At 38.3% G+C, this 72,089-nt stretch overlaps 1 protein-coding gene across 4 annotated transcripts; it reads right to left on the bottom strand.

Moving 5' to 3' along the window:
• Positions 1–12,450: 12,450 nt before the first annotated feature.
• On the bottom strand, positions 12,451–62,904 carry IL6ST (interleukin 6 cytokine family signal transducer). Of its 4 annotated transcripts, XM_008691405.2 has the most exons (17): positions 62,678–62,904; positions 49,689–49,776; positions 44,454–44,533; positions 39,765–40,070; positions 38,775–38,895; positions 32,827–32,993; positions 32,128–32,282; positions 30,534–30,693; positions 28,598–28,680; positions 27,749–27,959; positions 27,054–27,236; positions 25,291–25,392; positions 24,963–25,109; positions 24,491–24,631; positions 21,007–21,103; positions 18,168–18,249; positions 12,451–17,469 (listed from the first exon to the last, which is right to left on the bottom strand). In XM_008691405.2, exons 3-17 carry the CDS (start codon positions 44,515–44,517, stop codon positions 16,732–16,734), a joined length of 2,757 nt encoding a protein of 918 aa, XP_008689627.1. In that variant the 5' UTR covers positions 44,518–44,533; positions 49,689–49,776; positions 62,678–62,904; the 3' UTR covers positions 12,451–16,731. The 4 variants fall into 4 exon arrangements, with proteins under 4 accessions (XP_008689627.1, XP_040478186.1, XP_008689628.1 ...); XM_040622252.1 differs by lacking the exons at positions 32,128–32,282; positions 32,827–32,993; positions 38,775–38,895; ... (2 more) ...; positions 49,689–49,776; positions 62,678–62,904 and adding exons at positions 29,590–29,598; positions 30,125–30,140 and having other exon boundaries at positions 28,598–28,698; positions 30,534–30,593; XM_008691406.2 differs by lacking the exons at positions 12,451–17,469; positions 18,168–18,249; positions 21,007–21,103; ... (1 more) ...; positions 24,963–25,109; positions 25,291–25,392 and adding an exon at positions 26,783–26,975 and having other exon boundaries at positions 62,678–62,898.
• Between the last annotated feature and the right edge of the window lie 9,185 nt (positions 62,905–72,089).

The raw sequence follows: 72,089 nt of genomic DNA, 5'->3' as shown, positions 1-72,089 counted from the left end.
CTGTGACAGTTCTGCTCCTGAGAGTACTGGCTGTATCAGGAAGAGGTCCTATGCTGTCTTGGGCCTGGTGCTTCAGGAGGTGTTTCAGAGTGTGCACTCTGCTGTTGTGTTTTGGCTGCTCCTTCCCTCAGGTCAGCCCTTTGCAGAGTTGCTCCTTGCCTGAGGGGGGGAGGGCTGTGTTTGGACCTTGACCACTGTGTGGCAGGTTTGAACTAGTGTGTTTTGGTCTGCTTATTACAAGAAGCTAGATCCAAAAAGAAAAAGGAAAAGAAAAAAAAAAAAAAAAAAAAAAAAAAAAAAAAAAGGCCGGGTCCTCCTCCTAGAGGTGAAGCTTTGCAGCACCAGTAAGTGATCAGTAAGTGGTGCAAGTGAGAGGTTCCTGCCCATCTTCTGGGGGAGGCGCCTGCTGTGCTGAGTCTCAGGCTGACTTGCCCTGGTAGAGATGCACCTGCAGGGCACAAGGTGGCAGGGATTAACGTAAGTGGCTGCAGCCCCCACTGGGTGGCACTTTGTGGTTCACTGAAGTTGGTCATTGCTGATGGGTGGGGGGGAAAATGGCCTTGCCCCACTCTCTCTTTCTTGGAGCAGGGAGTTCACACCTACCACTCTTCAGGAGGCCCTCACAGAAGGACAGTCACCCCTCTTGTGTTTCCAGCTTCATCAGATCCCTGCCTTCCCCCTGTTTGTGTCTGAGCTGTGTGCTCAGGAGGCCCTCACAGAAGGACAGCCACCCCTCTTGTGTCTCCAGCTTCATCAGATCCCTGCCTTCCCCCTGTTTGTGTCTGAGCTGTGTGCCTGGCCAGGCAGCACCGTTCTCCTGTGTTGAGTGAGGCTGATTTTCAGAACTCCAAATTTTGGGGATCAGTGTAGTGTGGACAAGAACTGATCCTTTGTGGGAGGGTCTTGCTATGCTGTGGCGGGTGCATCCCAGAAAATGGTTGCATGACCACACAGTGGTTCGTAGTTTATGGTAAAGCACAGCAAAAACCTGGCACCAAGGTGTCTTTATTCCTACGCTAAGGAACAGGGTGGCACCAACGCACCACCAGCTCTTTTGTCTCCAGAGAGGCCATTCCACCACTGCCAAATGCACTCCAGAAAGGGGAAATCTTTCTGCCTGTGTGATCCAGTGGATCCTCTAACCTGACTGCCCACTCGCAGTTCTCTACCCTCCTCCCGCGCTGGAACACCATGAAGCCCACCAGGCATGACTCTGGTGAGGGGTGGACTTCTAAAACTTTAGACTTTGCTCTCTGCTGCTTACAAAAACTTGTGGTAGTCAGCTCCTCTCCTTTTCCCAGACAGTAGCTTTGGGGAAGAGTTTCCCTAGTGCGATCTCCTGTGCACGCTTTCACACCCTCTCTCTCTCTCTCTCTGATCAAGCCTCCCTCCCCTCTGCAGCACCTGCGACTCTTTTCTCCCCCAAATCAACTCTCCACAGCTTCTACCTTCCATGATGTGGCCATTGTTTCTACCTCTAATTCTGCAGTTTGTTCTCTCCTCAGATCAATTTTTTGGGTGTTCAGAATGATTCAGTATTTATCTAGCTGTGCTCAAGGGCCAAGGCAAGCTTAGGGTCCACCTGATGCTCTGCCATCTTAACTCCTCTACAGTCTGTTTTAAAGTCAATTTTGGGGATACCTGGGTGGCTCAGTCGGTTAAACATCTGCCTTTGGCTTAGGTCATGATCCCATGGTCCTGGGATGAGTCCTGCATTGGGCTTCTTGCTCAGCGGGGAGCCTGCTTCTCCTGCCTGCTACTCCCCCTGCTTGGGTTTTCTCTTTCTCTCTCTCTAGAACAAATAAATAAATAAAATCTTAAAAAAAAAAAGTCTATTTTATCTGATAAAAGTCTTGGTACCCCAGCTTTTTTTTTTTTTTTCATTGCAATTTGAGTAAAATATCTTTTTCCTTTCCTTCCCTCTAGTCTGTATTTGTCTTTAGGTCTAAAGTGAGTTTCTTGTAAGCAGCATATAGCTGGGTCTTGTGTTTTTTTTTTTTTTTTTTTTTTTTTTTTTGATCCATTATATCAACCTGTGTCTTTTGACTGGAGTATTTACACCATTTACATTTAAAGTAATTATTAATTGTTATGCACTTAGTGCCATTTTCTTAATTGTTTTCAGGTTGTTTTTGTAGTTTTTCCCTCTTGCTCTCTTTCTTTGTGATTGATAACTTTCTGTAGTGTTATGCTTGGCTTTCTTTTTATTTTATGTATCTGTAATAGGTTTGTGGTGTGGTTACAATGTTCATGTCATGTCCTAAGTATATAGGTATCTATATTAAGTTGATAGTCACTTAAATTTGAACACATTATAAAAGCAATACATTTTTAATCCTTCCCCTCCACGTAATTCGCATAGTATATAAGGCTTGTTTAGTGGTGATGAACTCCTTTAGCTTTTGTTTGTCTGGGAAACTATCTCTCCTTCATTTTTGAATGACTGTTTTGTCAGTTAGGGTATTTTTGGTTGTTGGTTTTTCCTTTTCACATTTCAGTGTATCCTGCTATTCTCTTCTGGCCTGCAAAATTTCTGGTGAAAAAGCAGCTGATAGCCTTATGAGGTTTCCCTTGTACACAACCAGTTGCTTTTCTCTTGCTGATTTTAAGATTCTCTTTTTTAAAATTTGTGCCGTTTTAATTACTATGTGTCTTGGTGTGGCTCTCCTTGGGTTCATGTTTTTGGGGGCTCTCAGTGCTTCTTGGATCTGGATATCTGTTTGCTTCCCTAGGTTAGGGAAGTTTTCAGCTATTATTTCTCCAAATAAGTTTTTTGCCCCCTAGTTTTTCTCTTCTCCTTCTGGGACCCCTATAATGTGAAGGTTCACACGCTTGATATTGTCCCAGAGTTCCCTTACCTTATCATTTTTTAAAATTCTTTTTACCATTCAGCTTGGATGCTTTCTACTACTCCTTATTACATAGCTGATCAGTCCTGCATCCTCTAATCTGTTGATTCCCTTTGGTATATTTTTCATTTTAGTTATTGTGTTCCGTAACACTGACTGGTTGCTTTTTATATTTTCTGCTTCTTTTTGGAAGTTCTCACTGAGTTCATCTACTCCTCTCTCACGTCGAGTGAGCATCATTATGACCATACTTGGAACTCTATCAGGTAGATTATTTATCTCCATTTTGTTTAGCTCTTTTTCTAAAGTTTTGTGTTGTTCTTTTGTGACCTATTCCTCTGCCTTTTCATTTAATTTGACTTTTTTGTTCCTATGAAATAGATGAAACCCCTACCCCTCCTGTCTTGAAGGAGTGGGCTTGTGTTGGAATTCCCTTGTGTAGACTGCATGTGCCTGGCAGCTTTGGCTGATTGGTTGGATCTGGGCAGGGGTAGGCCAGGGTTCTGGGCCTTTCCATGCTGGGGCCATCCTGCTGGGATGACTATAGCTTCAGCAAGCATGGGCTGGGGCATTCCTCACAGGGGATGTCATGTTGGGATGGCTGCAGCTGAAGTGGGTGTAGCCTGGCAGATTCTAGGGTGCTCCGTGCCAGGACCACTCTGGCAAGATGGCTGAACCCAGGGAGGTCCCCCTTTTTTGCAGGGGACACCTGGCAGGATGGATGGAGTTGTATTGGGCATAGGCTGAAGATTTTCCAGTGTGTGCTGTACCACGGCAGCCTTGGTAGGATGGCTGTAGCTCAGGTGGCATGGGTGGGGCTGATGCTTTGGGGTGATGGCTGGGTCTGGTGTGGGCTATGTGACGGGCTCACTGAGGCAGCAAGCCAGCTAGAGTGCTTGGATCCTGCTTCCATGTGTTCTGTTAAGGTGGAGAGGGAACGCAAACAGTAGCGCTCACCAGCATCTCCACTCCAGCCTGAGTGGAAAGTTGCAGCAGCTCTCCCACCATTTAGGGCATTGTCTAGGGCTGGTAAACAGGTTTCCTTCACTTATAGTCTAGTTGTATTAAGCAGCTGGGTAGGGTGTTTTTGTTTTTGTTTTCCTGTTTTGCTTTTTGTTTTTTCTTTTTGCTGTGCCCCTGGTCAGATGAATCTGTATGCGGGCCCCTCAATGATATCCCTCCCTACTGAAATTTGTAGCACTGGGGCTGGGATTCCTGTCATTATCGTGCCTCCATGTCTCCTGCTGTTCTCTTTGTGGTCCCTCTATCCTTTCAGTCAGCCATGAGGGCCTCAGGAAGAGCTGCTCTACATGTAGGTAGATTTGGTGAGTCCATTGGAGGAGGTCAGGGTCTTGTTACATTGCCATCTTGGACCCCTCTTAGTATGGACTTGTAAGCAATATTCTTCCAATCCATCAGCATGGAATATCTTTCCATTTATTTATGTCTTCATTATCTTTCATCAGTGTCTTACAGTTTTCAGAACACAAGTCTTTCACCTCTTGGGTTAAATTTATTTATGGCACTTGTAAATGGGATTGTTTTCTTAATTTCTAGTTTGTTACTAGTATATAGGAATGCAAGAGATTTTTTATACTGATTTTTGTATCCTTCTGCTTTATTAAATTTGTTCGTTCTAACAGTTTTTTGATAGGCTTTCAGGTTTTCTATATATCTAGAACTCTGTCACCTGCAAACAGTGACTGTTCTTCTTCCTGTCTGACTTAGATGCCTACATTTATTTATTACTTTTTCTTGCCTAATCGCTCTGACTGGGACTGCCAATACTTTGTTGAATAAAAGTGGCAAGAGTAGACATCCTTGTCTTACTCCTGAAGAAAAAAAGAAGCTTTCAGATTTTCATTGTTGAGTATGATATTAGCTGGGGGCTTGTCATATATGGTCTTACTTATATCGAGTTATGTGTTCTCTGTTCCTCCTTGGTTGAGAGTTTCTTATCAGAAGTGGATGTTGACTTTAATCAAAATCCTTTCTGGCATTTCTGTAATAAAGCCCACTCAATCATGATGTATGATTTTTTAAATATATTATTGAATTCAATTTGGTAATAATTTATTGAGAATTTTTAAAAAGTTTTTATTTAAATTCCAGTTACTTAACCTACAGTGTAATGTTAGTTTCAGGTGCACAATATAGTGATTGAACACTTCTCAGATCCAAGTACCACCCAGGCGTGACCCTGCTTGGCTTCCAAGATCAGACAAGATTGGGCGTGTTCAGGGCAGTAGGACTGTAGACTTACTGAGGATTTTTGCATCTATGTTCATCAGGGATACTGACCTGTAATTTTCTTGTAGTGTCATCATCTGGTTTTGGTTTCAGGGTAATACTGGTGTAGTGAAATAAGTTTGGAAGTGCTCTTTCCTCTTCTTTTTTTTTTTTTTTTTTTTGTGGAAGAGTTTGAGAAGGATTGGTGTGATTTCTTCTTTGAATGACTGGTAGAACTAAGAAAGTCATTTGGTTCTGAACTGCTGTATTTAAGAAGTTTTGGATTACTGATTCAATCTTCTAGTAGTAATCAGTCTGTTAAGATTTTCTATGCATGATTCAGTCTTGGTAGTTGTGTGTTTCTAGGAATTAAACATGTCTTGGAGGTTGTCCAGTTGTCTGCTGTATGTTTCTTGTTTTGATTATAGATAAGGTAGATGAGGGTCAGAGAAGTGGTACCAGATTAGTGTGCCTCCAAAGTCCCATGCTGATCCTAATGGGTAATCTTGCACTGTTTGTTCATGTCTGTGTGGGTCTGTGTGTGTAATTGGAGACGGCTAAATTTGGATGGGGAGTGATCTGGCTGTCACTGAAAACCTGGGGAGCAGCTGGGGCAGGAGTCCCACAGTTCCCTATCACCCCCCCCCCCATCACTACCATCTTTCTTGATGCTTTCCACAAACAGAACCTCAGGTGAGGCCTGTCGTGTCAGGGCAGTGTTCTCAAAGGTTAGGCAGTTGATGCTGGAACATCGGAAGGATGGATAAAGACAGATATTGATTGGGCAGGAGTATTAACTACGATGGTGTTACAAAAGGAAATGAGCTTTTTCTCAGCTCTTTGCCATTCGTGGTTGCATGGAGACACCCTTGTGAGATTCCCTATCTAGTCACACCCAGGAAACCACTGCTTCCTGTTGGCTTCACCCTCCGCAACTAGTGGGCACAGCCAGAGATGTGGCATAGACATGACCCCCTGAAATCAATAAAATTGCTTCCCCAAGACAGAAACCTGCTAGTACTGAAGAGGGGAGATGGGGCCTGGTGTCGTAAGCCGGAGTCCTAGATCCTTAGGCTTCCCTCATCATCTGCAGGATGTCTCTCCTTGGACACACTAGCCACAGCATCAAAAAGTATGTAACCTGTCCCTCACCTCATTGGCTCATTTACCCAGATACACTTCCTTTACCTCTTTCCTGTTGGGCAGTGTGGCTTCTGGGATGTCTGGTGACTGTCTTAGCCTGCTTGTGTTCCTCCAGGACTAAGCCCGTGTCAGTCTTCATCAGCATCAATGAAACTTTTTGTAACAGTTTGTCATCCCCTCTGGTTTACCATCTCTTGTCCGTTCCTCAGTCAAGTGCTAGAATAATCTTCTCATGGTTACCCCACTTGCCCAGTTGGAGAACCTGGACTACTCCTTGTCTCATGTGATGACAGAAAGCACAGAGCTCCACCATCTCCAAGCAGGACAGGAACAAGAGAGGCACCTGCTTATCCCCAGTGCCACGCACCTGCACCGAGTGCCTCCCTTACTTACATAACCCGAGTGTCAGGATGGCCTCAGCCCCCTGCCTGTCACCAAGCTCCTTTCTGTCCTGCTTACTTTATTTCTGACTATCCCCTTTGTGCTATGGGAGGCCCTAGGGAGGCTGTCCAACATCCTCAAATCCTGACACTTGGATTATAATGGGATCAGGGGAGATTCTCACCTGCACAATTATTTGCACAGACCCTAGTTGATTGGAAATGGGATTGGTTTGCTTTCCATGATTCTTTAGGAGAAGAGAGAATCCTGTTCAAATGTTGACTCAAATTCAGTAAAAAGGTTGCAATTGGATATTTCTCTTAAGCCTTCCTCAACTGAGGTCAGAGATCTACGATTAGAAGGCCTTCCTATTTCAGTCCTGTGAGTAGATAAAGTGCAGGGTAATCTCCCCCTGGCACGACTGGATTGCAGATCAGACTGGCAGTGGCTGGCCTGAAAGGAATGGTGTTAGGACCTTGAGGGCCCTTGATTGCTTGAGAAAATCACACTTTGGGTTGTGGGCTGGAAGCAGGACAGGTAATATCTGGGTGTTTCTAGAAAGGTCAATAAAATTTCTTTGAAATTTTGATCTCATATTACGGTTTTGAAATTTAAATCTCATACTACAAAAAGAATTATAGTTAACCCAGTTTTAAAATTTAAATCTCGGGGCGCCTGGGTGGCACAGCGGTTAAGCGTCTGCCTTCGGCTCAGGGCGTGATCCTGGCGTTATGGGATCGAGCCCCACATCAGGCTCCTCCTCTATGAGCCTGCTTCTTCCTCTCCCACTCCCCCTGCTTGTGTTCCCTCTCTCGCTGGCTGTCTGTATCTCTGTCAAATAAATAAATAAAATCTTTAAAAAAAATTTAAATCTCATATTACAAAAAAAATTATAGTTGAATCTGACCCAGAGAAGTGAGGCAGCATTACCTTGAAAACTGTGTGCACATAGTGGTCTCTCTCCTCTGAACTGTCCATGTCCATCACTTCAAAGTTTTATAGAAAGTTTTTTTTTTTTTTTTCCAGGAAGGCATTCCTGATGAACAGCTTTTTGCCTGAATATCAAATCAGTATTTTCCCTAAAATCATTTCCCAGAAAAGGAGGAGTCCCTTAATAATAAATTCCTTGCAAAGTTTCTCTTACTACACGCTCTTTCTCAATTACTTTGAAAATGGGAGTGTTTGGGAAAGACCCATTCACGAAAATGACCTCAATTTAGGCTTAGTTTGGGAGTTTTAGTGGAGATCTCCAGAAGAATTACCATAAAAGGAGCCAAAGGCAAAACCCAAAGATTTAGTCATTACTCCCATGGTATGAGCTCACTATGAAATATATATGTTTTCATTTTAAACGAGTTTTTTAAAGACCCTTTTAAAAAGCAAAATGCGTAAGCAGTTACCTTATGGAGATGATACATAGGCCCTTCTGAGGTAGTTGGTGAAACTGTTAATATTACACAAGTGGGTACTCAGGACTTGGGACATTGTTTCCAGCGACAGCTTCCTCATGCTGTGTCTCCAGCAACTACATGGCAGTGACAGGGATGAGCTCTGGAAAACCGTGCTGATTCCAAAAGAGGAACTAGTGATGACAAGGAAAAACCCTGTTGTCCACGAGCACGCAGATTTGGATAGAGTTATTTCATGAGTGAAAAATCAATGTTTTATATTCGTGTATTGGATATTGTCTAATTTAAAATAGCAAGCCATAGGTAGACATGCAGCTGTTTAATCAACATTTATAAAATGTATCCATTCATGTTCAAAAATTTTCTTGAGATCTTCTCGCTGGAAAATTGGGAGCTGACTCTGTATTTGGGGCTGCCTTATATTCAAGCCCCGAGATAACTAGGAACCTGGTTTCCCTAGTCTGCCCTTCACGTGTCTTTTCTGATGTGCTCTTTTTTAAGGCTGAGGCTAATCGTGTTTACTTCATCTTCCTCTCCAGAATAACTTCTGAGGACAGGGCTGTTGTCTTTTCTGCTGTAACCCCTCCCAAATGGAGTTCTCCCCTCCTGTGGTGTGGGAATGTTTGCTGGTCTGTCTTCTCATGGTCCTTGTCTGGGATGAGGTGATGGAATAAGACGATCCTGGCTTTAATTTTTGTTTTAAGTTTTTGTTTTTTGACTTACCGAGGATCTATGTTGCTTAAAAAAAAAGTTTTTAAGCCATTGGTATGTAGGGCTGGGAATCAGGAGATGGTTTCATGTTGGAGGCGGAGAAGAGGCCGAATCCCTGACTGCCCATGGTACTGTGCACCCTTGGGTAAAATGAAACCTGAAACCAGTGCTAAAAAAAATTTCATTAACAAATTTGGAAACCTGTTCTGTCTACTCATGCTTTCATGTCTTCCTCTAAATAAGATCTACCAAGCACTTCTATCTACCTGGTGTCCTAGGTGCCAGGGACTCAGAGATGAAAAAAACTCGGGAACCTTCCTCCAGGGGGTGTGGCTCCCAGGTCAGAGGGAGTCAAACCCTGGCCGGCAGTGTTGTCTCCAGACACAGAAGACTGTTAAGTCTGGGGAGAAAGAGGAGAAGAATGAACGGTCTCACCCAGAGGATCTTTTGAGTTTCTCCTTCATTAATAAGAATTTTCTAGCTAAACATGGGATTAGGACTAGGAGAACATAGTAGAAGAACAAATCAGTGCATAGGCTGGGAGGTAAAACAGTATGTTCCAGCAACTAGAGAGAGTATCTCTGGAAAGAGAGGTGCAGTAGGACCAGGAAAGATGATGCAGCCGGAAACGCAAATGTTGGTTATAGGGTCAGAGCGGGGTTGGGGGGGCGTGGCGGGGAGACAACATGCGGGCCTTTCATGCTGCCAGTGCTGCCCCCTAGTGGATCGGCAGGAGATGGGCTGGAGCCAAGGGAAGCCACCCTAGAGGAGAGGCCCCAGAGGTGGACGAAGGGCGATGGATCTGGGCACCGGGCAGCAGACGTGGGCAGTCTGTGGCAGAACAGCCCGGGACAGGATGTGTGTGACCTGAGCACTCAGGAAAGGTGTCCTGCACCAGACCCTTTGGTCACGAGCTGCAGTGGGCCCGATTCCACCATTAGAGGATCTTTTCTTGGGCCAAATGGGACAGCAGGAGTTGTGTTAAAATGCATTCTGCTGAGGAAAGAGGGACACGTTTACCTCCCTTTCCTCCCTCCCTTCCTTCCTGTTTCCTTTTCTTTCTTTTCTTGTTTTTGTTTAAATTCCGGTACATTTACCTCTCTTTTGGGTGTTGCTATATGTGCTTAGAGCGAATGCCTGAGCTGAGGGGGAAGGCAGTCTTCTGAGATAACTCCGATGAGGGCCTAAGGGGATCCTGATGAGGAAGACTGCTCTGGGCTCAGTGCTGCCGACGGGAAGCTTGGGGAAAGTAGCTGGTGACGGGCGGCAGCGGTGAGGACGGGGAGACTCCGAAGAGTTAGCAGGCTCTAGGAAGCAGAAGCGAGTCACTGTGCGAGCCGGTGAGCAGCAAGGTGTTCCCTAAAAGCAGCTGGCGACAGACGGTGTGCACAGCAAAGGATACAGGCTTTGGGGTCAGGTTAGAGTTGGAACCCCATTGCGTTGTCTACCATATGGCCCCGAGCAAGTGGTTAAACCTGAGTCTGTCGGTATTCTGACGCTTACCTCGTAAGAGTTTTTAAGGATTTACTGACCCAAAATGAGTGTTTCGTAGGTGGTACATATTCGTTCACCTTTATGCACCCACACCGGCCTGTGGCCCCCGGAAGCTAATGAGAACTGGCTTGGGCGTGCAGCGAGCGTGCAGCCCAGCGACATCAACAGCCAACACTTCCAGTCGAAATTCTCAACGTGGAGCTTTTACTTTCTCAGGAGTCCTTAGCTGAGCTCTGATGGCAGCTGGGAGTGCAGGTGTTCGAAGTCTCGACTGAACAAGGTGCCGAAGCCACGCTGACTTTGAGCGTGAAGGTGGCTGCCTTTCCCTTCTTTGCGTGCTCATGCACAGTTAGGTTTTCTGTTGTCAGAATCCGAGTCCCTTTAAGTACCTTTTTACTTAAATATTCTTTTAGGCCATTCATTTAAAGGCACGATCCCCTTCTTGGAAGCTTATAGATCCAACTCCAGAGAAATTTATAGTAATTTATTTGAAAGCTGTCCCTAGACCACAGGCTTCTCACGGATGTAGCCAAAAGTGCATGGAAAAGTTTCCTCCAGGGATGGGACGGAGATGCGGACGTACTGGTTGTAGCATGGACCCGTTCATTAAGACGGTTTTATCAAAGCGGTCTGGACTGAGTCCAAAGGTGGCTCTCACTCAGTGTCTGAACGAGTGCTGTGGGGGATGAACTGGTGACTGCTGGGATACTCCGGATACTCTGTCTCTAAAGGATTGTACATAGCCCTGGATGAGGAGGCCCCTGGAACGAGATACACTTCATCTGAGGTGGGGTTGTTTTCACCCCACTCTTACACTTTTGTGTGTGAGGATTCCCCTAAATATCTCACCATGTTATCCTACTAAGATTGCAGTTTCATACAAATGGATAAAGGAATCAATAAATACCATTTAAGTGGGAGATAATTCTAAGAAAAGTTCCAGATCGACACAGGTCTAGTTACACTTTTCCGCTATGTTAAGGGACATAACCATAGTGACAAAGAATGAAAGTAAAAGACTGAGGTTTTGGATGACCAAAGATTTCTAAAACTAAGCTATGCTGTCCCATCTATTTTAAATCTGTAGCCATTGGGAGAAAATAACTACAAAAATAAACGAACTTTGCATTTAAAGGCAGATTTTCTCCCTCAGTGGGGATAGAACTATTTTAAGCTATTGAGAAACCAAGCATCAACAGGGCCATGAACTGTTGACCTGGATTTAGTGGCCCACACCTCCCTCTGCTTCCCTGCACTGTCCTCTTCTCTACCTCCGTTCTGCTTTCCTCCTCCTCTTCTGCTTGCTCGAGGGAACTTGCCGAAGCATAGGACTTAAATGCGTACGTAAATAAGCGAGCACAGATGCACACACAGACACACACGCACACAGCTGTACTGTTTGCATAATGAAACTGGAATGTTTTATATAACTTTAAAGAGAAAAAAGCTTAATGCGAAAGTTAAAATTGTTTCTCTGCCCCTGAGTTAGGGAAACAAAACTCTGTAATCTTTCTGGAAGCAGGCTGTATTGCTTAATATAAATTAGGATGACACAAGAGGTACCACAATGAAGTCTGGCTGAATCTGTTAGAGCCAAATGAAGGATTTTAAACAAAGGAACACTTAGCCCAAAGCCCGGAGATTATTTTTGTAACCTGTAGTACATACATGCAGGGATGAAGTTAACTTGGTTTATGGATTTGATTCACTGCATATTTTAGATAAAATAAAAATGTGAAGACATGAAAATCTAATAGTTCAGCATTTTCTTCCAAGTGGAATTGGTGACTTCGTTTCACAGACTACTAAGTAATCTTAGGGGAGCAGTGGGATGCTTTTTATCAGTTGGCTTCATGCCTCTGTTCGTAAGACTTGAGCATTGTGGCTACAGACCAGCCACTAGATGGCGCAGTACCTCTGTACTTGGCTGGTCTCTTGGCGCCTCAAAAGAAAAAAAAATCCACTGGGAGGTGGTGTGGTGCTGGGATTCCAGAACTCATCTTGTAAATTAATTTACCGGTTTTCCAGATTTACAATCTCTCAGTCCATTCTGTTATTAAGACCAAGATAATATATCGATTTTCTTCTAAAACCTATTCCGTTATGCTAAATGGACATTTTAAAAGCCACAGAACCCTCTAAAAGCATCTAGTAGTGACTCAACAGCCGTATGACAAATACTGTTACCTCAAACATTAAATGTAGTGACGTCACACTAGTGATCACACACGGAAAAAATTTAACCAAGAATTTATTTCTTAAATTTACTTGAAATATTAGAGCTGATACATAAGAACGTTTACAGTAACGTTTAGAGTTATGTTAACATAAGACCGATAGCTATGGTAACAATTAGCACATGCAGTTCACTACAGAGGTAAAAATACAATACTCTCTAGACAAGCCTTCTACATGAAGTAGACTAGGTGGGGGTAAATTAGCAAGTGAACTTCAAAGGATTGCACTTACAAGTAAAAGGTACATAGCGAGGATATAAAGAGGATACACGCCTAATGCTAATCACTGTATTGTAGTACTAGCGAATTGCACACTTGTTTAGAGTATACTCAATAAACATTAAGACTAAAGAGTTTTCAAATATCTGCCTTTAAAATATCCCTTTGACATCACATTTTGGTATTCATGTTACAGCATTTGAAAACATGTAGTTACCATTCAGACAAAGGTTGTCTTTAAGGGATAAAAGATCTAGACGAGCTATCTCCATTGGTTTTCAATGCATTTTCATCATAATCAATGGTAAAGCACTGGGTAATGAAGTTAAACTAATCCACTTGAAGGAGCTGCTGACTGCAAAAAGCTCTTAAAAATTAGGAAAAAACAGACAACAGTAGAGGTCACACCAAGTTGCCTGCCTTCTCTCTTTAATGCAATGTATACTAGAATAGCACGCTAATTAGTGCATACTAGTAGCACGTGACAAAGGTTAACTGAAAAGATAGTACATTTGGCTCTGGAAAGTTTGTTTTGACTTCTATCTGAATTCCGTTTTTAAGTATTCTGAAAAGGAACTGCGTCAAAAGACCATTTGAAAGAATTAGGCTGTAAGTTGCTAGTTTATACCATCTTTGAAATCCATAAGAATGACCAAATTTATTTTTATTTTTTAAAATTTATTTTTAGTAATATCTACACCCAATGTGGGGCTTGAGCCCATGACCCTGAGATCGAGAGTCGCATGCTCTTCCACCTGCGCCGGCCAGGCGCCCCGACAATGACCAATTTTACGTTAAATATAAACAGCTTGCCATTTGATGGCTTCATATTCTCAATATATAGAAAAGTGCAATGAATTTTTAAAAGCAATCTTACTTAGGCAATAGAACTGAACACGACCTGCAACAGAAAGCTATCCCAGTAACTTTTAACAATTAAAAAAAATTTATATAGCTTATTACACATTGACATCCATTTCAACAAAATAACAGAAGTATATGGTTTAAAAATTTCTTCTTAAAACCAGACATAGGACAAAGATGTAGAATATAACAGAACAGAGGAAGAGCTCTCCTCCTTGATTTATACTTGGTCAATGAACATGCTAGTTAACAAATTTCAGAGAATTATATATGATTATCTTCTACATTATTTGTCATGTTTTTAACCAGTTAACCCTGTGGACAGAAAAGACATTTTAAAAACTCATTTCTCTTATGAAACTATTTAAGATGTTCTAAAGGATGAGCTTTTATAAATAAATGTTTTACAAATACACTTCTTCATGAAACTTGAATTTCACAGTAGGCTAGGAAGATTAGTTAACTTCACGTGTAAGGATGAAATTAAATGAACAGCTAGGTAGAGATCTGATGTGAACGCAGAATGTGTGAATGGTTTTGCTTTTTCCCCTGCTTCTACTTACATGTTGGGTATGCTCCTGAGTGCTGACTGATCCGGGTTTAAAAAAAAATTTTTTTTTTTTTTTTTTTTTTTTAGATTTTAATGGGTTTTAAGTCTGGGAGTTTTCCCATAGTCGCTTGGTATCATGCCTTTGTAAGGGATGCGGGTAGGGTACCCGGCACACCAGTAACAAACTGCAACGGCAACACCTGTGGCACACATGCCTGCTTTTTACTCCTGTATGAGGCCCAGTGCATCAGAAGCAGTGCATTAGTTTTGTCCATAGAGAGGCTTTGCCAGCATTAAAGGAAATTTCTGGATACTCAAGATTTAGTGAGGACCACATCCACTAACTTATAGACTAATTTTCATATAAACCGGATTTGTTTCTCTGCCTACGTAAAATACAGCTTACATGCCTCAAAACAAATTATCTTAAAAACCTGAAGGAGAAAACCCCACAAATTATCCTACGACATGCCTTGGGAAAGTAATTTTGTACTTTAAGCAAGTTTCAAGAATGCTTTTTCTCTTGCTGGGCAAAGATGTGCATCACTTTTTAGTAATCCAATCTAAGGCTGTTTCCTGAGTGGATTATTGGTTCAGGACTAGCCGTTTAGTATGTCTCAAGTGCTCTTGCACCCGGCATGGGTGGGGGGCACTCAGGGCACCATGTTCTATACCTGTTTCAACAGATTTGCTTATACGGTGTTTTTTCTTCAATGACTTCATTCTCATTCCCTTAGATTATGAGTGTACATTTTATAACTGCCCCCTTGCCCTCAAGGACAAATTCACACTAGAATTCTTCCTACCACTGCTGTTTATCTTGAGGAAGGGTAGAGCTGACCATTTTTACAAATAACGTGACTACTTACTTGAAGGAAATGAAAAAGTAAACCGATAGAAATTTCTTGACAGATTCTTAGCAAGATAAATGTAATCCTACTTTGAATCAGGCTTAAGTGGCGGTGGTGCCTTTATCCTGTAGTGTGACTTTGGGGTCCCTCCCTCCCTATTTGGCTTCTCTGTGCCCAGTCTTCCTCATGTACTTCTCATCCTGTCATTCGCCAATCTCATGGTGCTTCTACCCTGCCTCTCAAAGACCGGGCGTGAGAGGGCTCTAAACGCAGTAGGCAAGAATACAAAGGGTAACGTCTAATGAACAGGTCTAACATGAACAATATTCTGAGAGAGTAAGGAGTAGAATTAGATTTCAACTGTCAATGGGTAGCAACTTTTCTTAGCCTTTTATTCTTGAATAACCTCTACAAAGTTTTTGAAATTGGCCTGGTTTTGGTGACTTAAATATGACAGAAAACCAAAACATACTTTCTGCAAATGTACCTTATAGCACTAGTCAATCACTAATGATTTATGAAAATTTATTCTGTCTTTAGCCCTGCCTCCTTGTCAGATGTGATGGACAGGGTATGACAAAAATGTGAAAGTGGGGTTAAGTGAACATTGGAGCCCTAGCTTGCTTCTCTCTGGGAAGAACAAAACTTGCAAGGAGAAGTTTAAAATCTCTCTAAATCACAATGTAGAACTAAGTCAGTCCCATCTGCCTCGGGACTGGCAGATATTAAAATAATATCCCTTCATTAGGTGCCTTTACAACAGGGGATGTGCTGTGACATTTACTAACATCGACACGTATGCTTCTGGATGGTGGTGTATTTTGCTAAGCAGTGCCCATGTCCTCTTAGTTTGCTTCAAACACTTACTAGCAATAAAAACCTTTGAATCTTGGCCTACTTAAAAATAAAAACAAAACATGTATCTTCACCTTAAAATGTGTTTTAATTTAACATTGTATAAAGTGCTTCATCAACCAAATTCTCTAGTATTTTAACAAAAAGGGTCAATAATGTTTATATAGAAAGATGTTAATAATTTAAGTCTTTATAAATGGCGAAGAATTTTTAAAATGGAATGAATGCCAAACTATGTTAACCTAGCTCTTAACTTCTTAACTGGGCACTCTGCTGAATTTGTGAATAACAAGAAAGCAAATTTTGAAAATCTTAGATTACTTATGATTCAAAAATTTTTTAATTTGCAAAATTCAGACTGGAATTGGCAGCATCATTACCAATGGAAGAGAATGTCTACTACTTCCTGTTGGCAATATTAAGCCCAGTATTTTTTTGGTTGGTTTTGGTCAGACAACAAAAACTGGGTTTATGTAATTAGGCCACCTGCAGCTCTCTCAACGCTGTCAGCTGAAGCAGAGCCTAGATCTCACTCGTCCAATTTTTTTATCTTAACTCTATCTCGGCCACTTTATTTGGTGACAGCAGTATAGCTGTACTAAGTATATCACTGCTTATTATTTAAATACCCTGTTTTCTAGCTACCAAAGTTAAGTTTTACTTTATAAATTTCAGACAAGCTTTCTGTTTTTCTTCAGTGCAAACATCCTGAAACAGCACAAAATCATTCAGCCATTCAGAGGATGAAGTCAGTTTATGTAGTGCTTCAAAGTAGAATCCCAGATACTCTGGAAGGGAAATAGCCCATGGGGGAGGACAGTTTCTTGTCCTGAAGGGCAAATGCTTATCTTCAGTGAGTGAAGATTATTTTTATCTGAAATAACAGATAAAATTAGCTTTAGTTTACAGGCGCTGCTGAAATCGTACAGGAACCAGTCTTCACTGAGGCATGTAGCCACCGCGTCGGACAGTCTGCGGGAGGTAACTCTTGGGCATTCCTTCATCAACTGCAGCCTCCATCCCCACTGTTTCAAGTCTCTCTACCTGTCCCTCAGTACGTGGGCCAAAAGCATCTGCTACAGAAATTTCCTGAAACATTTTCATTTGCCCGGATCCATAGGGCTGTGAGATACCTGAAATCTGCTGTTTGAGTCTCACAAACTCTTCTTCATTGACTGATGAAACTTGCTTTGACCTTTCAAAATGTGAACTATCTGGGCTGGTTTCACGCTGACTGCAGTTTTGTTTGAAATACTGTTGCCTGGGGAAATTGCCGACACTGCTCTCTGTGTTATCTAACAGCTGTAGATCTTCCGGCCGCTCCTCAGAATCTAACAAAGGCTGGGTGGACTCGGATCTTGAGAAGACTTGGACTGCCGGGACCTGGTGTCTGTAGCCACTGTGCACCACCGTGGAGTACTGGACGGCGCCCGAAGTGTTCTGTGCACACTCATTTTCATCGCTGCTCGAAATGCTGGGCCTGGAGGAGGACATGCAGGAAGACCCTCCAATACCACTGCTGTGTCCTTCAGTGCTAACCTTCTCCTTCTTGAACAGGTCCAGTGATTTCAGATCTTCTGGAAAAGGCTTTTTGTCATTTGCTGCTTCTATTTCCACAACACTTACATCAGTGAAATTGCCATCTGAATACATTTGATCTTTTGAATTAAAATTATGCTAAGAAAGAAAGAAAAAATGTATTACCTACAGCATTATGTTCATTCAGAAACTCTGAAACACAGATGGCAAATTCTAGTTAAAACCACAGAGAAATGCATGTCTGAAACTTCTCAGTAATTCCCAGGGTGCAGAGATAATCTGTATCACTAAGCCCTGTCAACTAGCTGAACTGCAGATATTGTGGAAATGGTTCTGAAAAGCATGAATCAGACTGTATTTTGCCAGAAGTCCAAATCAATACTGTCATTCAATTTTGATAAGCTACTGGTATATAAAGAGTATTTCATTACTAGACTATGGAGCCTAGGATTACCAGGATAGAAAAACTCAAGAAGGTAAGATTAAAATATGTCCTGTATTTTAACATAAAATCAAAGATTATTAGAGGGTAATATAAAGTTTAGTCATTTCACCTTTAAGGAGGTTCAAAGAATTTTGGTCTAGGTTTCTAGAAATCATTTCAACAGTATTAAACTGGTATACTGTTGAATTTTAATATCCTATATAAAATGCTTGCCTTACAACAGTTACCACAGAGCAGTATTTATGTGTACTGAATAGAATAAGGAATATCAGAATATGTTGTGATAATACTTTATTATCATTTACTTTTCAATTTGGGCTCATTTGGTTCAACTCTATAAATGTACCCTAACATGTCTGTGTATAAACAAGTAGGAAACACTGTATCTTACCCTAGGGGGTGTATGAGGTGACCACTGGGCAATAAGACTCTTTGAAGGATCTGGAACATTAGGCCAGATATGTTTTTTAATTCTGGAGAGGAAAGAAATATAATGTCTGTAAAACCACATGTAATAAACAACAAATAGTCCTTAATTCTAAACATGAGCTTAATCTAGTCATAATGAAAAGCTGTTTAAAAAATAAAATTCTGCAATAAAAACCAATTAAAAAGTTGAGCCAAGTCACTAAACCTTATAGTACACACTTCCCAACAAAAAAACAAAAATGTTCAATTTCCAACTAAAACTACATAATAAGTTCTCACATAGCTACCAGAAAAAACATGATAAATTTGATTTTTCACAAGAGTATTTACCTTAATATAGTTCCTAGCCCAAAGTCAGAGATCCCTAAGTGTGCATAGTATACAGGAAGTGAAGTGAGATATCTTGAGAATAAGTTCAAATAAAAATGAGTAATAAGATCCTGACAGACAGACTCTCCTGTGGAAACAACTATAAAATCTGGGTGTAATATAAAAAGCAATAAAGTTAACAACCTAAACAAAAAGAGCAACCAATGGATGAATTCCTCGAAATCGACTGAAAAGAAAATCTGTAAATTAACATTCTTCCCACAAGAAAATCTCAAATGGTAAATTCTAGCAAACACTTAAAGAGAAATAATATGAATCCTATGTAAACTCTCCCAGAAAACAGAGAAGGTAACGTGTCCCCGTTCATTTGATGAGGTAATCACTATTACCCTAATTTCAAAAGTAGTGAAGACACTACCAAAAAAAAAAAAAAAAAACAAAAAACAGTGCCACTCATGAAACAAACATAAATGCAAAAATAAACACACTGAATCCAGAAAAGTCTGAGAAATGCAAGGATGGTTTAATGTGTGAAAGAAAAACGATGAATAAAATTCACCATGTATGAAGGAAAGAGAAAAATTGTATGATCATCCACAGATGCCAAAAAAGCATTTGACAAAATTCAACACCCAGTCATGACTAAAACTCTCAGCAAAACAGAAATATATGAGAACTTCAACTTAAAACGAACATCACATGTAATGATAAAAGACTGAATGCTTTCTCCCTTAAAACTGGTGATAATGCAAAGTTTCACTTAAGCAGTGTAAGAAAAATAACTCATCCTTACTGGTGAGCAGCGAAAATGCTAAGAAATCCAAAAAGGTATTAGAGTAGATGAATCTATCCAGGTCTTAGTATACAAGGACAGTGTATTTTTTTAATAAAAAATTAATTGCATTTCTATTTCTAGCAATGAACAATTAGAAAAGAAAAATTTCTGAAAATGCCATTTACATTGTATAAAAAATATTTAGGAATAAATTTAACGTAAGATGTGTAAGGCCTATCCACTGGAAACAACACACTGCAAAAGGAAATTAAAACCTGTAAGAGATATTAACATATCCCTGAACTGAAAGACATGTAGCTTATGAAAATGTGAACTCATGTTTAGATTGCAATTTTTCCCTAAACTGACCTACAGATCCAATAAAATCTCAATCAACAATGTACCAGATTTTTTAAAAGGAAATTTCCTTTTCATATAAATATTAGTATCAGTTTATCAAAGATTCTAACCAAAATTTTGAAAAATAAGATATTAGAAGAATTCTAACTGCTCTCAAAACAGTAAAAATTAAGACAGTATGGTATTAGGATGAACAGACATATAGATCAATGGAACAGAATTCAGAGTCTGTAAATAAATCCAGACTTAATGGATAACTGATTTTGGCAAAGATATGGGGGAAAAGTATTTTCATTAAATAACGCTGAAACAACTAACTAGGTATCTATGGAAAAAAAAAAACCTTGACCCTAACCTCATACCATGCACAGAAATTCTGAATAGATCACAGACCTATGGCTACAATGATTAAAGTTCTAGAGGAAAACAAAGGAGAACATATTTGTGACACTGACAGGCAAACATTTCCTACATAAAACACAAGAATCACAAAAAAACTGAAAAAATGGACTTCATCAAAATTAAAAACTTTGTTTTTCTAAAGTTACAGTGAAGAAAATGAGAAGGCAAAGCCGCAAGACCAGACTTTCCAAAACACATTTGAGAATAATTTTGTAATCAGAATATATAAAGAAATCTTACAGTTCAATATTAAGGCAAACAACCCAATGTAAAAATGGGCAAAAGATTTCAGAAAATGTATCACAAAAGAATATATAGAAATGGCACATGAAAAGATCATTACTACTTACTAGGGAAATGGAAATAAAACTACAATGAAATAGCATTACACGCTGATAAGGAAGTGGCTAAAATTAAAAACTGTTGCTAATATGGAACTGGAAGGCTCACAGAGCTGGGGAGAATACAAGATGGTATAACCATTTTGAAAAAGTCGTCTGATGGTTTCTCATAAACTTAAATATGCATTTACTATCTGACCCAGCAATCCCACTACCAGGTATTTACACGAGATAAATGATAACATGCCCACGCAAAGATCTGTAGGTGAATGGTCACGGCCATATTATTCACAACAGCTCCAATTCAAAGAAACAACCTGAATTTCCCTAACAGATGTATGAACAAATTTTGATAAATCTATACTGTAGAATACTTTTCAATAAATAGGAGAAAAATAGGAGTATATGCACCAGTAAGTCTCAAAAACATGTGAAATGAAAGACCTAATATAAAAAGACTTACAAAATCCTAGGAAAGAAAAAACTACAGTCACAGAAAGCAAATCAGTAATTACTTGGGGCCAGAGGTTGAGGGAGAGAATAGGGCATAAATCCAGGGGAAAAACTGCAGAAATAAAAATAGGGGTACTTACAGGTCTCGCTTATTAAAGCAGAACAATACTCCCAAAAGGGTTGTCAATAGGAACGCTAAGCAAACAGGCACAACTATGGCTTCAATTTCTCCTTGAGCTAAAAACAGAAGAGGTAAAAAGGAAAATAATGGTCAATGCATATGTTGACACAAATAATAAAACTTCCCAGCCAGAGGATTGTTGAAAAGATGAAATACCATCCTGTTTTCATCACCTTTTCAAACTTAAAGGCTGTTTTCTCTCCCCTCCCTTTTCTTGGTAAATGATATCCTAGCCCTTTATACCTTACACAGTAACCTGGCCACAGGGTAAGCGTAAACTATATGTTGGTTAAGGGAATAAAATGACTAAGTTCATTTTATTGGACAGATAATCTACCCAGTAAGCTGGAGCTCCCAAACCCAACCATTTATTACATTTATCATCTACCCTCAGCAGAAGCCTAACAAAAGCTTATCTTTGGGATCTGTGAGTATTGGGGAGAAGTGGAAAAGTTGTAGAACAATCCTAATAATTGAACTACAAATGTGATCCTCTATAAGGATTTAAAAATAAAAGGTTCAGGAAAAATTTTTAGTAGCTATTTATTTTCAAGAAGATGGCGTCGGGGCACCTGGGTGGCTCAGTTGGTTAAGTGTTCAACTCTTGATTTTGGCTCAGGTCATGATCTCAGGGCGGTGGGATTGAGCCCTAAGTCAGGCTCTGCACTCAGCAAGGAGTCTGCTGGAGATTCCCTCTCCCTCTCTCTGCATCCCTCCCCCGAACCCCCGGTTGTGTGCTCTCTCAAATAAATCTTAAAAAAAAAAAAAAAAAAAAAAAAAGATGGCATATCTGATAAATGGCTAAGGATTTATAAGAATTTTTTTTTAAATCTTATTTAATTAGTTGAGAGAGAGAGAGGTGAGAGCATGAGCTGTGGGGAGAAGCAGAGGGAGAGAGAGAAACAGATTTCCCGCTGAGCAGGGAGCAGGCAGGGCTCGAACCCAGACCTGAGTGGAAGGCAGACACTTAACCGACTGAGCCAGGCAGTAGTAGGAATAGTATCACCTAAAAATCAGTTAAGCGTAAGATTTCTAAATAGCAGACGATCCCTAAGCAGCATTTAAAAGAGGGCTTACTTAATCAAATGAATCACTAATTGGATAGTTATTACTTTTTTTAAAAGATTTTATTTATTTATTTGACACAGAGACAGCCAGTGAGAGAGACAGCCAGTGAGAGACAGACAAGCAGGGGGAGAGGGAGAGGAAGAAGCAGGCTCCCAGCAGAGGAGCCTGATGTAGGGCTCGAGCCCAGAACGCCGGGATCACGCCCTGAGCCGAAGGCAGACGCTTAACGACTGAGCCACCCAGGTGCCCCTGGATAGTTATTTCTTAATGATTAACCTTATGGTTGTTTCTGCTTAACTCCTCCAGTCGCCTTCTAATTAGTCTTTTATGGGAAAACTTTACAAAAGTAGTAGTGCAATCATATACTATTCACTTAGACTGATCTCAGCACCACACATAGACCTTTGTAAGTAACTTTATTTTCTATGAAGCCTAACACAAATCAATAAGTCAGATCAGTGCTCAGAATAAACTGTACATTGGCAAATACTAACTCTTGTATGCTCAGGCTTCATGTATATATCAAATCAGATTCAGGCAGAACCTTTACTGCAGCTAAACTATGTTTTTATGTCTTGGGCCTTCACTCATTCTGTCCTAAGATGCCCTCTTCTTTCTCCTTATTCACATCCTAACCTTGACGCTTAAGTACTACCTCCTTTATAAAATCTTCTTTGAAGGTGAAACTCCCCCCTACTAATTATCTTTAAATTCCTACTCTATTTACTGCCTTCATGGCCCAAAGGCCTTTCCATTCAATTACTTTACTTATGCTGTCTTTCTTCAAATACACTGTAAGGTCCTTTGGGAGCAAGGCCCATGCTATATTAAGAAGCCACAATGGTTCGACAAAACAATACATTGATCAGTGAAAAAAGCAGATGATGAAGTAAATCCTAACAAGTATGCTCTAATTTTTGGGAAAAAATGTATGCATAGATAACATATTTGTATATCCTTCTAGTATTAAGAGATTATTCTAGATGAGGGATTAGGAGTGATTTTTCTTCTCTACAGAACGTTACTTTCGTAATCAGGATAATATTTTAAAAGGCTATTTTTTAAAGATCAATTTCAATTACTACTTGCTACATATTTGATTAACATGTCACCACAAATCTTATTCCAGAAACTATGCTCATTACTGGCTATCACAACAAAGCTCAGGATCTTTTTTTTTTTTATCTATTTTATGTAGTTATTCATTCGTTTTCCTCCATCATTGTGTTGGTACTTGGGATAATAAAATAAGGTAATTTCTATACTGCTTCAAAATGTAGTAGGAACAAGAAAGAATGCAGCAGCTTCAGTCTGTGTTAGGGAGGCTAAAGGAACAGCCAAAACTAGAGAAGGTGAGGAGCTAACGTAGGGCTACACATTCGGAAAAGACAGAGAAAGATGGAGAAAATCATGAGAAGCTTAGGGTCAAGGAAAGAGATTATCAAAGGGCATGCAACAGCAGTAAGTAGAAGGCATGATCAAGACGACTTTATACTTGGCTTATGTAAGCAAAAAAGGTAGGAAGAAATTACTACCTTATCTAAATTTCTGGTTTTGGCAAAGACTTGGACGGTTGTGTCAGGGAAAAGAGAAATGTATTTGGGAAGGAGAGAGAGGATGGCTGAAGTCATGGACAGGGAGTGTGAATAGGTAGATAATAAAAGAGGGCTGAGAATACAGTTCTGGAAAATACAAACCGTTCTTAAAAAGAAGAGTGAAAAGGAGGCCAAGAAGGAAGTACCAGAGAGGGAGAAGACGCAGGAGAGTGCTGTTACAAAAAGACGTTTAGAAGAACCAAGGGAAGAGGCAGTTTCAAGGATGGAGAAGCCAACAGAGTAAAATGCTGAGAAGTACAGAAAAAAGACTAAAAAGCATGCCTTGGTGATCATAACTAAGAGGACTTCCCTGAGTGACATCAGGGAGATTTCAGTGGAGTGGTCCAGGGCTGGAGGCCTGGTTTCAGCAACTCAAAGACTGAGCTGGAAGAATGGATATAGAGCCTGCAAGGATGGACTCATCTTTCCAGCAACCTGCCTATAAAAAGAAGGAATAAGAGAAGGAAGAAAGAGAGCATACTCGACTTTGCCAGTGAAAATATGAACCTATTTAGAAAGATACACAAATTCTTTTGGCATTTACAGAGTACAGATGAAATCAGTGAGAAGCAGTTAACGAAATAAGAGGTGAGTTCTGATAGTTTAAAGAAACCAAAATCGGATAAATACAAAAACTGTAATTTATGAAAAATTCATTTCTATGAATCCAAAGATGCATTTTCAACAAAACTTTAGCTTATTAACGAAGTCCATTTTTAGGCTAATTAAATTTTAGAATGAAAAAAAGAGAAGAAAAGAGCAAACATCATTATTTCTTACCAAACTTTGGTGTGGTGAAAGTGAATTCCGGGCCATCCTTTCCACCTTCGTCTGTGTATGCTGCCATTCGTACCATGTACAAAGTGTCACTGGTCAGAGAGGACAATGTATATTCTGTGTGCGAAGAATCCACATTCACGGCTAGAAGAAATCAGTAAGTGTGGTTTATTCAACTGCTCAATGTTCTGCTTGATTTGGCTTTTATTTGACATTGCAAAAGTATTAAAAAGGAAAAAAAATTATTTTTCAGAAAACAACTTTCATATCTCTGACTTAATATTCTTCTCCCATAAGCACAACACAGTAGTTCTTTAACAGGACCATGAAAGCAACCGTAAGGCATATTCTCAGGTGTCTCTTTCCTGATGATAATATACTCTACTTAAAGATGTGTAACTTAAGAAAGTGAGACTTAATATTTAAAAGCTTAAGAAAAAAACCAGTAATTCTTAATAACTGATAGTTTTATTACCGGTTTCATTTCCAATGATGGTTCTATAAAATATAGTATAATTTCGGATAAATCCATTCTGAACATCAACAGGAAGTTGGTCCCACTCTAAGACAGCTTCATTTTTCCCCACTTTTTTTGTCCGAACAGTAGGTCCTTTGGAAGGTGCTAGAAGAGAATAAAAGTATTTGATAACCGAAAATCATTACAATTCAGTATATTACTAGAATTTACCAAAATTTAATTATTATATTTGAATATTGTAAGACATACCACTATTTAAAAAAGATAAAATGTCTTTGTTAATAGAAAGCTCAACATATTTCAAAGAAAATGAGTTTGGACTTACGGGCTTGTTTAAGGTATGCTTTTATAGACTCCGGGCTTCCTGGTCCATCAGCATATATTGGAGTAACTGTTATCAAGTAACATTTGCTCTCTGCTAGGTTCCCTAAAGAAAGAATAGGAGAGTAAGCAATTTTCCCCCCAAAAGAGTCTAATTCCATTATTTATTTTTACATTATAATTTCATGGTTTTTGAACTTTTCTTTTAAAACTGCAGCTTTTAAAGTAGGCATTGCTCTTTGTGTACTGGATTCAAGCTTAATATAGTAAATCTATTTATGAAAGGGAAAAGCTTATTTTTTGCCAATATGGTGGAAATAAAAAATATATTGTCAGTATAAGTAATTATTATATTTATATCCAGGACTTATAAAACATTCATTTCAAATTATCCTTCGTCTTATAGTTTGACAGTGTTTGTACATCTTAACTAATTCTCAGAGAACTGCCTAAAGACCCACTGATAAGAGCTAGGGAAATGGCCGTGGTTTGTCAGGTAACTGGGAAAAAGAAGAATTAGCACTATTCCCCCAAAAAGTAACAAAACTTTTAAAATGAAGTTATCTTGAATACCTCATTTATAATCTCTTCAAATTAACAAAGTAATCTATTCCTTTAATACACAATAGTAAAATCTTTAAGTCTTTCTTTTTATATAGAATTTTATCTGTCCACATCAGAAAATAAGGTATCGTTATACTGAAGTTTATACATTCAGTAAGAACTTTTATTTCCTTAACTATTACTCATAAAGTTATATATGCTCCTTTGCTTTCTTAAACAGAGTAATTTTACTTTTTCTTGATGACTCAATATTATCAAGAAGATGAATTAAGTGTTATATTCCGCTGTAATACAATGATGTTATTAGAGCTATGAGCTACTGGGGCTCCCTGTGCAACATAAAGGTCTCTGGAGATTAGGCTATGCTTTCTTAAAAACATTTCTATTGTCCATTTACTACCAACGTGCGTCTTCTCTCTAGCTCCACCTTGCCTCTGATAAGGCTGATAAACTAAACAAACAAATTTATGAAAATTTTTTATTAGATAAGAGGTTAAGGAGGCCCAATTAGCTTATTTTGTAAATAAAACTCACAAACTTTACGGCACATATGTTCTTGTTTACAGCTTTTCTCTAATTCATCATATTATTCATAGCTGAATTCTAATGGTTATCCTTCTTTACTTAAAAAAAAAAAAACAAAACCCACATACAAGCTGGTGTTTTCTCTTTAAAGCCGTTTTATCACTTTAAAGCCACACAGTAAGCTGTACCTTAACACACAGGGTAATCCACCGTTCGGAACTCTACATCATTACTTTCTGTCCATTACAACTTCCAGTTAAAAGACGTAAGGAAATCGGAGTTCTAATTCTGCTTCCCCTATTCAACAGCTTTAAGAGTTTAACAAGTCATTCAGATGCTACAGGAAAATACTTTCTCATTGCAGGATGAGGGAGTTAAATGAGGCACAGAAAAAAAACGCAACTAATTACAAGCAGAGGTCATATTATCTTGTATTTCTCTTTACAGTTTTGAAGTGTTCGAAAAGATACCATTAACCCCACTTTGTCCATAAACAGACCCTGCACGGGTTAGATGTGACTTGGTGAGAGTCACACATCCGGCAAACTAGATGTAAGCAGTAACTGATAAACTGGAATTCTTTTCAGGAGACCACAACATCTGTAAAGCACAAGAAAATATGTAAAAGAAAAATCTGAAGAGTTAGACAAGACTTAAGTTTTTTCTAGCCAGGCGTACCTCTTAAATAGGTGCGGTGTACAGAGCCAGCTTCCTGCTGCCAGTCTGGGACACAGGGCGATTTATCTGATAACACACACCACTCAAGTACGTATCTGTTCACAGATTCATTTGGAGCAGTCCATTCTACCCAAAGCATATTATCTTTGGGAAATGCTTTAAGATCCGTTACAGGCCGAGTAGCTTTAACACAAAGTTTGAATACTGATATGACAAATGAACATTAAAAAATTCAAAATTTTCATATTTTACATTTCTATAACCATGTAACCTTGCTACCAGTTTTTGCAATATATTAATATGTATTTCCATGAATAAAGGCACTTTATTATAATTTACATATAGACAATTAATTTGGAAACTAGAATTCTTCCTTTCTCAAAATTCTTCAAATGTTTTCTATATGTAAATGGCATTTTTTTCTTCTTTGAAAGCAATGAACAATGTATTTAAGTCATATTCATATATGGTTCCCAGAGCCTTAAAAGAGTATTTTAAAAACCAGGTTAAGTAATCAGAAAAGGCTGAAATGAATTAAGTAGTTTACTTCAAAGTTTAAGTGAGCCACATAATACAGGAACAAATTATTTGGTTGTTGACTTAGAATAAAATTATGTACTATGCCTCAGAATACCTTCTACGTTAGGAACCACCTTTTCCCATCCGTAAGTCGACTCCATCTTACAGACACAAACCTTGAAAGTCATAAGCAGGGATAGTTAAAACAGCTGCATCTGACTTGCCAACGAGATTTCTTGCTGTGAGAGTTGCTATATAACGATCATTCGTGATGTTTACTGTCCATTTTGTGTCATTAACTGTGTAATTCTGTAAACGTGATTTCCATCTTGTAAGTGTCACTTCATAATCCAAAATTCTTCCATTGGCTTCAAAAGGAGGCAATGTCTATAATAAAATAATTTTTAAAAAGTTCATCAGTATTCTCCATGTTCACAAATTCTGTTATGTCAAACCTCTAAATGTTTAACTGAAAGGTACCGGCAACCTCATTTACAATTCACTACCATAAACAAAACTACTACATAGTAAATGAAGAGTAAACCCATGACTTTGACTAGGAGGGAAAGTAGCACCATTTCAGGAGCTTTTAGTCCTGTATCGTACCTGCACTGTGGCTGTCTGGCCCTTAATTATATTGTATGCCTGAGCATTTTTTTTTTTTTTAGTATGATATGCTTGGAGACTATGGAGTTGACAATAATTTTGTATTTCCTATTACTGGCATACATTTTGATTACTCAACACCTTTCATAATTATTTTCTTTGAGGCACTCAGGAAAGTTCAATGACAGACAAGATCCTTCTCATAGAACTTTTCATAGAATTGTGAAGTATTTATGAGATACAACCTACAGTTTATGACCCTTTTATGTAGTATATGCAAAGCTTTGTGTTTCTATTTATCAAATGTTTTCCTGATATTAAGATGAGTAAAAATTTAAGTTAAAAAACTACACTTATAATGCCATACAAAATTATGTAAATGATAAAAGAATATAAACATGCAATTTTTTTTTTTTTACCTTCCATATGAGTTGCACAGCTCTATAGCCATGAGTATGGGATGGCTCTATCTTATACCAGAAACTTGGTGCCTTGGATGGTCCTAGAGAAATGACATAAACTCTTTAAAAGTTTTTAACAATAAAATATAATCCTGAATTATTCTCTTACTTTCTTCTTAATATTCCTGCCCTTCAGTCACTGTTTAAACTATCATTTTCCCCACCCTAGCATGCTATGCCTGGGTCTTCCTTTAGTCAGGATGATAGATAGCTTGATAATTTAGATTATATTGGAATACTTTTCTAATCTTTAAATTGTAAAGCTACAAACATATCCTAAGGTATAACAAAAGATGGATCACCATTTCTTACTGCTAAAAATCACACTGAAAAATTGTATTTAAGTATATACTTAAAATTCCTAAAGGTATATATATAAGAATACAAAACAAAAGAAATGGAGTAAATGCGGGCTAAGTTTATTACCTTATGTTAGGATGACTGTTAGTAGGATATAATAAAAATGAATTCACAGTGTTGTCTTGATCACCAACAATGTGAAAAATGAAAATCCACTTTACAAAATCCGGTATCAAATGGTAATAATTCCTATAGAATCAACTGGTTTTTCAAAAATTTTTAAGTGCAATTTTAAGGTATGGTTCACCAGAATAAAGGATGATTATAAAGAGGTAATTATGGAGGACAAAACAGAGAAAAGAGGCAAGGCTGAGAACACGGCTGCCGGTCCAGGGGGTTCAAAAAGATGCTCGTACACGAGTATACAAAACAAAGACCAAGAAACTATAATGAAAATGTTACAGGCCAGAAAGACGTCCTAACATAAAAAGAACCAGGAGGAATCATTCACCAAGTTGAAGAAATGCTTAATATAACGATTCGTAATTTTCCAGGTATCTCTTTGACAAAGGTTATGTACCACCTCCCCAGAAAATGCACACAGGCACTAACCATCGTATTTTGCCCACACTTTACAGTAGTTCAGGAACCACCCTCCCCTTGTTTCCCCTCTACAACTGACCCCCCAGCTTTCAAGGCCCCAAGGATCCCAGTTTAATAATTCCTGGCCAAGACAAAGAAATCCAGTTGAGGACCCCCCCCCAGCTAGCGATAGAGAACTGCTTTCTTTCATGTCATTTATGAGAATAAGAGAAAATTCTTAGTGGAGAAAGGTAGTTTACTTTTCTGCCTTTGATACTCTCACTTCACTATCTCAACGTCTAGTGCAGCTGGAAGTGAAGGGGCAGACGTGGTACGGGAAGTTTTAAAGCCAGAGTTGTTGCCATTGATACCTGAAGGCTAAAGTATGAAAGAAAACTGTTCAAAAGAAAAATCTGTATGCCACAGGACTATTTCTTGACTGCTACAAAAGAAATTACTGATGTTAACTGCTTAGGGTAGGGAATCTTACCTCGCACCTTAAATACCCTTTTATGACTTTTAGATTCTGTGCTATATGCCCTTTATGACCGTGGGAGAATAAAAGGAAAATGAAAACAAACCAAAACTCCAGGATTCTTTAACAGGGGTTTATTAAGTGCTGGTAGAAACAAATAATAGTACAAACATATTTCTGACAGTGAGGGGGACTATGGTATATTTTGTTAGTATGATTTTAATGAGCTAGGATATGATTCTCTATTTAGAATAGAATGAACCACTGCCCTTTAATAAAATGTTCTGGACTTAACTGTTAGGTCACTGGTTTTCTCATGGTCATTCCATGATAATTGTCTTTATTAGGAAATCAATTTATACTATCAATAATGCACATTTTATCCTGATGTCCTTAAAGAGAATAAAAGTGTAAAATACAAGTTTGAATAAGATGGTCACAGAATAAGAAGCAATGAGGTCTATGTTATTAAAACCAAACACAACTCATAGCCATAATTCCAAAACCTCTACTTCCTCTTATATCTTAATTACTCACTATCTTCATATGTGATACCGCTTGCTTCTTCACTCCAGTCACTCCAGAATCCTTTACCATCTTCCTTCATACAACGAATCCTAAACACATATTCTGTAAAAGGTTTAAGGTCCTGGACAGTGAATGAAGATCGGGTGGATGCTGTATCTTCAGGAGGAATCTGAAATCAAAGCACATAAACCAATAAAAAAACCCAGTGGTATTTATTGTAACTGTCCTAAATTCCCTAAGATTTTAGATACCGATTTAATGAAACAAGACTACATCTATTAACTTCACTAACTTAGACTGCTTTTTGATTTGCATTTCTCTCTCTCCAGAGCTTGAGTTAAATCAAAAAGCAGTCAAGCCAGTGAAGTTAATAGATTTGGGAAGTATGGAAACATCTATTATTAATCTTTTTTTTTTTTCCCCTTGGGCCTATAACACTTAGTGTCTCAACAGGAAAAAGATGGTATACTTCAGTTAGAATTTAATTCAACAAGGCTTTATAAAAGGAAATATGGGAAAGTGTAGGGAAACCTTAGATAGTCATCATTACTCCAGGGCTTATAGCTGTTATTACCTTTAGGCCAAAAGGGATGAGAAGAGGTACCAGAAACTGGGAGAAGAGGGTCAGATAGGGTTAACTTGGGCTGAGAGACATGGGCATGTCCACCGGAAGAAGGAGAGAAAATGAATTAAGATTCTATGATATCAAAAAATATTTTGAAGTTCAGATATGTATCCCTCCCTGCACAACATGAAGCATTAATCCATTTTCATTTGTTGTTTTTTCTAATTTTATTTTGAGCAGCGGTTCAGGTAAGTGGAATGGAGAGCAGAGGTATTAAGATCATGGGCTCAAACCCCTTATGAGCCCATTATTGCAACATGAGAAAGCAAAAGCATAGTGTTAGTGACAAATGAAGGTATAAAACAGAACATTATGGGGAGCGCAAAGCTATGGTGATTGTTTTTTTAAAAGTTCCAAGTACTTCTTTTGGTGACAGCATCATCTTTGGGTACACTGTTCTGCTCCTTTTCAGTCTTGTAAGTTCCCCAACAACTCCTTCCTCTGCTAAGTCGTCGACATGCTTTCTAAAAAGGGCTAGATAGTAAGTATTTTAGGCTGCGGGCCAGATGGTGTCTGTTCCAACTACTCAACTTGTCCACTGCAGCACAAAATAGCCAAAGACAATATTTTAAAAAAAAACAAGTGTGGCTGTGTTCCAATAAAACTTTATTTATAAAGACAGATGGCGGGCTAAAATTGGCCTGCAGATTTAGTTTACCAATGTCTGCTCTACCTCAGCCAAATAATCTCTTCATATACTCCCCCACTTAATTTGCTTATTTTTTTGTGTTCCTTTCACCTCCCATCAAAAATACTATTCCTTATCGCTTGGTATCACTTCCATACTTCACTTAAAAGCTACTGTACTCAGCAAAACTGTATTTTCTACCTTAATGTCTTCCTGTGTGCCCTTGCATGAAATATAGATTAAGAAGAGGTGTCAAGCAAAATATTTCATATAACCACAACCTAGGACATTGAGACTTTTCGGTTAGAGGGCTGCAAGACTATTTGCTTAAACAGTAACTTGCAATTTACCTGGTTCCAAATTGAGGCATCTCTGGTCCTATATTGAATGTTATATTTCAGTCTTATAAAACCCTGAATACTTGAGTTGATCCACGTCAATTTTAAGATACTGGACAGTTCCTCTGAGTTGCTTACAGATAAATTATGTGGCGGATTGGGCTTCACTGAAGAATAAAATAAATCCAAATGTTTATCATGGTTTATTTTTACAACTTCTTATACAAACTCAAACATACTACTAGCATTTTATTTCACAATATTTATTTATTCTTACCAAATGAACTAATTTTTTTTTAAGAACAATGAGATGTCATACTATTATAATGAAGAGAAAAGATTTCTAAAGAAATTTTAGTTTTGTCAAGTTTTTATATGCTTATCTTTTTAGGTTCAGTTATCAAAAGACAAACATTTACGGTATATATAAAGAAAAAGACAATAAAAACCAAACACGTATACTATAATTGCTATGTTGTAAAATGTTTGATAATTGCATAAATACTAGCAGACAACATTCAAAGTGAAAACCACTGTAGTATAGTTCGATTATTAAGATTTTTCCAGATTATTTTTAATGTTGATAAAATTATCAAGCTTGTAAAAATCACTAAAATAATAAGTGCTTGTTTCTATATTAATTAAAATCTAAAAACTTAATAAGCCACTGTATATATCCTAATAAATTCTCAAATTCAAGTTTATAACTACCTTTATCTACAGGATCAAAATTTATATGATCTGATGTAACCTTCCCAAGGGCGTTCTCTGCTTCTACCCAGACTTCAATGTTGACAAAATACACAGGAGAATAATCAACAGTGCATGAGGTGGGGGTGTCACGTTTTGTTTTACAATCAGCAAACTTCTCTGTTGCCCTAAATACGAAAATGGAAGAATCGGTCATTAAAAACAGATTTTAAAAAATTAAGACTGAAAAAGGTTACTTGATGAGACCCAGATTGTTACAGCTTAAAATAAAACTTCTTAAAACCTATCATGCTTTCCTTTAAAACTGAGTTTGATCTGTAACTTAAAACCTATTATTTTCAAATTTTTACCCCAAGAACATTACATTTAGAATACTATGCTCTAACCCCAATGACACTTCTCTAAAAATCATCTATTTCCTGTGATTTCTTTCCATTCCTGAAACAGAATCCTTACCGTACCTGCAATGTCCTCCTTTAAGCACAATATGATTTTTCTAAGCACAATATGCTAGGAGGTAATAGGAGGACAGGGTTAAGAGTATCTGTCAACCCCAGGCAAACACTTTGATTTCTATCACCAAAAAAGTTTCAAGTGATAAGACTATTTACTCGCTTATATTTAAATTATGTGTCAATTAAAAAGACACACACACACAAGAAAACTGAACTATTATGATGTATACCTGAAACAAACAGGATATTGTATATCACATCATATCTCAATTAAAAAATTCCTAAAAATCAAAAGCAAAATGAAACATATGAACTCTTGTATTGAGCCGGTGCTGTAACACATAGAAAACTATTTTACATGTCTTTATTTTTAAGATTTTATTCATTTACTTGAGAGAGAGAGAGAGAGAGAGCGAGCAGAATCACGGGAGCGGGAGAAGGAGAGGTGGGCTCCTTGCTAAGCAGGAAGCCCGATTCAGAGCTCAATTCGGAGCTCGATCCCAGGACCCCAGGATCATGACCTGAGCTGAAGCCAGACACTTACCTGACTGAGCCACCCAGCTGCCCCTTCAAGTAGCTTTAAAACAGTAATTTAACTATATCTTTAGTGGAAGAAAAACAATCTTAAAATTCTTTTTCGTATTTGTATTGTTGGTGCTGATACTGGCACTGCTATTCTGCAGCTGTTGTGTTTACTATGAGATAAAGCAAATGAATTATTACATTGGTGCTGTTGGAGAAGAAGGTTTTCAGCAAAGAAAGATGAAGATGTTAGATGGATGAAATTAATTAAGAACAGGTGGTCCAGATTTTAAACTGGGAATATCATTATTAGTGCATGATGTCTTTTACCTTAAAACCTTTCCTAGCTGTTTCTGCTGTAAAAAGCCTAGAAACAACCCAGTGGCAGTAAGCTGCCCTAGCACCCAGACTGTAGTCTCTGAACAGTATTTCCTACTAAATGGAACCATGGCTACTTGGGAAATGGTTGAATCTAGGTGGGGCAGGACATATATATACTAAGATGAATCTGGAAAACCGTGTCATAGCAGAAAGGAAGGAAGCTGTCAGAGCTGTTAAAGACTAATGAATGAAGTTAGAAAGGGAAAACATTAATACCATTTTGCTTCTCTATAATGAACTGTACCTCAGGGTAACCAACAGCTGATGAAAGAAAGTGTTAAGTGTTATCAGGTTTTTAAAAAAAGACAGAATACCACTATTTTATACCTCGTGTACAAATAATGATCACTGACGGCTCAAACCTTTAAATGAAAAACTAATGGGAAGCAACAAGGTTAAATCCCCAAAACATTCTGCTGAGTCATAGCCTGTCACAGAAGAGTACATACTGTCTGATTACATTTACATAACATTCAGAACAAGCAAAAATCTATAGTGAAGAAAATCATTTCAGTAGTTGTCTTGTGGGGTGAGACAGGGTGGTGGATAGGACTGACTGGGAAGGAGCAGAAGTGAACTTTCTGGGGGTATGAGTAATGTTTTAGATCTTGAAGGGTCTGAGTTACCTAACTGTACTAGTCAAAAGTCACTGAATGATACACTTCAGGTATCTAAGTATATTTAAACATGAACCTAAATTTTACCAAAAACCAAAAATGTACATGTAAATCTCTAATTACATCTCACTAATAATGTAAACACTGAAGTGTCTGAAGGTGAGTCACTTTGAGATACACTAAAAAAAGATGTGACAGGCGGAGAGAAGGGTGCGTAACATGTATGTGATAAAGCGAACGCAGTCGAATGCGAACTGTAGGATTCAGGTGACGGGCCTGTATAAGCATTCATCGCAAAGCTCTTCCAGCTTTTATCTGATAAAAACTGCTGTTAAGAACTGTGTAAGATCAGTTTGTACTAGTGTATGCAGAGTGTGTCAGTCATGTCAAAGCCAAGTCCAATAAACAAAACCTGTCTTTGCCAAAAAAGAAAAAAAAAGGAAATTTTATAACAAATGAATCAAGCTGACAGCACCTGAAACCACCTCTCAATCTTAGTATCAGAAAAACAAAAGCTCTCAACCAAAAGAGCTAACGAATGAATTCAGTAAAGTTGCACAATACAAAACTAAAATACAAAAATTAGTGCTTCTATACACTTACAATGATTTTCTGAAAAAGAAATAAATCTGTCCCATTTACAACAGCATCAAAAACAATAAAATAGGAATAAATTTAACTAAGGGGGTAAAAGATCTCTACTCTGAAAACTACAAGATGTTGATGAAAGAAATCAAAGACAAAATAAATGGAAAGGTACCCTGTGCTCATAAATTCAAAGAATTAATGTTGTTAAAATGTTAATTACCACCAAAAGCCATCTATAGATTCAATGCAATCCTTATGAAGATTCCAATGGAAATTTTTTATAAAAGTAGAGAAAAACACTCCTAAAATTTATGCAGAAATGCAGAGGACTGAACAGTCAAAAAAAATCCAGAGGAAAAAAGAATAAAGCTGGGAACATCACACTTCCTATTTTCATGCTATACTATAAAGTTTAAGTCATCAAACCAGTATGGCACTAGCATAAAAACAAACAGACCAGTGGAACAGAACTGAAAGCCTGGAAATAAACCCAAGCACAATTCAACTAATTATGCCAATTAATATTTGACAAGGGAGCCAGGGAAATTCCTGATGGAATAGTGCTGGAATAACTGGATATTCACCTATAAAAGAATGAAATTATCCTCTATCTTATACCATTCACAAAAATGAACTCAAAATAGATTAAAGACTTTCAAACCATGAAACTCCTAGAAGAAAATACAGGAATAAAAGCTCTGTGACATGGGTCATAATACTGATTTTTTTTGGATGTGACACTCAAAGTACAAGCAAAACTAAAAAAGAGACAAGTAGAACTACATGAAACTAAAAATGAGGGACGCCCGGGTGGCTCAGTCAGTTAAGCATCTGCCTTCGGCTCAAGTCATGATCCCAGAGTCCTGGGATCGAGCCCCATGTTGGGCTCCATGCTTGGTGGGGAGCCTGCTTCTCCCTTTCCCTTTGCTACTCCCCCTGCTTGTGCTCTCTTGGTCTGTCAAATAAATTAAAAAATTTAAAATAAAAAAAAAAAATCTGTAGAGACACCATTAATTAAGTGAAAAGACAACCTATAGAATAGGAAAAAATGTATGGAAGCCATAGATCTGATAATGGGTTAATATTCATAATATATAAAAAAAACTCCTACAACTCAACAGCAAAAAAACAAATAACCCAAATAAAAAATTGGCAGAAGACCTGAACAGACATTTCTCCAAAGAAGATACACGAAAGGGCAACACAGGAACATGGAAAGACACTCAGCATCACCTGTCATGGGAAGAATGTTAATTAAAACCATAATGAAATATCACCTCATGCCATAATCAAAAAGGTAACAAATGTTGGTCTGCATGTGGAGAAAAGGGAACCCTTGTGCACTGTTGGTGAAACTGTGAAGTGCTACAGCCACTATGAAAAAGATGTAAGATCCTAAAAAAAATTAAAAATAAAACTACCATATGATCCAGGAATTCCACTTCTGGGAATACATCCAAATGAATCAAAAACACTATCTCAGAAAGGTATCTGCGCCCTCTTGTTCACAGCAGCATTATTTACAACAGCCAAGACATGGAAACACCCTAAGTGTCCCTCAGTGCATGAACGGATAAAGAAGCTGTGGTATGTACATGCAATGGACTATTATTCAGCCATAAAAAATGTGGAAATCCTACATTTGCAACAGCAGATACACACCTTGAAGGCATTATACTAAGTGAAATAAGAGAGAAGGACAAATACTTATGACTTCATTTATCTGTGGAATCTAAAAGTCACAAACAAAAAGACCAAACTCACAAAATAAAAAAGATCAGACTTATGGTTATCAGAGGTAGATGGTGGGGAAAGGGCAGACTGGAAGGTGGTGGTCAAAAGGTACAAACTTCTAGGGGGCGCCTGGGTAGCGCAGTCGTTAAAGCGTCTGCCTTCGGCTCAGGGCGTGATCCTGGCGTACCGGGATCGAGTCCCACATCAGGCTCCTCTGCTATGAGCCTGCTTCTTCCTCTCCCACTCCCCCTGCTTGTGTTCCCTCTCTCGCTGGCTGTCTCTCTCTGTCAAATAAATAAATAAAAAATCTTTAAAAAAAAAAAAAAAAAAAAAAGGTACAAACTTCTAGTTATAGGATACTAGGTACTAGGGATGTAATGTACAACATGACTATAGCTAACACTACTATATGATACATAGGAAAGATGTGAAGAGAGTAAATACTATGAATTATCACAAGGAGAAAATTTTTTTCCTTTTTTTTGTTGTATCTATACAAAAAGATGGATGTTAGATAAACCTATTGTGGGAATCATTTCACAATTTAGGTAAATCAAACCACTATGCTGTATGACTTATACAGTAATGTATATCAATGATTTCACAATAAAACTGGAAAAGATAAAAATGACTGACAGAAATAGTAGACAAATTTCTAATTGCTTATGACTCCACTTTAAGATAAAATATGGTGTGCATCTAAAAAAAAAAAAAGAAGAAAAAGGGGAAAGAAAGAATCAAACACTATGTGTGGTTCCTGATTGGAAGTATATACCACCCCTACGACTTACTTAAAAAAAACAAAACAAAACAAAAAAAACAAACCCAAATCTGATCAAGTATCTAGATCTAACAGCAATTTCTAGGAAAAAAAAAAAAAAAGGACAGAGGAATATGTTAAACAATGTTTAACTGTTACTTTAACAACTGAATTGCAAAGGAAAAGAAGAGAAAACCAGGTGGAATCTATGATTTAAAAAAAAAATCAATTTGCAATGCATGGAGATTATTCAGATGGTGATTTGAGGACTCGTAAAAATATATACAAATATTCATGGCACAGCATAGGGAACACAGTCAATAATATTTTAATAGTGTTATATGATGACAGATAGAAGCTATGCCTGTGGTGAGCACTGCCTGAGCTATAAAGAAGTTGAACCACTATACTCTATGGCTGAAACGAACACTGTGTGTCAACTGTACTCAAATAAAAAAATTTGAAAATATGTGTATACATATATTCATGAAACACCTGAGGAAACATGAACACTAACTGAAAATGGGACATCTATAAAAGGTTCTTCAACTGTATTTCAGTATAATAATGGTATGTAGTTATGTGTCTTAAAAAAGTACCCCTATCTTTTAGAAACATGAACTAAAATATTTATGGATGAGATGATATGACGTCTGAGATTTTCTTTAAGATAATTTGGGGTGGGGTATATAGAAGACTGGTCATGAGCTGGATGATGAACACATGGGAATTTACTCTGCTATTCTTTCCACTTTTATATATTCCAGATGCTCTAAAAGATAAGCTGAAACAAAAATTTGCACTTAATATTTCCACTTGAAGAAACAGAAACTCCAGCACAAACGACTAAATTAGTAAGTTCAACATACAAAAAACTTAAAAACAACTTACCATTCAGATTTTAAAGTGAAGTTTGTTTCCAGGTATGTTTCCCTTCCAGGATCCCACTGACACATCATTTTCTTTCCTTCATTCACAATGCAACTCAAATTTTTAGGTTTTTCTGGAGGCACTAAAAGGGAAAAATGAGCAATTTTCAAAAAGCTTTATATCCACAAATAACATGCAATTTATATACCACCCAAGACATTTGCAACCTAAACTGATGGAAAAAAACAAACATGAGCAAAATGTATGGACATACTGAAAGACTAGTGACTACAAAGTTAATCTTTTTTATTTAAACTCATACTTCAACTAATATACATTTGCTATAATTGTCACTAACTAGCATGTTTCAAATTTATTTTCTAAAGAAAATCAACGTTCATTTATAACTGGATAAGAATATTAACTGATTTCTCCACGAAGTATATTTTAAAAACTATTACTGCATGTTAGTAAGAGGCAATTACATGGAAACAAATGACTCACTTATATTTCTCTTACTATTGCTTTCTGCAACTCTGCTGGAGGAAAAGCAAATACCAAAGTTATGGTTTTGGGGATCCATACATTTGACAATCCACTCTTGGATCACACTAAGTTTATTTACTCTGACACAGAAGGACTCTCTCCAGTACTAATTCACCTTCTTCAGACAGTTGCTTTCTATGCGCATCTTCTCGGCAACTAAAGGATACTGAAGTTACTAGGGATACACTCACAAATTTCAGTTCAACACTGCTTTTTTACGGGTCTCATGTAAAAACATTTTTCTAGAACACAGAGATACCTGACTTTCAGGAAAGATCTAAATCTTATGTTACCCTTCAAGCTTTTTGTAAGGAGTTCCACTTCAAACTTATTTTTAAAACTTGTATTTTAAAAAGTCAATGAGCGAACAAATAACTGCATTTCGTAAAGACCAACAGACATTACAAATGTAATTCAGCAGTCATAACAAAGTTTGAAATAAGACAAAAACAATATAAAACTTACAGCCTGAAATTATTCTGATTCCATAAACATTCTGATCAATCTGTCCAAATGTACGAATGTTGCAAGTGAGCTGAGTATTTAGTAAAGATGTATCTGTAAACGTGACACTAGATGCCGTTCTGTTTATGATGGTATATTGCTCTTTCGGAACAGTAAGATGGTTTGTTTTCCAGAAAATGTAACTAGCATTTACATGAAAATAATCCATACATTTTTCTTTTAGCACACAAACTGCAGTGAAATTAGAGCCAAGCTGCACAACCGGAGATTCAGGTTTGATAAAACCACATGGATCTAGAAGTTCACCTGAAAAGGAACAAGAGAAAATACAAAAATGGACTGAATTATTCTGGTATAAAATGGTTATTTCATATCAAGGCAGTCCCTCAATCTTCACTAAAATATCTCTTAAAGACAGGGAAAAAAGAATTACACAATGAAAAACTAATATGGCCAGAATTCAGTGCCTCAATTTGTAAAGAAATATACAAATTATAAGGCTAATAAAAAAACAAACAAACCTATGTAAGCTTCGGCCCTTTTTATAACATTCTAATTTGGCTTTAGGAAACACAGACTGACTGCAGCATGATTCACACTTACTCCACCACCAGTCCTGTTCCCCGATTCAGACCCAGGGTCTAAATTAAACCCTCCAGCAAACAAGCAGTGGTAGGCTCCGTTCCTCTCCAGTCCTGAATGGTGTTGGGGGTGTGGGTGAGGCCACAGAAAACAGTATACATTGCTCACTTATCAAAATTCAGCAACAAGGAAATAGCAAGGGTGCAACAAAAAAATATAAAGAATAGAACAAGATGCCAAATATATTAGTTTTAACAGTAAATGTATGGGATAAAATCCTATGTTAAAAACAAAAAATCAGCCTGTATAAAAGGTAACTATGTACCACAACTATATGGTTTAACTATCACTTAACTCCATGCTGATGACAACAAATCCCTATGTCCAGCTCTAACTTCCTACTGTTTTCAATAACTTGCGAGACAGCCATCTGAGATACTTCCGAAGTACTTTAAGATGAACACATCTAAAGGGCACCTGGGTGACCCAACTGGTTGAGCGACCAACTCTTAGTTTTGGCTTAGGTCGTCATGTAGGATTGAGCCCCACGTCAGGCTCTGTGCTCAGTGGGGAGTCTGCTTGAGATTCTCTCCCTCTGCCCTTCCCCACACTCAACCGCTCTCTCAAATAAATCTTTAAAGAAAAAAGATGAACACATCTAGAACTATACATCACAGTCCCTTTCAAACTTACTCGTATTTCTCCACCTCTGCTAACAGCACTATTTACATCCAGTCGTCTAGTCTTGTAGTCACCTTCAACACCTCTTCCAACTTCACAATACTGCACTGAGTCTTGTTGGTTCTATATTCTTAGTATGTCTATCAAACTCTTTCTCACCAGCCCTTTTTGCCTGCTGAAGCTCAGGCCACTATACCGCTGTCTGACCTCCTTCCAGTTTATCCTACATGCTGCTATCAGAAGTTACTGTTCAAAATGATCATGCCATTTCTGTATTTTAAATTATTTAATGGCTGCCTACACCATCAAGATAAAATCCTAACTACTTGGCTTGATTCTAGCCTCATTGCCCAGAAACGTAAGGCAACTTTCCCTAGTGAAACCTTTTGCCAGTGGGTTCTTGGGTGGTAACCCATCCTGAGGTTCAATTTTTTCACTTGGAAAATGAAGTTAATAAAAGTTTTTTTTTTTTTAAGATTTTATTTATCTGACAGAGAGAAAGTAACAAGCAGGGGGAATGGCAGGCAGAGGGAGCAGCAGACTCCCCACTGAGCAAGGAGCCTGATGTGGGAGTCAATCCCAGGACCCTGAGATCATGACCTGAGCTGAAGGCAGACACTTAGGCGACTGAGCCACCCAGGCGCCCATAATAAAAGCTATCTTGAAGAGTTTCTGAGATTAAAAATTACTTATGTAAAGCACCTATTACAATGCCTGGTATTCAACAGTCCACCAATAATAAATGGTAGCCTATCATAATTATTATTACTCTCCAAAGACAATCAAGTCACAATGATAGGGTCTGGAAGATTCAAAGTCAGCAGAAGAATTAGAACAGTTTTTTGCAGTCGAAACTATACTCCCAAATGGAATCCTGGAACCTCTCATAATAAAAATCATCCTATGCCAAATGAATCCCATTTTTATAGGGCTACCGGGCTATTTGAGATTAACTGTAGAAAGAGAGCATTTTAATTTTAAAAAGGCATTTGATAAACTTAGTTGTGATCATGTGGACGAGGTGAAAAACTGTGGATTAGGTAACAGCTGAACATTACAAAACTGCTGGTATCTGGCTGTTCTTGATCTACAAAAACAGAAATTTCATAGGTTCAAAAAAGATTCTTAATTGGATTGATTACTCATATATAAATAATAGTACAAAAAACTTGAGAGACAGGTCTTAAGTAGAGTATGCTGAAATACCTGCTTCCAGTCCTTGCGGCAGACTGTATTTTCCAAACCTGGTCATACCTATGTATCTCACATGCTTTTCTTACAATGTGACTGGTATTCCTTCCACAAAGAAAGGGGGCCAGTATTCCCCTCCTGCCCTCAGATCTGTGTGGGTGCTTCTATCTGCCCCAGCCAATGGACTGTGCTATGGGACTAGCTAGATCATTAAAAGAACACAACTTTTGACTAGCATTCTTTTTCTCTTGGGACATTTGTCCTTGGAACCCAGTCACATGTTGCAGGGAAGCCAAGGCCACATGGGGAGACCACATGTGGTGTTCTGGCCAAGAATCCTAGCAAAGCCCTCAGCCTACAGCTAACATCAACACCAGACATATAAATGAATATGCCTTCACATGATTCTAGTCCCCAATCTGTGAATATTCCAGGTGATCCCCCCAGACATCACAGTGCGAAGATGAAATTGTCCAGCTGTGCCCAACTTCATTCCTGACATACACAAACCGAGAGAAATAATAATTACTGTCACTTTAAGCCATGAGGTTTTAGAGTCATTTGTGAGGCAGGAATAACGTACTTCTGTTATTTTGAACATTTTTTTTCAATAATTTGGAGGAAAACAGAGACATACACACACATCAAATTAGCAAAGGACAAGACTACGAAGGATTGCCAACACTTTGCATGTTAGTATTAGAATTAAAATTATTTTAGAAGATTAGACCAAAAGGCCAAAACTAATATAATGAAATCTGCTAGAGAGGAAAGAAAGTATCTTTTATTCAGGCTGAGATTAAATAAATACAGGGTAAGGGAAAAATGGCTTAAAAGTAATTCCTGTGAAAACCTAAGAATTTTCACTGATCAGTAGCTTAACATGAAACTATGGCCTATCTTAGCTGGCAAAAAACTATGCTGACTGAATAAGAATGATGTTCAGATCAAAGTAAATAATAAAATCACTATACTCAGACCATGTCCAGTTCTGGTACATTTATTTTTTTTCTTTAAGTGCATTTTTATTAAAACCTCAATAATAATTATACACTTACTATCCTTTTTATAATGTTTACTATGAGCCAGGCACTGTCTAGATGCTTTGTGTACAGTAACTCATTTAATCCTCACAATACCCCTAGGAGTCAGGACCATTATCATCTCCATCTTCTACATCAGAGAACTGACACAGATCAAGTGACTAGCCTATGTTCTACAGCTGATAAGTGTGAGAGGTGTGACGGTCTAGTATTTCAAGCGTGCAACCAAGAGAAGAATCAGGAGGGTAATCAGCATGTATAGAAGCCAAGTCCTGTAAAGAATAATTAGGACAACTGGGTAAATTTAGTTTGGGCAAGAGAGGCCTTAGAGACACATGAAAGCAGTCCTTCAATATTTTTCAAGAGGTCAACAGTGGGAAGAGAAAATGGGACTACTCCAGAACTAGTGATAATAGGAAAAAGTTACAAGAAAGAAAATTTGGGCTCAAGAATAAGGAAAGATTTTCTAAATAACGATTTTTCAAAATAAGTTTTATGTCACTTGAAGTGTTAAAAGAAGTTGCATTCCTAGATTTAGAAAGGGGTTGGTTTACAGCAGTGCTTCTCAAACTCTCTGTGGTGAAAAGATCAGTTTGGTTTTTTATCCCCATCATCCACAGACTTACACTTTTGCTCTCTACCATGTTTGATGAGCTAAGTCCAGTGATCACATGCTTGGATGTCATGGCTATGTCAAACTGTTAAGAGTTTCTAAACATTTACTCTTAATTTCTGTACTTATTTCACTGTGAACTAGTAACAAGCAGTTCTCAGACAGGCATGAGGCTGTGGACCAGTCTGAGCAGTACTGCTCCAGACCTCTTTATTCTGATATCATGATCACACACTGTTCTGTTGACATCTTTGGCCATTAAAAAGTGAAGTGCTAAAAGTTAACAGATTTTTCTCCTATGTATTAAAAAAACGCCCCAAAACCCAACAACATATTTTCCCCCTCCCACCTTAAAGTTACTGTTAGTATACCCAAACAGCATTTAGGATCACTGGGTGACTGTTTCAACTCTAATTTTTAGGAGTATTTTTACATTTCAAAATCATTTTTAGGCTAGGACAGCATTATTCTCTCAATAATGATACTAGAAAGAATAAAAACATTAATATAATTACATAATTATGAAGCATTAAGTTTAATAATTATACAAAAAGATATAGGGTATTTCATGAACCTTACCTACAGATTCAGTGGTGAAGAAAATAAACAATGCGTGCACTATCCAAGTTTGCAATGCCAACATCTTGCATTAGAGATTTCTGTAAAAGACACATATAGTATGATTTTCATTATTTTTTCTCTTATCACACATAGTAAGGAAAGATACAATTCCTAAAGCTCTTGTTTCCACTGGATAGCTGTCTTCTAAAATGTGGTAAAATTTTTGTAAGAATGCAGAAAACAAATTTAAGTCCTCAGAATATTTTTCTTTATTCCCACTGGGTTATGGCTACATAAAATAGTGATGGAACACAACTTATACTTTAAGGTTAATTAAAAGAGCAATCCTGTTTCTTTATTATGTGAAGACTTACACTCTTAGTAAATACTGGAGACAGTACTTCAGAGAGACAAATATCTGCATGGCAAAACCCACCAAAAGCAACCTCAAAAGATATTTGCAAAAATGGGGGAAAAAAGTTTATAATTCATACTATGAACAAAAATATCTCCCACTATATGAAGAATGCCTAGAAAGCACTAAAAAATTCGAACACTTAGCAGAAAAACCAGCAAGGTGAGCTGAACAGGCAGTTTATAGAAAATACAAATTATTTAAAACCTATGAAATGATACTTTTTCAATCCCACGCATAATGAGAGATGCAAATTAAAACTACCCCAGAAAGGAATGCAAGATGATACAGACACTTTGGAAAACAATTTGGCAGTTCTTTACCATGTTAAATGTACATAATAATAATCTGTATTTCCACTCCTAAGAATGTATCCAAGAGAACTAAAAATACATGTCCACATGAAGACTTATACTCAAATGTTCATAGCAGCCTTATTTGTAACAGTCGCAAACTAAAAACAATACAAATGTCTATCAACTGGAGGATGGATAAACAAATACCCAAAAATGGTATATCCATACAATAGAATCCCATTCAGCAATGAAAGGGAATGAATTAGTGATACATACAATAGCATGAATCTCAAAAGCACTAACCTGAATAAAGGAAGCCACACATAACAGGCTATGTACTGTTGAATTCCATTTACAGGGTATTTGACAAATGGCACAACCAGGGTGACAAGAAAGCGGATAACGGGGTGGCTGGGGCTGAAGTAGAGAAGGGGAATAAATGTAAAGAGGCACAAAATAACTTTCTGGGGTGAGAGGAATGTTCTAAGACCTGACTGGGGTAGTGATAAAGCTCTATATATTTGTCAAAATTCACTGAATTGTGTCAAGAATTGTGAAAGCACTGGTATTTTACCCTACTTGTAAGCTAACAAGTTAGCCTGCTAGCGCCACAGACACTGGCAGAAGACATGAGACTCCTGTGTCAGAGACAAAGGACCTTATTACTCATACCAGGAGCAGCATTTTCAGAGTATCAGCATTTTCTTAAGTCAGCTGCCTGCTCCCCAATTCTGACAGAGCACTGTGAAGAGGGACTGGTAACACCTGTACACACAGTGGGTCATGTTACAGGAGAGGAAGACTGAGCTTAGGAAACCCCGATCTTTTAAAATGGCAGTAAGCATGCCTGCCTTTTACTTTGGAAAGAGACATTATCTCTATTTTCCAAGGCTGTAAACAAACCTTCACGAGACCTATGAGGAATTGTTTCCTAACAAACTGTACACTAAAAATTGATGAATTTTATTCTTTACAAATTAGACCAATTAAAAACAAACCAATAATATCTATCGAGACAAGGTATATAGTCAAAAGAAATGAGTGCTTCACTCCTCTAAAAGACACGTACAAGAATGTTCATACAAGTTTTACTTAAGTACTGAAAAGTAGAAGCAACCAAAAACACAAACACGGTAGAACAGAAAAATTCAAGTAACTCAATCACAGCAATGAAAAAATTATAGGTACTCACAACAACATGACTGAATTTCCTATATAACAGAGAAGAAATGAGACACAAAAAAAGTATACACGATTCCCTTTATATGAAGTCCAAAACCAGGCAAACGTAATCTGTGGCGATAGAGAATTGTGGTTATCTTTTTGGGGGGTGGGGTGGGGTGGGGAAGAGGGCAGAAGGGAGCATTCTGGGATGCGGGACATGTTCTATACTTTGAACTAGATGGTGATTAAAAATTTACTGAGCTATAATCTTGTTATCTGTGGACTTTATTGTATGTAAGTTGTACTTAGTAAAAACAGTAAACAAAACAAAAATGACCGCAGTATCATTTCCAGTTTTGGCAAAAGTATAAAAAATAAAAAATTATCAACACAGTATTTTGAGACTATGACATAAAGGCATTCTCATACACTGCACTTAAAGAGTGTAAACCAGCATAACCTTCCCAACAAACTATGGCAATTTAAAACTGAATTTTACTGTTTGTAAATTAGAGCTCAATTATAAAGAACTACCCAGACAAGGTTTATGCCCAGTTTTGCATTACTGATCAAAATTAAAATATATATACATTTGAATCTAATGATTCTACTTCTAGTATTTTATCCTACAGATACGAGCAAAACAACACACATAGAAGGTATTCACTACAGCACTGTTTTTAGTAATGAAAGGTTGATGCACAAATAGGGGGACTAGTTAAATCACAGTACATCCAAATACAGCACACATGGAGCTAAAGAAAAAGAGGCAGCTCTAGATCTCTACCTAGAGTTGTGTAATGGTATCTAAAATAAGTAAAATACATTATTAAATACAATACTGTTAAAGTAGAGAACAGTGTATTGATTATTTGTGGGGAGAAGCCAAAAAAAGGTAAAACATACACGCATTTCCTTATATATGCATAAAATACTTCTAGAAGGATAAAAATTCAAAGATTGGCTGCCACGGGATGGGATACCAGGGCAGGAAGGAGACGCTGTACCATATACTCTTTGCATCTTTCCAATGTTGTACCATGTGACTTCAGTACTTAGCCAAAAACTGAATTTAAATTAAAAAATACTTGATGCGTAAACTCTCTCTTCCAAATAAAGCTATGAACTCTTGATAAGGCTTCACACTGAATACAGTATTCTTTTATTAAATATCAATACTAACTTGACTTTATGTACTCCCTAACCATGTACGGTCACTCTGTGATTTGCTCATGAACTATTTAGACCGTTACAGGGTAAAGGATAAAACAATGAAGCTGCAGGAACCATTTTCCTCCACCTGTTTTATTTCTTACTTCCTAACTTTATATAGTCCCATATTAGAAAAATCCACATCATTCAACTGTTCATCAAAACAAAATGAAGAAAATATCTGAGCACGTTGGGAGAGCAGTATGTGGTCATGCCACCCTGCCCACCCCCACCAAGTACCTTGTTCACACTGTGAAGAGGATTCTCTATAGTTCCTGGAAGCTGGCAACCTTTCTACTGATGCACTATATTCTTATAACAAAACTCTGACACAAGAGGTCCCATAAAAGTATTTATAGTTACCACAAAGCAATCAGATTTATCTAGGCAGGGCCATGAGACACAGTATGTAAAAGGAAAACAGGCATAGGTAGGTTTCACATTTTAATAGTTACGTTTCCTGGGACACCTAGGTGGCTCCATCAGTTAAACGTCTGCCTTCAGCTCAGGTCATGATCCCAGGGTCCTGGGAGTGAGCCCTAGTCAGTCTCCCTGCTCAGCGGGGAATCTACTTCTCCCTCTTCCCCTGTCCCCCGCCCCCTGCTCTTGTGCGGGCTCACAGGCTCTGCCTCTCAAATAAAAAAAATCTTAAAAAAAAAAAAAAGTAATGTTTCCTAATTTTTGAAGGATTGTCATTGAGATGTGATGAAGAAACATCTATTAAGGAACTTAATTTCATAGTCCCAACCTAAGAGATGGAAACACAGTAGCACTATCAAAAATATTAAATACAGTTTCGTCAACTTCATTTTGGGGCTTATCTTGTTTTAAAATGGACAGAATTGACAGTACACTGCATACTATTCCTCTCCTTTCATTTTGTTAACAGTACCTACTGAATTTAAAATTCTATTATTAGCATTATCCTCCCGCGTCTCTGGCAGAATTTTCCATGCATATATTATAATCACATATTGCATACAATGATTTTCCTTGGAATCTGCATCGTATCTTGGAAGATTCTATGAAACCAAAACATAACTACTAAGCACAGATACAGGGAAGATCTATTCCAAGCACTGAGTGGTTCTTCTAGAGTGGCAATTCCTCAACTATGGTGGTTCAACATGGTAATGTGCAGAAAGGTGCTATAAGATCCATCACAACTAATTCACTATTATTGTCTATTATTGTTAAAGTAATAAAGTTTACAAATGATTTTAAAAAATTAGAACAAATCAAGATAATCCCTATAGTTGATCATTCCTACTCATTTTCATTCCCATGGATTTTCTTAAGTGGGAGAAAATGCACTGGAGTTATAACTGATAAATATTTAATAATTTTGCCCTTTACAAATTCTTTTTGTTACTTATGGATTGTGATTTTTGAGTCTCTTTTTCTTTTTACTTTGATGCAAGGACAAAATGAGAAAGCATGAATAATACATTTAGATACAGATTTCATGGGAGGAAGAATATATATTCAATATAAACTTAGTATAGTAACATTCCTCCTCTAATTGTAGAATAGTAGATGAACTACGATTGCCAAGAAGAAGGCGAAGTAATGTTTGTTGAATAAATAAGCCAGGCAGGGATCAGGATGAGGAAAACTTCAATATGGTATCATGTATACGCATTACAGTGTTACTCTGAATAAATCTGCAAAGAGTCAGTCATACCTACATTATATTAACTAATTATCTTAAAGATTATCCAACTCTGCTCTATTCCATTATTACTAATTATTAATTCACAGTAACACTTGTATACTATATTACATTACACAAGTGCTTTTATGTAAATTACTTCACCTGATTCTCTTAATATCCTAGAAAAGGAGGTTGGTAGGGCAAGAATCATTATTTTATTTTATTATTTTAAGAGTTTATATTTTTAGGACAGCTTTAGGCTTAAAACAAAACAGAGTAAGGTACAGAGAATTCCCACACCCCCTCTGCCCCCACACATGCACAGCCTCTCCTATTATCAGTCTCACTCACCAGAATGGTACATTTTACCGAGGATGAACCTACACTGACACACTTTAACCCCCCTAAGTCTGCAGTTTACCTTAGGGTCCACTCATGGTGTCGTAGATCCAATGGGTTTCAAATTACTAGAACTTCACAAAAGGAAAATCCTGACAGGTTAAGTTACTTACCCAAATCACAAAATTAGGAAGTGCAGAAACAGGGCCTTGAAACTTAAGTCTTCTGTCTCCAAAGTCATGCTCTTTTCATTCGGTCTCACTAGAAAGAGAAGACAGCCTTGTTCAGAAAGCTGGCTTTGATAATATTTATTATATGCATTCTTCTTAAATCCTTGCCTGCGATAAGCCTTCCTAAAAGTATCCCATTTTAGATGCCTTCTGACCTTCAGCATAAAATAATTTCATAAAGACTTGTATAACAATATTTAAACATCCCACAGTTGTTTTGAATAACACTTGGAAACATTATCAGCCCCTCCATGCCTACTCCAAACTTCCCTATGTTCATGTAATGTCACAGAAACATGAAAGGGACATTTTGTTAAATTTGACAAAAGCAGTTAAAGTAAATCTTTAAGAGAATCAATCATACCTTTTACCTTTCACTAGCAGTTAAGGCTACCGACTCTTCAACTGCCATACTATTTTATGCACACAGACAAAAATTCAGTTTAAATTTCAGTACTAGGTTAAATTTTAGTGTAAGTAATGGTGGTTCCTCTTTGAAATGTGAACGATAACTTCAAACTTAGGCAAGGAGTTGAATCCTCCATTACTGTTTCATACATATTAAGCCTTTGATATAATTTAATAATGTGTAAGAAATTAATTACAACTGATACATAAAAATGCAAAGGAAATAATTATCTTTAAATTTTCAAATGAACAGAAGTTGAAAATACATCATGTAGGAGTTCCCTATAATCCCACCAAAGTAACTAATGTGAACAATTTGCTGGATATTTCTGCAAAATTTTCTATATTACAACATTATATTGTATAAATATATACTTTCTTATTTTACAAAAACGGGATCACAAACATGTGCCATAACTTGTTTCCACTTACTACATTCGGACATCTAAGTCAGTCCATAAAGATTAATTCCTTACAGCATTTGCTCAAATTCACCTTCTCACACAGGTCTTCTCTGACCACCCAGTATTGTTTATCCCCCTTTCCTCTTTTTTATCAATGGCACTTAACACTTTCTAAAATGACTTTGTAAACATTTCTTGTAAAGGGCCAGATAATAAATATTTTAGGTTTTGTGGCTACTAAGGTATCTGTTGCAACTAGCTGACTTTGTTATAGACAGTATGTAAACAAATGGACAGGGCTGAATTCTAATAAAACTATTTAGAACAGGATGCATGCTAGATTTAGTCTGTAGACCACAGTTTGCCAACCTCTGTTTGAAACAGTTTACTTATTTTATTGGCTGTTATGGGTTGAATTGTGTTTTCCTACCGAAAGATATGTTGATGTATTAACCCCCAGTATCTCATAATGTGACCCTGTTTGAACATAGGGCTGTGGCTGATGTAATTAGTTAAGATGTCATAAAGGAGTAGGGTGGGCCCTTAATAAAATATGAATGGTTGTTGTTAGGAAACAGAAACACACAGGCACAATACCATGTGACAACAAAGGCAGGCACTGGAGTGATGTAGCTGTAAGCTAAAAAATGCCAAGGACTAACTAAGGGCTACCACCAGGAGCTATGAAAAGCCAAGGAACCATTTTATCCAGAGCTTCAGCAGGACTTCTGGCCTCCACAACCTTAAGAGAATAGACCCTGTTATTTTAAGTTACCCAGTTTGTGGCACTTTGTTACAGGAGCCCTGGAAAACTAATACATTGTGCACCTAAAATAGAATGTTAGCAAATCAGGCAAGGAATTTTGTCTGCTTTGCTCCCTCCTGTATTCCTAGCATCAAGAATCACACCCAGTATAGTAAGCACTTCAAGTATCTTTGCTGGATAGATAAACTGACTTTCTTGCTGTAAGCAGGTACATAATATTATTAGTGGAATAAATATACTGTAATATAACTAGTCCCAAGTCTTTGCATGGACATAAACTTTTGCTTCTCTTGGGAAAATACCTAGCAGACTAGCTAGGTTGTATCTATGGTAGGTATATATTTATATTCTTCTTTGGTGATGTGTCTGTTCAAATATTTTGCTCATTTTTAAATTGGGTGTGGTGTTTTCTCATTATTATGTTTAGAAAGTTTTAAAAAATAGAATTCTAGATACAAGGTCTTTATTAGAAAATCCTTTCCAACTATTTTCTCCCAATCTGTGGCTTATCTTCCCATTCTTTCACTGTGTTTTTTAAAGAGCAGAAATTTCCATTTTAACTGAGTCCAATTTATTAACTAGTACTTTTGGTACTGTATCTAAGAAATCCTTGCCTAACACAAAGTCTCAAAGGTCTTCTATGTTTTCTAGCTAAAAGTTTTATAGTTTTAGGTTTTATACTTAGGTCTATAAACTATTTTGAGATAATTTTTATATATGGTGTAAAGTAGGTATTCAAGTTCATTTTGTTACATATGGATAGCCAATTGTTTCTGAACTATTTGTAGAAAACTATCCTTTCTCAAGTGAATTGCCTTTACACTTTCATCAAAAATCAGTTGTCCATATATGTGTGGGTCTATTTACATCTCTTTATTCCGCGGTTGGGCAAACTTTTTATGTAAAGGCCCAGAGAATAAATGTTTTAGGCTTTGTAGACCATGTCTCTATTGGAACTACACCATCTGCTGTTGTAGCAAAAACGCAGCCATAGATAATACATAAACAAATGGGTGTGGCTGTGTTCTAACAATACTTTACAAAAATAGGAGGCACCCTGGATTTCACCTGTGAGCTCTAATTACCCAATTTCTGCTCTATTCTGTTCCATTGATCTATTTGCTTTTAAGTCTTGAAATCAGTGTTCCATGTGTAGTTAAAAACCACTGCTGCTGCTAGAGTGTTAAATGTCAATCAGGCCAATCTGGTTTATAGTGTTATTCAAATCTTCTGTATCTTTAGTCATTTTCTATTTCCTCTATCAATTACTGAAAAGGGGGTATTGATATCCCCAAACAGAACTGTAGCTTTATAAATTCTTCTTGCAGTTCTTTTAGATTTTGCCCTATTTTGAAGCTACATTAGGCACATAAGTGTAAGGTCTTGATGAAGTGACTCTTGTGTCATTGTGCAATGATGTTCTTTACCAACTGAAACTCTTTGCTCTGAAATCTACTTTAACATCATTACAGACACCTAATCTTCTCTTCCGTTAGTGTGATCTTGGCATATCTTTCTCCATTCTTTCATATTTTACCTGTTTCTTTCTTCATATTTAAAGAGCTTTGTTTTTTGTTGTGTTTCGTTTTGGTAGGTAGCCTTAGTTCTATCTAATCTGACAACCTCTGCCTTCACTGGTTATCCAGGCCACTTACATTTAATATCAGTTAGGTTTCCAGCTATCATCTTTGTACTTGTCTTCTACCTATTTGATCTCTGTTCTCCCTTTTCTTCTACTGTCACTTGTGTTAAGTGAATATTTTTTATGATTTCCATTTTGTCTTCCTTTTTGGCTTATAAGCTATTAATTCTTTGTTACCTTAGTGATTACTTTAAGATTTATAGTATATATGTTGAACTTACCAGTCTACAAGTGATGGTACAGCCCCACGCAAAGTGAAGTATACGAGAGTATACACCCATTTCTTCCCTCTTGATATTTATGCTATTTTTGGCATACAACTTACTTGCACATATTTTATAAACTTCAGATGTACTTTATATATGTTGTAAACCATACTGTTATTGTTTTTGTTTAAATATTTTAAAAGAGATTTCAATATTACAAATAGCTTGTGTATATATCCATGTCTACTACCATTTCCAGAGCTTCTCATCCTTTGTCTAAGGTCTACATTTCCATCTGATATTTTCCTTCTGTCTGAAGTATTATTATTATGTGTAGCGCGGCTCTGCTGGTGATGAAGTTTCTACATACCTAAAAATATTTCATTATTATTTTTCACAGATATTTTCACTAGGTATAGATTCTCAACTGATAGACCTTTCTTTCTAGACTATTTAGACTATTTAGACTATTCTCAACTGATAGATTTTTCTTTATATAGACTATTAAGTGCTTGCATGCACTGTTTCTAATGAGGAATCTATCATCCTTATCTTTCTTCTTTTGTATGAAAAGTCTCTTTTCTCCTCTGGATGCATACAAGTTTTTTGTAACCAGTTTATCACTAATTTTGAGCAATCTGACTGTGATGGACCTTGGTAAAGTTTTCGTCCTGTTTCTGGTGCTTAAAGTTTGTTGAGCTTCTTTGATCTGCTGGTTTAAATAGTTTTCATCAAATCTAGAAAAACTGTGGCCATATTTCTTTGAATACATTTATCTCTGACCCTCCTGCTCCTACCCTTGAGGATTCTAGTAACATGTATTGTTAGGATGCTTGAAGTAGTCCACCAGCTCACGGATGCTCAGTCCATTTCTTTCTTTTTTCCTATGTTTTATGATAATTTCTACTGCTGTGCCTTTAGGTTTACTGATCTTTTTGTCTGCAACATCTAATCTGCCATTAATTCTAACTTGTGTATTTTTCATCTTACACATCATAATTACCATCTCTAGAAGTTCAAATGAGTCTTTTTCATATATTCTGTAACTCTACCTAATTTTTTGAGCATACAGGACACAGTTATAATAACTGTTTTAATTTTACCATCTATGTCAGCTCTAGGTTAGTTTTAATTAATTTTCTCCTTATTATACATTGTATGTATTGGATGTTGGACACTGAATTTCACCTTATTTGCTACTGGATCTGTACTGGATTTTTTTCTATTTCTGTAATTTTTTTTTTAAGATTTATTATTTCAGAGAGAGTGCGAAAGAGACCACACAAGAATGAGGGCAGGGAGAAGAGGGGCAGAGAGCAAATCTCAAGCAGACACCCCACTGAGCGTGGAGCTTGACATGGGGCTCAACCTCACAGTCCTGAGATCAAGACTTGAGCTGAAATCAAGTGCGACACTCAACCAAACTGGGCCACCCAGGCGCCCCTGTATTTCTATACTCTTGAACTTTGTTCCAGGACATAGTTAAGTTACTTGGGAACAGTATGGTCCTTTCAGGTATTGCTTTTAACATACACTGGTAACTAGGTATTTACCCAAAGAATACAAAAATATTAATATAAAGGGATACATACACCCCAATGTTTATAGTAGCATTATCTACAATAGCCAAATCATGGAAATAGCCAAAGTGTCCATCGACTGATGAACGGATAAAGATGATGTGGTATGTATATACACAATGGAATATTACTCAGCCATCAAAAAGAATGAAATCTTGCCATTTGCAATGATGTGGATGGAACTGGAGAATATTATGCTAAGTGAAATATGTCAGAGAAAGACAAATAACATGTGATTTCACTCATATATGGAATTTAAGAAACAAAACAAAGGGAAAGTCAAACAAAGAAACAGTCTCTTTAAAAAAAAAAAGATTTATTTGTGAGAGAGACAGAGCATGAGTAGGGGGAGGTGGCAGAGGGAGAGGGAGCAGACCCCCTGCTAAGTAGGGAGACTGATGTAGGGCTTGATCCTAGGACCCTGAGATCATGACCTGAGATGAAGGCAGATGCTTAACTGAGCCATCCCTGCACCCCCCAGATTGTTAACTATAGAAAACAAACTGGTGGTTACCAGAGGGGAGATGCATGGGGGGGATGGGTGAAATAGGTGATGGGGATTAAGGAGTGCACTTGTGACAAGCACTGGGTGTAGTATGGAAGTGCTGAATCACGATAATGTGCACCTGAAATTAATACCACATTGTATGTTAACTAACAGGAATTTAAACAAAAACTAAAAAAAGAATATACAGTGGATGGGACTGGAGCAGTGCTTTTCTAGGGCGATTTATTACCTACTACTGAGGCAGCATCCTTCTGTGTCTCTATCCCATGTCCCATGAGTCAAATGGTTCCCAACCTGGCTGGTGAGGACAGGAACTTTTCCTGACCCAATGGAAGCACCAAGTAATGTTATCTTTACCCCCTCCAGGAGGTTCTTTTCCTGGTCTGTAGCAATTTCTTTACATGCATGCACTGGTCAGTACTGAGATGAACAGCTAAATGGAACCTCTGAAGCTTTTAAGAGTCTGCTAGTATTCTGTTTTGTGAACTCTAGCTCCTTTGGTATTCCTAGCCATCTGCACAGGTCAAAGAGAATCCATGGAGCTTACCCTGGATTCCCCCTCCCTGTGCCATGGCCTGGGAACTTTCTCAACTAGCAGGCTAGTGCAATCACAGGGTTCATCTTATTTGTTTCCCATCTATCAAGACCACTGCCTTTCATTATCCAGTGTCAAGTGTCTTGATTATCATTGTTCCGTGTGTTTTTTTGTTTTATAGTTGTTTCAGGCAGGAGGGTTAACCTTATCCTCCTCATCCCTTTTTGGCCCTAACTGCAAGTTGCATAGTCATTTGGATACCAAATCAAACAAGGATTACATAATAAAACTACTGTCAAACTATTATGCATATTGGTGTGAAAAATCCTAATTAAAGCATTTGCAAATTAATTTTAGCAACATACATGAAAAGAACAACAAAAAACCCCATAAATACTAACAAGTATTAAGCCTAAAAATCAGGGTATCTGGGTGGCGCAGTTGGTTATGCATCTACTTGGGTTCAGGTCATAATCCCAGGATGGAGCCCTAAGTCAGGCTCCCTGCTCAGTGGGGAGTCTGCTTCTCCCTCTGCCTCTCCCCCTTTCCCCATCCTGCTCATGCTGTCCCTCTCTCTCTCTCTCTCTCAGAAATTAATTTTAAAAAATCTTAAACAAAAAAAAAAAGCCTAAAAATGTAAGTATGTTCCATTAAGCAAAAAGGTAACAATATTACCCACTGTATTAAAAGAAGAAAACTACATAATCATTCCAACAGATGTCTGAAAATCATCTGATAATATTCAACAACTGTTCACTTAAAATTTAAAAATAACAACCAAGTGTCAGAAAATGAAGACTGAGAGAGACCATCCTTATCTTGATGAAGTGTAACAAAGAGGATGGATTCTGGAATCAGACTGCCTATGTTCAAATCCCAATGCCTTTATTTTTTTGTAAAATATCTTGGCCAAGTTATTTGATTTCCCTCACTTTCATTTTCCTTATCTGTAAAATGAGGATACCACCACCACCTACCCACATACTACCTAGGACTTTTGTGAAGATTAAATAAGTCAATAAACATAAAGCACTTAGAATCTACCTGGTCATAGAATGTACTCAATAAATGGTAACCTGTTGTTATCAGTGCAGCTCTTGCTGTTGCTGCCACAATCCTTTGTCAGAAACTTACAGTAAGTATCATACTCAAAAATTAGAAGCATTCCTATTAAAGACAGAATTCAAACAAGATGCTTGGTATCATCATTTACTCAACGCTGTTCAGATGGCTTAACCAAAAATAGAACAAATAATGACATAAAAGTGGAAAAAGAAAAACTTGTAGATACTATTAAGAAAAAGAATGAGAATCAAACGACAAACTATCACAACTACTGAGAGTTTAACATAATAGTTCAACAAAAGATCATCAAAAAACAGCTCTCCTATATACCAGTAATAACCCATTAGAAATGTAAAAGAAAAAATCCTATTCACAACAGCATCAAAAACTGTAATAACTAAGAAAAAAATCTAATCAGAACTGTGTACTAACTTTATACAGAAAACTATAAACTCTTACTAGACAGCTCATTAGTTAAGACTTAAATACCATGGAATGGAAAACAAAACATACATAGTACAGACATTGTTCTTCACAAATTACTATACTGATGCAACACAATTTTAATCTAAATCACAAAGTGGTTTATTATAGAACTTTACAAACCAATTTAAATGTCATATAAAATATTAGATAATAGCCAAAAGCCAGTTTTCAAAAGGAAAAGTAAAGAGAATACTTGCCCTATCATCTATTAAGGCATACAGCAACATTATAGTAATTAAAACAGGGTATTGCATATGAATAATTTGATCAATGGTATAAAACAAAAAAATCCAGAAACAGACCCATATATATTTAAGAATTTAATCATCTAACAACAACAACAACAACAAAAAAAAAGCACCTCGTATCACTGGAGAAATAAAGGACCATTTAATAAACAGTACTGGTACAACTGGCTCCACGAGCAAAAAGAGTTCTATCTACTTCATTACACGTACATACACTTCAGATTAAGGATCTTCAGATTCCGAGTATTAGAAGAAAATAGAGTTATGTTTATGACCTTAGAGTTAGGCAAGTCCCCCTACAAATTATCACTGACTGCTTCAGACATACAAAAAGGTTTAAAGAGTATTCTGATGACTATTTATGTTCTCACTACAGCTTAAGAAATAAAACATAACACATACAGTTGAAGCCTCATAAACAAGTCTTGCTCTTAAGAAGTTTGAAGTTTAGAGAGGTAGAATATGCAGAATGCTACAGAAGCATAGAGAATAAACCAATTCACAAAGGGCCCGGGAAGGCCCAGAAATGAAATGCGAGTAAATGTTTTTCTAAACAGAGAAAATACTATACGTATGAGCTATATGTCATCTTTGACTCTAAATGTCAAAAGATTATCATCAATGGCAAAATTCCAGCACATGCCAGGGTACAAACCAGAGCTGCACTATCTGAAACACAGCTCCCATGAGTTTACTTTGTGTTAGGGAACGGAGGTGAGGGAACACACACAACAGAACATCCAAACAAAAACAGACTGTGTAGACAACCAATTATGAAATGCAGTCTTTGGAAGTAATGATGAAACCAATCTACCTCAGAGCACAGGATGAAACTGATCAGTCTGAGTAAGGGAAAATGAAAATTTGGAGGCCGAACGTCCAAATTTTAACAGGGCTACAGATTGACTGTGCTGAAATGAATAAAACTCCTGCTCTGGATATGTATACATACAGCTTTAAAATAATAACTCATACTACAGCCACATTTCAACACAGATAGCTCTCTTAGTCATGATCAATTAACTAATTTCTCATGAAATCTCATTAAGATATACTAGACAGACACAGAATGAAAGAGAGACTGTAGACAATGTAACAATATCACGAGTGTTTCTGAACATTGTTGACCATGTTTGTTTCTTGAATTTCTCTTATCTCCTGGTTTCTATGTAATGATATCATGTGGTTGAATCCTTTTATGTATCTACTTTATGTCTCCTTCACTGAATTCTCTGCTAGGGTTTACCTCCTGGCTACGAAAGTACCCAAGTATTTGGAACCTACTATTTTTTTTTAAATACCAACATATGAAGACATAGGACTTGAACTATCACTATTTCAAACAAAATAATTTCAAGAATTCTGGCCAGGATCTTTCTTTTGATTCCAGTCATGTATCGTTGTCTTGGATATTCTGCCTCTGATTCAAATAGAAAGGTCTAAACAATACACGAATACACACATGCTGATGCACACATATAGACATAAATGCACTTACTTCTAAGAAAAGTTAGTGTACTTATCTTTTCCCCGATCTAAGATCACCCTTCTTGAACTGCCTAAGTCAATGAGGACCCTTGTTGCCTCTTACCTATCCATTAAATTCTAGCTTACCTAATCTTCTTTCATGTCTCTTCCATTTGTCTCCTTTTTTCTACCCTCCACCATGACCAACCTCCATCACCTTACTATTTACCTGCCTTCCTGCTTCCAGTCTCTTTCTGTCCTCCAAATCATTCTGACATTTATAAGTAGATCAATCTATATCAATCTATCTAAAACACTACTTTAAACTTATCACTCTTATCTTCAAAAGCTTTTTAAAGGGTCAAAAATAATGCCAAATATTTTAGCTATTTAAGAACCTAAAAATTTGGCTTCATATGTGCCTGTCTAACCTATCTTCTCCAGTATTTAAAATCTACTCTAGAGGGGCCTGGCTGGCTCAGCTGGTAGAGCAAGTGACTCTTGATCTTGGGGTTGTGAGTTCAAGCCCCATGATGGGTGTAGAGAATACTTAAATAAATAATAAAGTCATTCTAAGAAACCGTTCTACTCACACTGTTCCCTCAAGCTACCCCACCACTGTACGTCTAAGAAGAATAGCAAACCATCTGCTTAAATTATTTATGTAGTTTCTCAAATGCAAAGCAAATATTTAAGCTTCCATTTTCCTTGACCTCATCATGCCATTCACATTTTGGTTTACTTTTTATCATTTCCTACTCCTATAGACGAAGCTAACCTCTACGACTAAGCTCAAGCCACGGTAAACTACTAGACTTTCTCTAACACACTTTGTTATTTCAGAGTTTGTGCTTCTACATATGCTATCCCCTGACTCTAAAATGTCTTTTCCCAGACTCTGCTTTGCGTCGTGTGTAACTCCGATGAAACATCATCTCTCCTGTGGAATTTCCCTGTTCCCATAGCATCTCTGCTCCAATGCACTTGTGTACAGTTCCGTAATAGGACTGATAATACTGTACTGTAATTATTTGTTTCTATGTCTTGATACCCTCAGAATTTAAGATACTTTGAGGCACACAGAGGACAATTAAGAGTGCGTTTTAAAAGACCTCCTGGAATGGCCACATTATTCTAGACTCTGCCATTCAAGTATACTATATGAAGAGGGAATATATGCATCAGAGTTAAGAATTCAGATTCTGAAGCCAGACTATAGGCTATCTATGTATGAATTCTATATCTGCCCCTTAGTAACTATGTGGCACTGGTCAAATTAACTTCTCTTTGCTTTGGTTCCCTTCTTTGTGAAAGGAAGATAGTAACATTTACCTCCTAATGTTATAAGGATTGAAAAAATATGGGCAAGGTGCTCAGAACAGTGACTGGCACAAAATAAGCATTACATATGTACTGGCTATTATAATTAATATACCTTGTTATTTCTGACCGTTTCTACATAGATCTCTATTTGGAATGTGTTTCCTTCATTTTTCTCTTTATCCAAATCTCACGAGGTTTTCAAGTCTGACCTCTCTGCTCAATCGTTTGATCATTCCAACCATTAAATAATCACTCCCTAATTTAAATATCTACAGCAGTTTTTGTATCATTCTATATTTAATTGTAACTGCCTTGCCTCCTTGCAATTTTTCATACATCTATCAGCCCAATTTCTGTAAACTCTATAAAAGTCCTAAGAATACCTCATGCATCTTTGTGAACTGTAGCCAGAAGTTAAGTGCTTAGTATTTGTTGTGTAAAATGAGAGAGTAGAAACTTCAACTCTGATCACGCGACCTTTGCAATCAAAGAAACGGAGAAGACTGTGAGAACATTCCACGCTTCTCTGGGAGCCACGCTGCAAATTTACTAGGGCCAGAAAGTCCTGACTCCTGTTAAAATGAGAAGCTCTAGCTTCTGCGGGGAGAAAACCCTCCCTGTAGATCAGTTATGGGGAGTCCGAAAGTTCCCAAACCGAACTGTAGTAGAGGATCCTTTACGAGGAATGTATCAGCAAGGCAAAATGACCAAGTGAGAGCACAGGATTTAGAATTGCACAGATCTAAGTTTCAAAGGGACCCCAACCCTCAGTTTCCTTCTCTATACAGGATATTGCAACATTTTACTTCATAGGTATATAATAACTGACATTCACCCTAACATTTAACTGCAGTGCAAATTCCCTTGGGAAAATTTTAAAATAAGGTGAAAGAAAACACTGCAACTCATAAATAAAAATGAGAACACCGTGCACGTTTTTCATTACATAATATATTAACTTAGCTGGCAACAATATTTATAATATTCTAAATTATCTATGAGAAAATTAAACATGTATAGCATTGCCAATTATACAGACTTAAGAGGGAAAAATTCCACTACAAAACTTATTCTCCTTTTCTCACATTCTCCATCTTGTAATCTTTCTCTTCCACTTGTGATTAAAAACAAGTGTTCAAAATAATCCCCCAAAAGAAATAGCTGGAAAACTTGATTTAACTTAAGATCAAGTTGGTTCTATAAACGCAGAATTCCATTTACAGTTAAAAAATACTTCCAAGTGGGAATTATCATGAACTTGAGAAATTAAGATAATGGCGAACAGCTCATATGATGATCTGAGTCAGGAATTTCAAATTAAGAGTTGTTCCAACTTGAAGCTGGCAGTCACACAGTCTAAAGGGTTTGTTTACAGCACTGACTTAACCAAAGACTCCAATCTTTTAGAAGAGTCACCCTGGCATTCTAATCACTGATTATTTTATAGGAGTGTAACTGCTGAAAATGCCAATACTACACAAATTAAACCGAAACGGGTGTTTTTCCGAAGGGAGAAAAACCCCAAAACCAGAAGTGGAAAGTCTTAGTTTTAACCTGTGATATTTTTTCAGTTGGAGTTATGAATAAAATGCTGTTCATCTACTGAAAAACAGAACCTTGCCGCTTGGAATAACCTTTAAGCTTGGGGGAGGGGTGAACTTTTAAAGATGGATTTGGTGCTTCTCAAATACAGTGTTATGTGGGATTCGTTAGGACGGGTACACGTAAGAGATCAAAAGAAGAGATAAGACGTTAGTTTAAAATGTTTTAATTAAGGTGAACTTTCAACCATGTTGAAACATTACAACTTCAGGATGAAAGATGGCTTTGGTGAAGAGAGACTCATCTCCAGGTAGAAAATGAAGAGTGAAATGCGGGGCTAGTGGAAATGAAGAGTGAAATACGGGGTTAGTGGAAATTAAGGGGAGACGGAAAGGGGCAAAAAAGGGGGGATTTGGGGGCGTGGGCCTAAGAAGGGTAAGGCTGAGGGTGTGTGTGTGTGTGTGTGTGCGCGCGCGTACGTGTGCTGGAGAGAAGGTCTGCGCTTACGGTTTAAAATATAGGTGACAAAGTTGTAGAAATCAAATTCAGAGGTGTGTGAATACGGAAAGGAAGGAGGAATGTGGGGATTTCCAGGCTGGAACTAACAAGTTTGGGACGGGCACGCTATTGCGGCGCCCCTCTCCCCGGGAAGGGTTGCCCCCTCGAGTGCCAGGTCCCCAGGCCCGAATGCCCCGACCTAGACCTCACCCTCCCGCTACACCGCCCTTCACTCGGCCACGGCACCTCCTCACCTCAGGCCGCGGCGCCTCGCTCATCCGCGTCGGTACAGAGCACGACTCCCTCCGCGCCAGGCCTGGCCGGGCCCGTCGGCCGCGCAGTCGCGGCCTCCGGCTCAGCTGCGCCCGGGCGTTCCCCGCGCGGCTCCGCGGGCCTGAAGGTTCCTCGCTCCTGCTCCGGCTCGCTCCCGGTTCCTTCCAGCAGACGCGGCACGCGGCCCTCCTCCCACGGCGGGGCGTTGCGCCCCCGACCCCGCCCCGCAGCGCCCTCGCCGCGCCCCGCCTCCGGGCTTAGGGACTGTATGCTGATTGGCTCCAGCGAGACCCGGCGCGCTAGAGTATTGGCCGAGCTGTAGCCCGACGGCGAAGGGGCGGGGCTCCAGGCAGCTGCGATTCCCGTAACGCGGCTCCTGGCGTCCGGGATTCCGGCGGCTGCGCCCGCGTCGCCTTTCCTAGACCAGATCGAAAGGTTCCCCCCAGCTCCTCTTTGCGGGCGGAAGGAGCGGAATGTTCCATTTTTCCGTGGAATAACGGGGTCGTGAACTGGGGCCCGGGTGGTTTGTACGCCTGCCGCCCTCCCTTCTCGTTGCGGTCCCGCGGCCTGCCTTCTCGGCCTTCCCCGAGGGACTCAGACCGCGAGGGACCGCCGGGCTCCCTTGGGGACAGGGGAGGCGTGGGAGTTTCTCAGGGAAAGTGAAGAACTCGATGGTCGTGACTCCACACGAGATTACCGCAGATCGTGGTGGCAGCGGCCTCGGTCCAAGTCTTACATAAATGAACCTTGCCACGATATATATTTTTAAGTTACTAAATGAGTTTGGCTGTGATTGATCAGTGAACCCCAGAGCTAGTGTGACACGCCAAGAAACTAGTTCTTTGCGGTTTGTATCTCCCAATCTGTGATAAAAATACCTAGCAAAAACTAATTTCATTACATTCCTCCCCCGCCTGGGAAATGGACCTTCAGGCTCGCTGTGATTTTTACCCCCCCCCCCCCAAAAGCAAGATGAGAAACTTGTAAGATAAGCTGTGTATGTCTAAGTGTGTAAAGAAACACCCCGGAGGCCAGGGCCTTTTGTGGAAGAATGGCAGGCTGTAGGAGAGCAATGGACTTGAACAAATTATACCCATAAACTAACAGTTACAAAGTTTTTCATTATATTGAGGATTCACACAGAGGAAAACACAGAACAAATTACGATCTCTTAGTTGTTCATTAGATAATTTTGAAAAGACATGGAAAAGCAGGTCTAGTGCTAACGGAGTCCCAAGCAAACTTGGGGATTGTGCTGTTAAGAGAGACAAAAGCTCCGCTGTTTTCAGCTCTTGCTGCTCCCTGTCATCTTACAGCTAACCTGCAGAGTGTAACTGGATTGTATTCTAGTTCTGCCATTTATAGGGATATTTAAAACAAACGTATAAATTTAAAGTAAAATTTTTATTTAGAGCTAGCAAACATTTATTTAGAGGCAACGTATAGTGGTTAAATGTGCTTTCTGGTTGCAAATTGCCTGAGTTTGCATCCTGGTGCTCAACTTTCTATGTCTGTGATGGTGGGCAGGTCATCTCGGTTTCTTTATCTGCAAAATGAGAATAAGGGTATCAACCTAATGGGATTGCTTCAAAGGTTAAATGAGTTAAAATACATGAGGTGTCAGGTATATAGTAGGTGCTCAATAAATGTCAGCTGTTGTTGAATGTCTGTTATGTCAATGCTTCCCAAACCTTTTGCATCAAAGCATATATTGAAAATGATGGTATTTCACTGGTACATTGAGTAAAGATGGAGGGAATCAATATCTCACAGCACACCAGTCTGCCTTGCTCACTGGTCAAGAGAGCAAAAGACTGAGTCAGTCCTTTTGTGGGTATCTCTGTATTGGCTTAACCCAGCCCTAACCTCTAAGAAACTCACATTTTGTGGGGATGGTTAAAGTCCTGGGCTAAAAGAATGAATCACTATTGGAGAAAGATTTTTCAGAACCGGAAGAGCCCTTCCCACCTCGGCTGGAATTACATGACTTAGTAGACACCGTTTTAAGGTACTGGCCCCGAAATGACCACTTTTCAGTTAAGGATTGGTCATGAGAAAACCCTGTCAAGATGCAGCAGTAAGTGGGAAAAAGTGACCTATCAATTGATAACTTTCCATGTATACCTTAGGAACATTTGGGATTTCACATCTATCAAAAGTAGAGGGTGGGGAAGTGTACAGTGAGAGAGCAACAGGAGGACAATGAGGTTACTCAGAGTAGGTGAACAAAGCCAGGGAAAAAAATGCTACATAACAAAGGTAATCTATGCTGAAGGCCAATTTTGCCTGCTTGCTATTTGCATACAGTTGGCCGTGACCAAGATAGCCATTTACTTCCTTGCCTGTGCCCAGTTGTTTCTGAAACTCTGCGTCAGCCTTGGAACGATCTGCACGTCCAGTGCCAGCTTACTGATTTCAGCATCCATGATAATGACTCAGAACCCTGACCTCACGGTTTCTCATCTTTCTCTTTTCCAATCATCTTCAACTTCACCACTATCAGAAACCCACAGATGTAGTCACTCCTTGAATCCAGTCATCAGATGAAATTACTCCACCTGCAAAATTTTCAATTGTAAGTTTCTCTCTACCCACAGCTACCTACTCTTGTATCTCTTTTACTCGCTCTCTCCCATTGAGTCTACAGTTTGTCCTCAGTGTGACCTGCAGTCTTTGTTCTCAAAGTTTATCAGTTATTTCCTACCTTTGCTTATCTCCCTAAATTGTGGGAACGCTTTCATCGACTTTTTAAACTGCACTCTCACTAGTATTTTCAATTCCCCTGACCTTCATCCATGTTTACCTTATCAATGCTATTTCCTAACTATTTCCCTTGTCCTTGAACTATCAGCCCCACCCCAACATCTATTCCTAGTACAGAACCTTGTTTCATTATTCCCTGGAAAAAACCAGCACCATCATTTGTGAGCAATCTTCACTTTTCTCCAATTTAGAAGGCAAGTGTATACCCTCTTCTTTTCCCACTGCCTTATTCTTTTAGAAGTTTTTCTCCTCTGCATTCTTGGTCCCACTCCTTATCAATTTCAATCCCCTAGTTTTATATTTATCATTATTAGCATAAAACTCCTTAGGAAATTTTAAAAATTAAATATTTAATCAATGGTGAGTTGGGGACAGTGTTTCTGTATGTGTTAAAATCTTTATAGCCTAATAGCATCTAATTCACCAAGCAGAATGAAAAGTAATTCAAAATAAATTTCAAAATGAAGCAGTTTCAGCCACATTGTAATCTACTTAATAAGTTTGGGATGAAATATGAACTTAAATCAAGTTGTAACTAAATTTCCAAGCTCAAAAACATGACAAATTCATTTCATAGCAACAAAACTAAGCAATAATGTGACTCCATTTTAAAAATTTCACATAATCACTGGGCATACTGTAAGAACACAACTTGAAAGTTTTTCACAAACCAAACAAAGCTATGTAATGAGCATCTAAATCAAGAAAAAGAACATGACCAACACCCCCCAGAGGCCCCTCCTGCTTCCTTCTAGTTACTACAAAGCCACTGGCGACCACTATTCTGACTTATAACACCATAGTTGTATGGCTATCATTTTAAAATTGAGAATTTAGCAGAAACCTCTTAATCTCATTAGTATTTGCTTATTTTTTTTTTTTTAAAGATTTTATTTATTTATGTGACAGAGAGACAGCCAGCGAGAGAGGGAACACAGCAGGGGGAGTGGGAGAGGAAGAAACAGGCCCATAGCGGAGGAGCCTGATGTGGGACTTGGCCCTGAGCCGAAGGCAGACGCCTTAACTACTGCGCTACCCAGGCGCCCCAAGTATTTGCTTATTTTATTTCACTGCAATGGATAACTATAGAACAAGAGAGTTAGAGGTGAAATAAATACTACTCTGTATAAAGGTTAAACATAGACGCAAATTGAAGCAGAGGGGGTTTAGCTTCTTGTTACAGGAGACTTCTGGGAAACCCTGTCAAATAGCCCCGGGCGTTCAGGGAGCAGGAAAGGCCAGTGCAGAAGTGTGAGCAGCAGTGAGGTGGAGTTGTTTTCCCAGACACATACACAGGATAAGGAAGTCAGGTATTGGGACTGTAACTTTGCGATAGCCCAAACTAGCTTCAGAATATCATCCTGAGGACTTTCACCATACTTTGCTTTTGTTAACTCTGACACAACTCTTGGAAAAGCAAACGTTCTTCCTTTGTTGACCCTCATATGCAAGAATACTTTCCAGTTACAAAATAGATTCCTTGGCTCCAAGTTTGATACTTAGACTAAAACCAGATAAATAAGAAAGTGCCGACATGAACTTTTTAAAAAAATATTTTATTTTATGGACTTGTATGGCCAAGAATTCCCAGCCCTTTGCCTAGAATTTGGATAGAGATTTGGTACTGCTGTATTAAATAATGGCTTAGGCAAATGTGTGTCTATCTCCTCAAGGGTAGCTGACAGTACCCACTGAAAAGGCATAATTAAATGAATATACTTGTGAGATAGCTGGAATTTCTTGAAAATTGTCCCTTCTGATTTTTCTTTAAAATTTTAGGGTTTGATTATTTTTCAGGATCAACAAATAATAATAAACGGAATTTAGTGTCAGAGTCAAATGAAACTGGGAACAAAGCTAATCTAGCTCATATTTCAAATTAAGAGAATCATTAGTTTGTTGTAAGTGGGCACGACAGACAGACTCTTAGTGTAAATTCTATGACCTCTGGCTTCTCGGTGTTCTTTGTGCAATTTCTTCTCCAGGAGAGAAGGGATGCACAGGACTATGCTATGTAAGATTTCAGTGCCCATCTTGCCAGTGTCTCTCTGTTGTAGCTTTGAAAAATCAAATTGCCATGTGGTGGCCTCTATGTTCTATGAAATTATAATACTTCTCTTGTGAGGAGACTCTCTCTTCCTTGCTGGGTTTGATGAAGCAAACTGCCATACGATGAGCTGTCATATGGAGAGATCAATGGATCGAGAAATGAAGGATGGCCAGTAAGACCAGCCAGTAAGAAACAGCCAGTAAGAAACTGAAGCTTTCAGTCTTAAAACTCAAGGAGGTGAATTCTGCCAACAAAAGCAGATCCTGCCCAAGTCAGGCCTCGGATAAGACAGCATCCTCAGCCAACAAACTGACTGTAGCCTTGTGAGATCCAAAGCTGAGAACCCAGTCAAGCTGTGCTCAGACTCTTGACCCACAGAAACTGTGAGATAATAAATGTGTGTTGTTTTAAGATGCTAAGTTTGTACTCAATATGCGAGAAACAAATAAACAAATCATAAAATGGGCAGAAGATATGAACAGACACTTTTCCAATGATGACATACAAATGGCTAACAGACACATGAAAAAATGTTCAAAATCATTAGCCATCAGGGAAATTCAAATCAAAACCACACTAAGATACCACCTTACACCAGTTAGAATGGCAAAAATTGACAAGGCAAGAAACAACAATTGTTGGAGAGGATGTGGAGAAAGGGGATCCCTCCTACATTGTTGGTGGGAATGCAAGTTGGTACAGCCACTCTGGAAAACAGTGTGGAGGTCCCTTAAAAAGTTAAAAATTGAGCTACCCTATGACCCAGCCATTGCACTACTGGGTATTTACCCCAAAGATACAGACGTAGTGAAGAGAAGGGCCATATGCACCCCAATGTTCATAGCAGCATTGTCCACAATAGCTAAATCGTGGAAGGAGCCGAGATGCCCTTCAACAGATGACTGGATTAAGAAGTTGTGGTCCATATATACAATGGAATATTACTCAGCTATCAGAAAGAACGAATTCTCAACATTTGCTACAACATGGACGGCACTGGAGGAGATAATGCTAAGTGAAATAAGTCAAGCAGAGAAAGACAATTATCATATGGTTTCTCTCATCTATGGAACATAAGAACTAGGAAGATCGGTAGGAGAAGAAAGGGATAAAGAAAGGGGGGGTAAACAGAAGGGGGAATGAAGCATGAGAGATTATGGACTCTGAGAAACAAACTGAGGGCTCAGAGGGGCAGGGGGTGGGGGAATGGGATAGACTGGTGATGGGTAGTAAGGAGGGCACGTATTGCATGGTGCACTGGGTGTTATACACAACTAATGAATCATCGAGCCTTACATCGGAAACCAGGGATGTACTGTATGGTGACTAACATAATATAATAAAAAAACATTAAAAAAAGATGCTAAGTTTGTAGTAATTTGTCATCCAGCAATAGAAAACTAACACAGGAGACAAACGTTGAAAGCTATTTACATATATGTTCATACTGAATGTTATTTTTACACATTCAAATCCAGCATTTCCTAAGTCAATAAAAATATCTAGATCTGGAGAAGGGAATTATATCAAATAGGAGCTTGCTCTGGTGTTCCAAAGACCCAGGAATTAAGGGGACCCCAACTGGTCCAATTTATTCAGTTCATTTATTCCGTAAACAATTCTGAACATCCACTGTGTGCCAGGCACTTAGATATGGATCTGAGTAAGACACATGTGTTGGTTGTGAGAATCTCAAAGTCTAATGAGAGAGAGAGAGGTAAATAAACCAGCAATTACAGCCATGTCCTACTGCTATGAGAAAGATGTTTTGGGAACAGTTGGAAGTGCTTGCACAAGAATACTTAAGGAACTGGGGATTATAAGAATTCTTGTACTTCTCCCTACCTCCAATCTCACATCCTCTAACTCTGTGGTGGGTTAAAGATGGCCAGAAATTCTTTGACACTTTTCTGTGGAGGGCTGACGTTGATTTCCCCTCCTAGTGAATTTAGCAAAGCTCGAGTATGGCACTGATCAATACGTTACAGAAAAAGTGACTCTATGCCAGCTCAGGGCCTAATCTTTTTTTTTTTTTTTTAGGTTTTATTTATTTATGTGACAGAGAGACAGCCAGCGAGAGAGGGAACACAAGCAGGGGGAGTGGGAGAGGAAGAAGCAGGCTCATAGCGGAGGAGCCCGATGTGGGACTCGATCCCGGCATGCCGGGATTATGCCCTGAGCCGAAGGCAGACGCCTTAACGACTGCGCCACCCAGGCGCCCTCAGGGTCTAATCTTTAAAGGAAGCTTTCACCTTGGTCTCTGGAAGTCCTGAGCCATGAAGAAGTGCAATCAGTGCCACACAGAGCAGAAGGATTGCCTAGCTGAGCTCTGCCTAAATTCCTGACCTCCAAAATTGTAATACGTAATAAAATGTTACTTGAAATCACTAAGTTTTGTCAGGGAGTAATAAACAACCAGAATGGAACTCTCAAATCCATCATGCACAATGCTGAAAAGGCATCTCTTTCAATGCCTTTCTATCACCTAAGCCACTTTTGTGTGTCATAAAAGTCCTCCATTACCTGACCTCTACTTACTTCTCCAACCTTATCTTTATCATAAATCTCCAACTCTAGGCTGTCATATTACCAATTTGCTAATGGTTCCTGGGCCAGCTTCCAATATACTGTTTCCATGCTTTTGTGCCAAGAAAAGACAGCTTTACGCTGTTCCCTTGCCCTATCATTGCCTTCTTTACTTTCGTTGCCTAACTTGATTACCATCTTTCAATATTCATCTTAGAAGTTATCTCCACCCTCAGAAATATATCTGACTTCTCCCTGCTCTGAGCCATGAGAAACTCACAGCAAAAGAATGTAAATGATTCCAAATGATCTCCTCTACTTTCTTTTCTCCAGAGCGAGCTAACTTCTTGGGCAGTAGGAGAGGGCTTCTGTCCTCAGTCTTGACATGGCCTGGCATCTGCTGAGATGACCAACAACCCACTGTGGTTCCTGAGTGTCATGGCCGCCACAGTAGGTCCCGTGGAGATGTTTTTGACCCACCTGGACTCATGATGTGCATAGTCCGTGCCACTTTCTACTTTCGTAACTCACTGTTGTAAGACCCCTTGTGCGCATTGTCAGCTAAATTCTGTGCCCTTCTTGAGGATCTGGGGGCAATTCAGCTCTTCACCTGTGTCTCTCTGGGGCTGCTAGAGATTAAGAGGGGCTGCCTTAAGCTCTCCCTACTCATGGCACTCTATGCAGCCATCTTTAACTTACACTGTCAAAACACCGTGTGCTAGGAAACACTGCTAGGCTGTGGCCTCCCAGGATTTCACAGGGTAACAGATCCCCAACATCATCATAAGCCTCCATCATCTTTCCCCACCTTAGACCTAACCTCAAGGTAAAGGGAATGGTAGAGGATGCTTTTTTTCTTCACTACCTCTACTTCTCTTGATTACACTCATTTATCTACTTCTGTTCTCCCCAACTTGGGAAGTCTTTATCTGGCCTAGAGGTGGGTATGGGTGGGAGGTTGGTATTACCAGAAGGCGCAATGAAAACTGGTCAGCAAACGCTCTTCCCAAATCCTTCTTATACCTGACCAAGTCTTTGGAATTTGAAAGCCAAGAGTTTGACATCTTTATTCTCTACTAACGCTGTGATAATTTTTCTAAAGCAATGGGGGAAATTTCGTAAATGGGGAGTGCAAAGAGAAAAAACATAGTCTGGAATGAACTTTACTAAAATATTTGACATACCAGAAGAAAGTTTTTAGCTCTTCCAAATCTATGCTCCCTCTTCTCACATCTGCCAAGACAGTCATAGGTAAGAAACCCTAAATTATAATGAAGAGTGTCTGTGGTCCTTAATGTGACTTTTGCTGTGTAGGGAATGAGAAGAGGGCAGAGATCAACCAGATGAAAACTTGCTTTCAAGTATTCGGGGCCAGAGCTTAAAACTAAGCATTTTCCCCAAGGGTTGACTGACTTGGGAACTGAGCCTCAGAGGTCATGTAGAAAATTTCCGGGGACATTCAAGGCAGCCCACACTCTTGATTGTGGTAAATAAAGGGAAAAACTAAAAAAGATGCCTGGCACTGAACTTTTTGCATCCCACTCTGGTTCTGCCTGCGGAGCTGGGTGAGAGAGGGTCGCCAAAGCCCCCATGTGCCGCCACACATCTCCCTCCCTTGGCTCTTCCTTCATGCCTTCCTTTCTCCTTCCCCCCTTTCACCTCGTAACATCATTATCCTGACTGTTTTTTCCTGCACTACCTTTTTCTGCATGCGTGAGGGCAGAACAAGAAATGAAAGAATGGACAATTCCTTTCACGTGTTTACCTGTAGTGGGAGGAGGTGGAAGAAAGGAAACCAAGGGTATCTTTAAACCTCTAGCGTCTGGCTACCAGTGGACTGAATGCTCCGACCTTATATACAGAAAACTATTCCAAATCATTTAGACTGTGATTTTGATTTTAAGGAGATAAAGTGACCTTTTTTTCAAGTAGGAATAAGTTATGCTGATTTCTCTAACTGATCAGAGACAAACTTTCAATGCCTAAGCAACTACTCATAATACTTCCCTTCCTTGAGTGCCGGCTGTGTGACAGGAACTCACTGTAGCAGGCAC

This window comes from Ursus maritimus, unplaced genomic scaffold, assembly GCF_017311325.1.
Source record: "Ursus maritimus isolate PB19 unplaced genomic scaffold, ASM1731132v1 scaffold_5, whole genome shotgun sequence".
Lineage (NCBI taxonomy): Eukaryota > Metazoa > Chordata > Mammalia > Carnivora > Ursidae > Ursus > Ursus maritimus.
Note: the sequence above shows the minus strand (reverse complement) of the source record. Positions and strands in the feature narration are given on the sequence as shown.

Excerpts from the sequence above, each read along its gene's own strand:
- IL6ST (XM_008691405.2), bottom strand. The coding sequence starts at position 44,517 with ATGTTGGCATTGCAAACTTGGATAGTGCACGCATTGTTTATTTTCTTC. Across the intron at positions 40,071-44,453 it reads CTTCACCACTGAATCTGTAG|GTGAACTTCTAGATCCATGT; the intron begins GTAAGGTTCATG and ends GTTCCTTTTCAG. Across the intron at positions 17,470-18,167 it reads CACCTCATACACCCCCTAGG|CATAATTTTAATTCAAAAGA; the intron begins GTAAGATACAGT and ends TTTCTTTCTTAG.